Source organism: Haemaphysalis longicornis, unplaced genomic scaffold (genome assembly GCF_048455015.1).
Source record: "Haemaphysalis longicornis isolate Haplotype H1 unplaced genomic scaffold, Haemaphysalis longicornis Haplotype H1 scaffold_1, whole genome shotgun sequence".
Taxonomy (NCBI): domain Eukaryota; kingdom Metazoa; phylum Arthropoda; class Arachnida; order Ixodida; family Ixodidae; genus Haemaphysalis; species Haemaphysalis longicornis.
Window position 1 is genome coordinate 317,397,987 of NW_027526203.1, and position 72,089 is coordinate 317,470,075.

The window sequence follows — 72,089 nt, forward strand, 5'->3', positions numbered from 1 at the left end:
ACGCCACTCGCCTCCACCTCACAGAACAGGGAGGATTTTCCACCTCCACCGGCAGCCAGCCGGAGCCACTAAATGCTACCGCGGGCCGCACATTTTCCATAATGCATTGCGCGGGAGGAGCCCGAGGAGAGGAGAATGCGGCGTCAGAGGAGGTTGGCTTCCCAAAGCTGTGCCGCCTGACGTCATTCTCCCTCCTGAGGGAGCGTCACGTGACAAGCGTGAAGCCTAGTCATAAAAAAATAAAAAGGAAAAACTGATGGGAGTTCCACTCTCACGTGACAGGCAAGCGGTAGTTCTTTGCGCTTCATGTGGCCCTTCGCTAGAGTCCTTCGCCGACGCTGCGTGCGTGCGTCTATCCGTTTGGTTGCCGGGCCGTCCGCGTATTCGAGTTTCGGCGACGAGTCGTTGCGCGCAGCTCTGCCTGCAACCCGAAACGCGCAGCGCCCTGATCGTGCGGGCAAAGTGGTCGGACGGGAGAGGCAGAAAATATATTTGTTTACTGAGCTTTCGGTCCCGTCAAAGTTCACGCCGCAGTCGGAGAGTTGTGTGCCGCCGCCGCGTGCAGAAGTGCAAATGATCTTTTCAACTTTGCCGCTCAGGCAAAGTTGAAAAGATCAACCATTTCAACCATTTCTTTAACCATTTATTGCCAAGGCGCAGTCAGTCCACAATTCAGCAAGGTCCCTCCCAGGCGTAATCTAGCATTCGTTTTTTTTTTTTTTTTTTTTTCATATACGTATCGCACCGATCGAGCGGTCCTCAGCGGACAAACAGCCGGCGTACTGCTTGCGACGCGAGGTGGTCACACCCAACATAAGGGTTCTGAACCCTTTGTTTTCCAGTGCACTGAAATAGATAAAAAAATTCCCGCGCCTTCCCGCGAGGGGAACACGAGTAAATGCAGAGCATTGGGGCCTCAGTACTGATTGAAGGCAGTGTTGCTTCCATCGCTTCTTCCGTGATGCTGGAGTAGCAGACACGAGTAAACGTGGGCACGAGCGTCAACCAAGGAAGGAAGGAGCAACGCAGTGACTGAAACACGAGCGACCGCTAGCCGCTATATTTGCAGCGCGCGCAGTAGAGGGAGAGCAGTACGGGGGGGAGAGCGCGCATGCGCAAGCAGCGCGCGCCCTTCCACGCCCCACCGCGCTGCTATCACGCACCTGTTACGCCGAGACCACGACGGAGCCAACGGGCTGACTACGACGCATGCGCGCGCCAGCTGCTGTTGAGAGAGAGGAGGGAAGGAGAGGTGCACCTGCTGCGGACGCGGAACTGTTGACACCGTCCGACGCAGGAACAGGCGAGGCTAAGAAATGCTCTGCATTTAAAACGTACCACCACGCCGGAGCACCGAAAAGGCGAACGTATGCAAAAGCGCGCGCGAGCGAAACCAAAGCTAGTCTCACCCCCTCCCCGCCGACACGACACTCGTTACGCGCGATAACTCAGCAGAATGCCAAACGCAATCGTCACAGCACACCTGGCAAACACCGCGCAGCTGTAGGCCGCTCCATGCTTGTCAATGTTTACGGCGGCGCGTTCGAGCGATCCAACGTCAGAAGTGAAATTCGGCTTGCAGCTCGTGAGGGTGCTTCGTAAGAATGCGATCGAAGTCTCGCCTTGCTTTGAACAGCGACAGCGGCAGTACTTCCACGATACGAAGCTTGGAGCGCAACGCTGGCGAACAATCTTGTACGGCGCCTTCGGCGACGGAGCTCGCCTCCACCTCCAGCGGCAGCCAGCCGGAGGTACTAAATGCTACCGAGGGCCTGAGCGTGGTGGATTTTCCATAATGCATTGCGCGGGAGGAGCCCGAGGAGAGGAGAAAGCGGCTTCAGAGGAGGTTGCCTTGCCGAAGCTGGGCCGCCTGACGTCATGCTCCTCCATGCTCCCTCCTGACATTTTTCTTCCTCCATGATAGCAGGTTGGCTTGCCAAAGCTCCCGTCATGCTCCCTCCTAACATTTTCTTCCCCTATGGGTTGTAGTAGGGTGCCTAGGGTGCCTAGATTCACGCGCGTCTCCGCCGTAAGGCAGAACTGGCATCGAGGCACCCGCTTGGAGCAGTGGAACGCGGTAAATTTAAATTGACTTGAGAAAACCTCCAGCGTGTTATGTTGGGAGGAACGAGACGGGAGAGGTACAGCGGCTGGCGCCTCGTAGGCGTTGTGAAATCTCTCTCCCCCCCCCCCCCCCCCCCATTGGATAATGGCCGCCGCGAGTGCGGTCTGTCTTGATTTTACCTAACCGGCCAAACCGCTTCCGCTCACTGACTATCCAGCGTCACTATCAATAATTAACAGTGACTCTGGCTAGTCAGTGAGCAGAAGTGGTTTGGCCGGTTAGGTAAAATCAACAGACTGCTGTCGCGGCAGCCGTCTCGGGGTGGGGGGGGGTATTTCACAACGCCTACGAGGCGCCTGCCGGTGCAGCATGAGAGGTGAGCGGAAAAGAGAAGGGAGGCATTTAGTTGGAAAGGGCGCCAGTCGAATAGTCTTTGGTCGACATTTGCAACGAAAGGAGCAGATACGCGGCCATTTTGTTCTTTTGGTTTTGATAATATCGAAGCAGTTATTAAATGCTCCAAAAGCAAGATATACTGCGTTTTACCTTAACAATCACCCGTGGGGTATTTTTTTTTTTCTGTTGTCCAACTTGTGGGAAATATACGAACTGCCCCAAGCGCGCGCGCGCACACACACCGACACATTGGTCACGAATAGCTGCTATGTTCGATTCGGTGGGTGTCCTTTGCGGAAATCGAAGTGGTATAAGAAAGTGTGATGTGAACAATTGCAGCATTTGGTGACTGGACGTTAAGGGTTGCGTCAGCTTCATTAGGATTAGGGGGCAAGTTTTCCCTGCAGCAGGTTCAAATATAGAAAAACAAGGATAACAGCCCGTGCACCATCGTGGGCAAAGGCAAAAAGACCCACGGTGGTTGGCCGTTTTGTTCAGATGTATTTACTGTAAATGTATTTTCCTGCTGAGGCCTACAGAGGAACTAATAAAAGGCTACGAGCCCAACGCAGCCACAGCACGCTATAGGTGCGACAGCGTAGTACCATTGCCGCATATCAGGCGAGTCCCACCGTTTTCAGATATAGGGCTGTGCCCCGCGGCAGTGCTCCCCTAACTACGCGGCGCAGTTCCCCAGGCGCTGATTCATAGAAGCAAGAAGCAGTCGCGAAGGAGCAAGTGATAGTAGCATGCATACAGTACTAGTTGGCCGCGCCTGCACTGTGCGCGGTCTCGACAGCAGGCGCCGTGCAACCAGACGACGCAGCGGCTAGTTTCGGTCGTCGCTCCCGTGGCCCTTAACTTCAGCTCATGACAGTACCTTATGCAGGAAACACTAGAGCAGGTGGTGATTCAAAATTTCTCCCACCTCCCCTCGCGGGAACCCCTGTGTAGATGCGACGCATAGGGGGTTCCGTTGTTGTTTCCGTTAGGTTGATTCTCCCATCGCGTGAAACGTGCCGTGAACCCCCTGACGCGGCTATGACGCAACGTGGCGCGGCTATGACGCAACACAATCCACTTTAACCCAATCCAATCCAAGCCAATCGAATCCAATGCCCCTCGCGAGAGTGTTCGCTATCGGAGAGGAGAGGGGGTGAGCGGCGGAGAGCGCAGCTCGCGCGGCGAGGAGAATGGGGGAGGGGTGTGGACGGGCAACAACAACGCCGTATGGAGGGACAAGGCGAGTGAATGAGATGCAGTCGCATCTAGAATGCCCTATAGCTCTCCTTCATTAGGAACTCGCTTGGATCGCCAGACCTTTATTCTTTTAATATCTTCCAGGTTCATTGGCATGGTAGCCTCCAGCCACTCAAGCCCGTCATTGTCAGCATCGTCACAATGCCGACCATCAGGAAACTTTTTGGCGCAGGTGCTGGGTTGTATTGCTCGTGTTCAGAAGTATGAACCAGCAATAGAAGTTCCTCGCGGATGTAATGATGTGGCCTGCAAACGATGTGCCGCATGTGTGTCTGGCTCGTTTAGCTAGTTCAGCTGGGTGGCGAGTTTCAAATGAATTAGTGAGCGAGTTTGAGTAAGTAGCTTTAACTTTGCCAAGGTATGTCGGCACTAGAATGATCGTCTGCAGACTGGCCCCCACCAGACATCCTGGGCCCTCTCACTGGTACAAGGACAATCCCAGTGGCAGCTGCACTGACTCTGTTTCCCCTTAACACCTTCTTCGGCCTGAATTTCTACATAAAGTCAAAAGGATCGACAGTCAGCACAAACATCAGTGCCCTTGCATCATGTCACAATTTCACTGAATTATCACAGCCGCCACTACCCAATCTAAGAATGGCAAGAGGAACTTGTAGGCAGTAGCCACATCGAGTGGCTAGACTGAAACGCAGCCTGCACGCTTGTGTGATGCACTGCAAGAGCTGGGATCCCGCGTGGCTCGTGTCTGGAGCTGAGGGCTGGCTCGGGCCAGTGTTTGCCTGGTTGGAATAAACCTATCCCGTGCTCTGATCTTCAACAGGAAGAGGGCACTTTTGACCCCCTCCCCCCTTTTTTTGGGGGGGGGGAGGAGGGGGGGAGACAAACGTGTATGCAAACAGTCCAGGATAACTTCGCAACATAAGCTCAGCCTGCACTTCGTGACAGCTGACAGCAGTTCCGTGCAGGTGCCACTTCCGTGAAGAACCAGCCAATACTCGGTCCTGTACCTTCACCATCCGGTACAGACAAAACCATGAACACTTTGTCCCACACTCATCCCCTCCACTGGTGAATCCGCCTCTTTCACAACGCTACTGTGCATGCGCATGGCCCTGGCGGAGGAGGCCGGAAACAGTCTGGCAGGGGCACAACCAGACTGGAGGAGCGGCGCGCGCTCGCCGCTCCTCCAGTCTGGCCGTGCGTGGCAGAGGTTGGCTGGTCTGCTCCGTGGCGATTCCACTGCTGTCTGCGGCTGTAACTGAGCCCGTGTAGTGAAAGAATGCGGCCGGGTTCGGCCCCCATCGAGAAAGCAAAATGCAGTACGTTTTACAAATGCAACTGTCGGCTAAACCATAACATGAAAGGTGAAAATTTTGTTTCTATCGACACACGCCAACCCCGAAACGAAAGTGAACAAATCGGGAGCTGTCCGCACGGCGCCGTGCATGAACGCCCCATTCTGCGTCCCGTCGCAGTCACACCAGGCATTCACACCGCCAGTAACGATAACCTGCTGGCATGGTAAATCCAGAAATCGCCTTATCATATTACTCCGACGACGATTCGAACACACCACCGGCCGACCGAAAGTTGCCGTAGTTCCGTGCACCACTTCACTCGCCCGTGATATTGCCGCTGTATAAAAGGAATGAACCAATAAATACTAACTTTTCAAACTGACAGTTCTTCTAAAGAAGAAAATGTAATCGTGCGACTACGATGAACAAGTGCGCTTACGAATAAAAATGCACCCCAAAAAGCAATTTTCTGAGATACGTCGGGACTTCGGTTGATTTGGACTTCGCTTTCTTCGGTCAAAACGCTTACAAAAGTAATCTGAACATGCATTTATACTTGTTATGATAAGAAACAGAAAAAAAAAAAAAGAACGGCGGAATTGAACAAATCTGCAGCCACGTATAATATTTTGCATCGCTGATATACCAGCTCCAAGCAATGATTTGTATAAAGGCCACAATAAGGGCCTGCGTTTATGCTGCTGTCTTACAGATACCCATGTCCCCTCCCATCTCCCTTAGGCGCAAAAAAAAAAAAAAAAAAAAAAAGAGAGAAGCCGTGAGAACATCGCTTTCACAGGCTCAGGTAGGCACTCTCCGGCACAGACACTTACGGAACTGCTGCAAAAAGAAACGAGCGTTGCACGCTTGCCAGGATGTTTCCCACATTGGAAACGTACGTATTCCAGCATAGTTATTCTTTTTGCAGCTTCAGGTTGCCAATACAATTCATGTGAAACAAATAAACAGCAGCAATGAAGCCCTGATTCACCTTCCGCTGCAGTGGCAGCCCACTTGCGCTTTGGCGCCCCTGCCATATCGCTTGTCGGCGGCGCCACCAGAGGCCGCCACAGCGCAATGAAAAAGGCGGATTGAACGCCAAGTCCAGGGTGCCACAATTTGCACTATGGAAACAAATGGCACAAAAGGCAAGTCAAATGGAGCTTAGACAATGTTTACCACTATAAGAAGTTGGGAAGGACTTAATTGGCAGTTCTGGCTGCCTGAAACAGCTACACTAGCGATTATGGTCAGCTAGTTGGAAATAAAGGAATCAGTGAGTTAGTACAGGTAGCAGCGTATTCACGCCAACTTTCAATTAAACATGTTCAGTCTTTCACAACCGGGATGATGGCTGCCTTTTCTCTCCGGTGCCTTGGCCCACTTCCAACCTTTAATGTCACAACCGGAAACAGGCACTGATGGTTTGCCCCAGCCTTCAGGCCGGACACGCTGTCGAGATGGCATGAAGCAGATCAACAGCATTTCTATAATCACTGCCACGTACCATGGCGAGCATGTTGGGAGTTACAAATGAGGAACAAAGTCTCTTTTTACTATTTTATTTTGAATAATTTAAAAGGTACCACTTCTGCTTGTGTTACAGTAACCACACTCAAAGAATTTACAGATGCATAGAAAATTGCACAATCACCGCACACTCAAAACTAAGGCCATTCGTCAAGATTCAAAGTCAGTTAAAATACAGCAGACAAGAAGCTATCGCGATAAAAGCACTGGAAATCATAGGCTTTGGTCTGACAAGTTGATAAAAAAAGTTGCAGCATCCTAAAAAGTGATATAAATACCATCAGCATTACAGTTACTATAATTACCCGGCGATCAAAGACCAGAACAGTTATTTTCGTGTCGTCGACTACAAGGACATTCAGCAATCTTCCGTCACCCGACAATCATGGGAGTCTGACAATGGTTCTTGTGATGAGCTTGAATGCAGACGGGCACCCTCACACACATGGTCTCTAAAAAGGGACTAGAATGATTCAGAAAAAAACAAGAAACAGAGGAGCATCGTGAAGTGTAATCACAGTTGCGGTGAACCAGAGTGTAGTAGTATGTACAGGGGCGCTCACCGCTGCACCACATTCACCAGGTCCCTGACCGTGTTGTGCAGGTCCGTGAAGAGCTTGGCACTGGCAGCGCTGTTGTTGCTGGAGCACGTCCGCAGCTGGTCGCCCTGCGTCTCGAGGCGCGACAGCAGCTCCCGGAAGCGGAAGCGGCCGTGCGGGGGCACGCTCTCGGCATAGCTGCCACACGAGGAGCACAGCAGCTGCACCTTGTCGGAGAGCTGCATCACGCTCACGCTGCTCAGGGAGCCCGGCACGGCCGCCTTCAGGGCCACGATGCCGCTCTCCAGCGCGCTCGAGATCTCCAGGATGGAGCTCTTGCTGTCCGCCAGCCGCTCCTCGTCCCCCCGCGGGGGGGCCCCTTTCCGGGGCTGCGGCGAGGTGCTGGGCTGGTTGCGGGGCACCACGGGTGGCTTGGACGCCTGCTGGCCGCCGCTCGACGACGACGACTTGAGAAACTTGTTGGCTGTGCTAGCGGGCAGCTTGGAGGGCGCCGCCTTGAGGGCAGGCTTGGTGGGGACCACAGGCTTGGAGGACGCCAACTGCTGCTGCTGCTGCTGCTGCAGCGGGTCGGCTGCGTCGTCGGGCGTCCTCGGTGGCACGGCAGCCGTCGATGGTGGCGACGGAGGGCTCGCCTTCCGGCCATCTCCCCCGTCAGTTTTGGAAAGACGCAACGACTCGGGCCTTCGGGCGCCAATCTTCGGGCTCACTTTGCCCCCTCCGGTCTCCTTCTCCCACAGCTTTTTCAGGCTGCTAATGCTCCCTGAGCTCTGCCGCTTCTCCTCTTCCCCTTGAGCTGGTGGCTCCAACGACTGGGTAGGTGACTGAAGGCGCTCCTGCTCCCTCTTCTTGCTGTCCTCTACAACGGTCTTTTTCGGGAGCTCGGCTGGCTTTGAAGACACGTCGGAAGTATTCTTCTCAACGGGGCTAGCTCCGCAGAAAGAATCAGCACTCGTCTGAGCACATGCCTCCCCCGTCTCGGCAGCTTTTCGTCGGGCCTTCATCTTGAGGTTCTCAAACAACTCCGAGACCACCTGAGCGGCTGAGTTCTTTGTCGAAGGTTCTGCTAATGGCGACGAGCGGAGCTCCTGGCACTCCAACGTTTGCTGATCTGGGTTGCTGAACTCTGGTGGTGGTGGGAATCCCTCATCACTGTAAGAAATGGGGCTTCCATCGGGAGCCTCGGGCATAACGGGGCTCTGGTTGCTGTCTGAGGCAGCCTTTGTGGCCGCATTAGAGTTTCCTGAGTGACGGCTCAGCTGGTCATCCACAGAGCCACTCTTAACCAGAGGGTGCTTTGGAGGGCTAGGTGGTCTGTCCTTTGGGCGCCGCTTGAGAGTTCTGCGCACAACTGATGACCCAAACAGCGCGACCGGTGACACAGTGGCTGGTGCTCCCTTGGCTTCCTGTGACTGCAGGGCCAGGGACTCAAACGACTCCCGCTTCTGGGACACTCCCAGCTGGGCCTCGCTTTCACTCACTGCATCGTGTACGTTATCAGCCTGCACATCACGCGCAGATATGGCAGCAGGCTTGCCATCAAACCTCTGGTGCCTTGCTAGCCTGGGAGAAGGCCCTTGCTTGGGTCCCGGCCTCCTCATCTCGGGGATGGACCCCGTTTCAAAGGCATCGCTCACTTTAGTGTGAGTCAAATCCGACTTTTGGCGCTGCAAAATGGCATGTGGTGGCGTAGCCTCTCCCACCTTGCAGCGAGCATGCCCATAATCAGCTCCCACTGCCACCCGAGCTCCCTGGCCCACAGAAAGGACGTTTCCAGATTGGTAATGAATGTGCCCATCTCCTTCAACAACAGGCTCCTGGTAGGATGTCCCAGTGTGCAGTCCGTGTTGCCGCAACGATTCCAGGTAGGCCCCGATACGGGCCCCCTTTGGCAAGGTCCCATATCTATTGATGGCACGTTTGACATTTTGAACCTCTAGTGCTGCCACTTGAACCTGATGAAGAAAACAGGAAGAAAAACAGATCAGCTCCTAAGAAGCAACAAACGTGTGTGATTTTAGGCTATATAGGCAGAATCTTTAAAACTGAAGAACTCTGTGGGAGGTCGGAAAAACGTGGCACAGACGGGACGAGAGAAGGACATGCAGTGCCTAACTAACAAACACCTCTAATTCTTCAGCAAAGGCAATAGATAAGCAACATGACAGCCCTAACAACACATAAAGCACACGTAGTGCACCACCACCTATCTGCAACACCTGATGAAAAACTGTTCTATTTTTGAAAGAGACAAGAAAGGTACGCTTAGAGATCATGACGGCATAAAATTAAAAAAAAAAAAAAAAAAGCCATAGCAGAAGAAAAACATTCAGAGTTGAACACAAGCTGCATTTAATTCAGCTAGAGGAAAGACACAGACAGGGTGACAGCCACTCAAGGCATTTCCCACACTTGACGACTGACGTAACTGGACAACCTTGCCGATCACCCTGTGCAGTGGTTCTAAGATTAAAATTCAGGATGATGTGCTAAGGATGTAGCACTATCTTTAACTGGTTCTTCTAAATCACAAAAGTCACGGAGTGCAGCTTGAGGCATGAATACCCACATTTTGATGCTAAAACTAAAGCACCAAGCAAGCAAGATACTGTACCAAAATAGCAACAAGAAACACCTGGGTGGAAGGCGATAAGCAGGTGGATCTTCAAGTGAGTTCATGCAAGCCCATTTCAGAGCCCCATTATCGGTGACACTCACCATGCAAGGACACCAATTGTTTTGGCACAACGGCTTAAGTTCATATTCCCGTCTAACGTCTGGAATTGGTCCATTGCATTAAAGCTATTCGGCAACATTGAAAGCAACTTTTGAAAGCAACATTTTATTTCTTTGTAGATTTTGATGAAAATTTTGAAAACTTTTTCAGTTATAAAATTTTGTTCCTGTTCACCTTGTACTAAGCTTGAGTGGCTTATAAAACACGACAGAAAACTTGTTCGAAGTGCTTTGCATTCCCAAATGAATGGAAAGAGGTGACAGTCTTAGTTTTTTTATTCACAACACATTTTTTTTTAGTTTTCAGTTTTTTAGAGGTGAATGTACAACAGGCATGTAGACTGTGAACAACTACTTGAATAAAAAATTCACAAAAAGAAAACCTGGAAAACCAAGAATGTCACGACCTCAACCGTTTATCAAGGAATGTAACGCAAAAAATGGAATCAAAATAGACCCAGCAGTGACGAAGAAATCACTAGAACAAGCGGCGCAGGTGGCAAAAAAAGAGTCATGAGAAAACGACCTCCGAAGTTCCAACATAGATTTCATTTATCAAAAGTCGCTAGGGTTGCAGCCTTTCGTGTCCCATTGAACACGGGGTTTCTCGAATGCCTTGCCTTGAAATAGGGGTGCCTTTTGCAGCCTTTTTCTTACCACAAAACATCATGTTCAGGTTCTGTGTGAAGAGTACATAGCTTAGTTTACAGACCAAATGGGGGGGAGATGGCTTTAATGCAAAGTAGGTTATCTGGTTGCCTGTATTGCATTGGACAACTTCCCTTTGCAGTGTTGTCACCACGACAACAAGTGAAGCACTCTTTTTATTTTACTTAAATTTAAAAACTGACTTTCAGCTTCTTTTATGCTTTATAACCTTGCCTGGAGCAGCAACTTCGTGCTCATACATGCAGGTGTTCATTGCCAAAAGTTAACACACCACGAGGATAAAAATGAGCTACTTTGAACCATGGTATAGTATTCTGCATACCTGTAGCTTCAATGCATGAACATTTCTTTAGTACTCTTGACATTCAGGGAACCCAATATTCCTTGCAGCACAGCCAGTATGCACTAAACGGATGTATGCACTGGTATTAATAATTTCCCTAAAAAATTTAATCTGTTATATTCTGCGACAGTAAGCTGCATTTTTAACGCCGTGAACAGGCTTTTATTCCCTACTCGGACCTGTTCGCATGATTACTAGAAGTGCATGGAAACGTTGCACAAGAAAGGCAATATGGCTAGTGCGCATCGCGGCGCACGCTTACCGGAACATACCATACTTTGATCATCCCTGATTAGGCTTGCCAGGTCGCTTTTAAGATTAAATCTAATGTCGCAGGCATTAATTACAACTACTTCGTTCAATCGTAAGTGGTTGCGCAGTCAGGCTCTAATGCGCAGCAGCTATTCCATGCACACTGCAGCTTTTGCCGCGCCGACCGCTTCTTTCACAAGGCTGGGGAACCTACAGTCAAACAAACATTGCAATAGCTAAACGAGTAAACATCGCAAATCACACTAAAAGTTCACTTTGCGAACCGCTATCACAAGCGCACACACCACGTTTCACCCTCTGGGTAAAGTCCTGCGCACCACGAAGCGTTTGATGACACCGGCCTTTTGAGCCACGCAACTTCCCGTAATCTTGCTTGTGATCTCGCGCATTCCCATCGCGATAATGTGAAGTGTTGAATACCACAGCATACAAAAATGACTGAACAAAAACTTTGCCGAGTGAAACAGTGAAAATGAACTTAAAAACGCACTCGCAGTTCAGGTGGCCACAATCTCCCGTTGCTGCTGCGACACCCAATCAGGAGAGCCAATTCAGCGCACCCAGACGGTAGGGCCAATCGCGCTTCAGCAGCTATTTCTGGCTTCGTTTATGCATCATTCTTTTTCTGCCGTTTGTGCATATGTGAGTGAATGAAGATAAAAGAGACGACCAGAACCAGAAAGAGGATCACTCAGCTGATCTAATGGTACCAAAATGGCCACGCCCAGTGGCACTGTTGCGGTAATACAGCGCTCCGAAAATTGTCGTTTTTTCGCCCTTTTGCGTTGATATTTTGTGACTGCGGCTAGCAGGGGCGGAATAAAGTAGATGGGTTCGGGAGCAGTCGCGGGAGCAGGCAAAGCTGCCTTTTGTAGCAGGCTTGGAGCAGCCAGGAAGGCCTTTTGGAGCAGGTTTGGAGCAGCCAGAAAGGCCGTTTGGCTGGCACAGGCTGCTGTGCCAGCCACCTGTCAATTAAGTTTAATTGATTTATCTACTATATCAGGCGTTCTACCTTGCACCAGAACCTACTCCAAAACAGGAACGTAGTTCTTCTACTACAGCAGGAAATTTACAATATGCGGAGTTTTCTACCTTTGGCCCCAGCGAGTGCGCTGCATTATCACTGTTCAAAGGGTAAATTTCACGCGCAGAGTCGAAGGGGATCAGATAATAGGCCTGTATTTGTGTGTGGTGGATAGCAGTGTTAGGCGCACGCACGGCGGCATTCGTTAAACTAGGCGTTTGCTTGCATTCTTGCTATCGAACAGCGGTTTCCGTGCGTGCTGAGCAAAACAGCTTGTTTCTTCGCCAGTCACAAAGTTGTGAGAGTCGACGAACGCACGCCGTAGCTAGAATACGCAATGAGAGTGTGTTAGAAGGTATAATTAATGCTGGACCATCCTCCACATAGGCAAAGCCAACCCCAAAGTTCACAAGCGAAAATGAGTAATTAGCTCACAATAAAGGCAAACCGAATAAACAAGCGAGGGCGAACCGTCCAAGGGCCCATTCTATGCATGCAGCTATGCTCGCCAAAAAAAGTCAACTAAATAGAAGTTCACCTCTACTAAGCCACAACTTCTCATGCGAATATACTGTTTTCTATCTGTCTGTTATGTGAAATAAAAGAAATTCACAAACTTTTTTCCAGATTGTGGCGCGGCGGCCAGCACCAGCAAACAAAACCATTCAAATTTAAACAATACTGCGGGTTACGAATGGGCCTAAGCAGGAGTGGTGGTGTTACATTGGTTAAGACCACTTACACAATCTCTAGCGGGTAAAAATCACGTGGACACAAATACTGTACAAGTCGGAATATAGGTCACGATTTTTTTACAAAAAAATTTGCCGAAAAGTCACCCCTCGACCTATATACCGGTCATTGGCATAATATTATTTGTCATCTGCCAACTAGGCAGCTCATAGAGCCCATCCAAACCGCAAAGGCACCATCGCCACCGACATCAATCGGACGTGCTGCCATCTTTTTTTTTTTGTTGCTTGTCTCGCTGTCAATGAGCGTGTGGTTGATAATTTCTTCTCGCCAAAGGTACGTTCAAGGAGTTGGCGCCAGTTACCCACAGCATTTAAAATAAACGCCGTAAAGTATGCTCAAGTTAACGGCAACACGCCCGGCTTCCGCCAGTTCGGTGTCACCGAAAAGAGTTCACGCTACTGGCATAAGCTGAAGGAGCAGCTCGCGATATGCCATCCTCGGAAGACCTCATTTCGTGACCGCCGCGCTGTGCACCTGGAACTGAAGGACAAGGTGGCGACTTTTCCCTGCAAGCATTGCAGAGAGAAGTCCGAAATGGATGGGTGGTGATAACCCCAAGACAGCTGGCCGCCTGCACGGACTGGCTCTCGCGACGTTCGACACATGGGTGTGCCATGCTTGGTGCTCGCTTAGTGATGACATGGTCTTGTGAGCGTTTAGGAAGTGCTCCAGAAGCAATTCCCCGGCTTGCACCGAGGACGAATTGCCGTGTGGCAGACAGCCAGCAAGACACCAGACGGCTCTAATGAACAACATTAGACAAACCAAACGCTTATAGCTTCAATAAAATGATGTTGTTTGCATAACTTCTTTTCCTGTTTTTCGGCTGCAAGGTAAGGGGGTCGACCTATATTCCGGCTCGACCTATAATCCGACTTATACGGTAAGTGCGACACAAATAAGTCCAAAGTGAAGACGCATAGGGCCTGCGGTCTTACCACTATGCAAAAGCCAACTTCCATAGCTGCTCATGGCCTTGACGAAATCGAAATCATAACCGCCTTGAAACTGAAAACACGATGTTCCAGCCAAGTTTTCGGGCACGGGGCATCATGGCGGTTGTATCTCGCGGCTCCATTCGGGCGTTGTGGCGCAGGACTGTGCCGATAAACGTGATTGGAGCAATAGAGACGGTTCAGCGCAGGCTGGCACAGGTAAACAAGATTGGCGCTCAATGACGCAAATGGCGTAGCTGCTTCACTCCTGGGCTAGCAAAAGTATTTTTTTATGCCACTTTGCGACGGTTTTCGGCAAAAAAGCTTTGCAAACACACAGAATAGAAAACATAGAAGCTGATAATATGGCTTAAAAAAAGAAAAACGATGTTCTGGTCATTTTTCCGAAGTTGAAAGCTGCGTACCCCCTTAAACTGCAAAAGCACATGCCAGCCAACACCACTATGGTTTCCCGTAGAAACTGCCCACAAGTATGAATTACTGCTGGCAACTGGCAGGAACCACCTGTGGCCCCAGCCACCTGTCAAGCCCGATGTGCCATGGCTCACCTTCTTGGCCTGCTTCGTCGAGAGGGCAGTGGCCACATCTTTACCCGCCCTTTGGGGCTGCAGGTTGGGTGGGTATGTGCGCGCTTTCCTGAGCTTCTGCGGCTTGGCGTTGAGCTGGGAGACATCCGGCACGCTGGTCGTGGAGTGGAGCTCGGACTCCTCGGTGTCAGGCGTGGATTGCTTGGCCTCGGGGCCGCCACAGTCGCCCGCCACCTCAAACACCCGCTCCAGGCCCCCGTTGTTGAGCTCCTCCTCGTCAGCATCCTCGTCGTCCGGGTTGCGATCCTGGTAGGTGCTGTCGCGGAAGGAGCTGGTCCGCTTTGGGGGAACGGGTGCCTGCTTGTTGCGAGGACCTGGCCGCCGCAGCTGCACGGTGCCCGACTTCCCCTGCAGCAGGCCCTGCTGCTGGGTGGGCTTGGCTGGCAGCACTCCCGGGTTACCTGGGCGGGGGGCCAGCATCCAGGTTATCCTGGTCACAATCCGAGAGAATGTGCGGCCCTGAACAGACAGCTGGTCCTCTGTACCATTAAGAAGGGGGAAGAAAAAAAGGTACAGGTACCAGGCTTTGGTGCTGAAATGCATGGAAACAGCCGGGGGCCAGCTATATTCCTCGCACGTGTTGAGCGTGCATGCTGCACACTGCTTTCCACTGCCGTGCACAGGATGACTTAGTAGCTTCCCACTACTCCAACTGTCCAAATTCCTTCCCATCCCTTCTCTGCGCCTCTCCAAAAGCTTCGCCAATTCCCTGTCCATTATGTTACTCAGAGGTCCACCTATCTCAACCCGCACCACAGTTCCACTCAACTCCAGTAGGGCACCATCTTTGGCTAGTTGGTGACACGGTGTAAAGTGTGAACAGTGCACATTTTTGATGAGGAGATGCACGCAAGCCCTGCAGCTGTGTGCGCCTCTCCGTCCTTCGTCAAGATGTGCACACTTCCCATTGCACTGTATTTTTTTATTTTCATATTCTGCCGTTTTCACACTCTAAAGCATATATCCCGATTACTGCTTGCCCCAAAAAGCTAAATTTCACTTCTTTGTACAGCTACACCATGGCACGCAGGGCTCATAAAGCTGCATTATAAAACCTGTAGAAGCACCCCACCCCGCCCCCCTCCACCCTAAGAAAACCCCTGCTGCGACCCATCGTTAGTGCCCCTGCAACAGACTTACTAAAAAAAAAAGCTCATAGGTAGTTGCAGTCTGCAGAGGTGCAGAAACTTTGATGAGCATTTGTTTGAAGCTCTCAATTTAAGACCATAGGCCAGGGAAACAGTTGCAACTCTTCCTGATATAGCACCATTCAACTAATTCTGCACGTGTCAAATATGTGGGCACTCATAGGAAACACCCAGTAACCTTACATGGCCTTCTCAGACCTGCCCCCTACACTCACTGGTGTCAGGTGCTCTGTTCTCTTGATCGTCATCAGTCATGGTGCCTACAGTTGGCGAGTTCCCAGGGTGCTTCTTGTACGCCATGGCTGGGGATTGCTTTTCCAGCTGTCGCTCCACCTCTAAGAAAGAGAGAGAGGGAGAGAAGAGCCCCGACAATCCAAATGAGGCTCCAATTTATAGCAAGCCAAATGATGCTTCTTACCCAAAAACAATAAGGTCTGGACTTAAAACAGCCAAGAGACCCTTCAAGAGCGAGGGCATTCAGAGCAAGAAGGCCTGGCGGGGAGAATTTAGGCCAAACTGCATGCAGTTAGAAAAGCACACTTGCACAGGGCATGCTGAAGCAACCAAAGAAAACATTGTGGAAACACTGCTTTGTACACATTTTGAGCAAACAGATTTATTAAAATTCCCTGCCAAAGTATTCCCCAATTTAAGAACGCAGTTATGCTAAAAGTGCACTGAGCGGAAAAACCTCTTCCACGAGTAGCAATTTTGAAAGGCCCGCAGTATCGCCGCAGTTTTTAAACGACCAAACACTGCCTCCGCACCTCTCCCTGAAGCTACGCCCAATCCACTGTGCTCCCTTCACAGCAAAGAAATATGGGAATCGCATTACCTCTAATCCCCACCCTTCTGCTCTCTGACGCGGGTGCTCTTTTGGTGCACCACACGGTGTCATGACAGTGCAAGCCTTTGCGCTGATCCACAGGCTGTCATCATTGTGCATTGTACAAAGCTTCTTCCAAATAAGCAGCGCATCAAGTGCTTGCCACGTTGTTTATTACCAGAAAATTATTTAAACACTGCATGCACAACCGTACACAGGGCCCATGTAGAACACATTGCATAGGAACGGCAGCGATCACATGCAGAAATGGCAACCAAAATTATAAGTGGCCAGTTAGACAAAGGGCCTCCCCGATATCCGACCTGGATAGCCCATGGGCAGTCCAAGGACTCCCCTCAGACCTTTGTAATAGAGGATGAGGGTGGGTGGAGGGGGGAGGGGTGGGTAGGAGCAAGTGCTGGACTGCATCCAAAACTCATGAGGGAGTAAGTGGTTGCACATACTGGAAGTACGGAGGCAGTTTCCTATTTTCCCTCTTCTTTAACACCACCACTATTACCTTTCACTGCTGAATTTTAAGATCACTATTCAGTATGTGAGTCAATATTTGGAACTGCCGAAGTAACAAGCATATGAATAGTTGAAGTTAGGCTGCCTCCCGGGACCCCAAATGATGCATTTTTGGAGTGCATTCCCTTTCAAGCCTACGCTAGCTTTTCTTTTTTTTCTGCCGTGACATTAGCCTCAAGTCTGTTTCATATGCTGGAGCCCAGTCACTAAGATTAAGCTAAGCAAAGCCAAGCTAACCCTGTGGTACCAGCATTCGGATACGATTAGCAGTGGATAAAATACGTATAATAAACCATGTCGAGAACAGAAACCTTCTATTCAAGGCAATGTTTTCATCTGTTACCATTGCTGGAGTTTCCCCTCCTGCGGCGCCATCTTTCCATTGGCAGCCGTGGTGGCTGGCAGGTGCTGGAGTGCTTTTTACAACCCGACATCTACCTGCACGCTACTTGTGTGGCAGCTCTATACCATAAACAACCCATTTTATCATTACTTCTCTGGTCATTAAAAAAAGTTCCTGCGTTTTTGCAGCCACCCCTTTCCATAGGGGCGATTTCCCGTGCAAGCCGGGTGAACTTCCCAAGCATTGTAGTCCCACACATGGACCGAACGCCAGGCCAGGGAGTCACTTGTACCTATTTTACCGGTAGGTGCCCGGCGCCACCAATGCACATGGTGCCTTCCAGAGCCACGGTGGACGCTCAACTCGCAACCGCCTGTGGCAGGACATGCCGCCAGACGCTTTCACCCCCCCGCAATGGCGCAACGCAGCATGATGGCCGGGGGGCCCTGCCAGATGGACAAGGGTCAGGGCCCCTCACAAAGGTAAAGGAAGCTTTCCAGGCGTGGATTCCCCTTTCAGGGGCCCGCACTCGACCAGGGACGCCTGTACCCGTTAAAGAAACCGGTGGGTGCCCGGCGGTACCAGGATTTAAACCCAGTACCTCCCGCATACAAGGCGAGTGCTGTACCTCTGGGCCATCGTGAGCCATCGTACCTCTGAGCATTGGTCATGAAGTGGGGGAGAAAAAATCCAAAAATTTTGATGACGAGTAAAAGTGGTGCATTTATAACTTGAACATGTGAAAACAGACTTGCATGCAAGCAGGTACCATAATAGCTGACACTGAGGTCGATTAGTTGCAGATCTTCAGTACGTGCAGAGTGGACGGCGGAAACGCAAAAAAAGGGACAAAAAAAAAAAAAAAAAAAGAGGGAGGGGGAACGGGACACAGCACACAGATGAAGTGTGAATGCCATAGTTTTGGCTTAGGAATGTGGACCACAGATCCATTTTCTTCTTTTAATTCCCGCAGGTCCAAAAAAAAAAAAACTGCATCATGGTTGGTGTATTGAATAAAAAAAGGAATTTGGAACCTAAAGCTTTTCCTGTGTGCTGCAGTCACTTTATTGCTGGCATATTGGTATCTGTGGCTCTTTGCAGGAACCATGCTGGTATTGCGCTGTGTTCATGCCTGCTGCTGGTTACATTTTGCACCCATCCAAATGATTCGCTTTGAGGTTATTCAAAGAAAATCACTATTTACTTAGAAGGCAGAAATCCCTCATGCCTATATTTCAGCTATGATTGTCATTTTTAGCAGCTGCGACATTCACAAGCTACGTCCAATAGCAAGTTTGAGCTAAGTAAGGCCAATTGGCGCAAACATAATCCAGCAGCCTCAAATAAAATGAAGGGAAATTGTAGCGTATTCAATGTGAAATTAGGAGTGGTCCGTTGTATGCACGCATGCAATATTTGGCTCAGGTCCTCATGGCTGCGTAAGCTGGAGCTAAGACAGGCCACTTTCAGGGGTGAGACAGCTGAATCAGATTCGGGAGCAGTTTTTGGAGCAGCGAAATCTCGATTTTGGAGCAGAAGAACCTTGATTTGGAGCAGAATGACGACATTTATTACGTCAACTTAGGCGCCTTAAAATCAAATTTTTGGCAACTCGGGGGGTGGGGAAAGGGGGGTGGCGCACTTTTTAATGGGGTTTTGAACGTACATAACACTGAAACAGCCTTTCAATGAAGTATTTTCTACTAGAGTATCACAAGGCACGAACTGCGCTACCTTTTTACAAGCCATTTATAAATTGTTAGGCTCTATGCATAGATAGCATGCCGTGCCGTTGAAAACATTGAATCGAAAAACTAAGCATAAGGCATTTTCATTATCATGCGAATGCTGAAATTATTATTTTTATTATCCCAGACTCGGCTTTACACACAATTGTAGAGGCATGGCAAAAGTTGCGCAAAGCGCGGTGACAATCTTCGCACCCCACCAGCCCTCCCATTTGAATCCCCAAGGTTCGCATTGACTACGATCGCAATTTGAATAACGCTGGTATGTTTACCCACCTCCCTCTTGGCATTAAATTTCACTTCAGATAGATAAACAATTATTACTAGCGTGCAATAATAGCCCGTCCCGCTATCGGCCACTGCTTGAACATTTTGCGGCTATGTAGCCTGCGCCGCCAATTCTGCAGTGTCGATCGTCTCATTTCCGCCACTCGCCAGCTTGCTGTCAAGGGCAGCAATAACTTAGCGTTTTATTATATCACCGCAATGAGTCCGAAATTTCACTTCACGCACCGCGCCTCTCACTCGAGGCCGAAACACGGTGAAATCACGGGCCCCACGTTGTTTTTGATGAACTCCCGTTCTGCGAGTCACACAACTTTCCTCACCAGATCAAACGACTAAATGAAAACCCCGCCACCCCCATTACCAAAACCACAGTAGAAATCGGTGAAGAGCACTCTGCCTGAACCACGAGCAAGTGCTTCGCCCGACGGCCATGTTTTCCAATATTCACCACATCAAGATGGCGGCGCCCAGTATTGCCGTTCTGGAGATACGGCGTTCCAAAAATTGCCATCTTTTCATCAATTTTCACCAGTAGTTTGTTGCCTGAGTACACATACGTATTTTTTCTACAGAACTTTACAATTGTTTTCCATGGGAAAACTTAAAAAAAAAAACACAGAATATAACATGTGCAACCCGACATGATGACCTTCGAAAAAACTATCTTGGGGACAATTTTATGCGGGTTTTTATCTTTACAAACATGATCACCTTGGGGGTGCTGGAAAATTATGCCGTCAGTAAGCATTTTTCCCCACTGAAACTGGCGGGAGCGTTAAAATCCTTGGCTCTCAGACTGTTTTAGAGCAGTTTGGCGCAATTTTTGCAATTTTCAAGCTTTTGGAGCAGCCTGGCGCAGGAAAGCAGATTTGTATCAAAAGTGCGCAATATGCGCAGCTGTCTCACCCCTGCACTTTGCAAGTTCCACAACGTATCTTAGGGCCCCCTTTTAATACATGCTAAGCATCCAATCTCAACCGAACGCCATGCTGAACTAGTACCATTTTATATGGTCCCGGTTCATTTTTTTTCCCGCTTCAACTTAGCAAAAGCTTCGGCCCACTGTAGTCTCTCTACAGCTACAAAAATATTTCAAATTGTACAGCTTCCCCATTTTCCAAAGTTCCCTGAAGAACTTATAAACAAGGTCGTACTGCAGGATACTGAAATCATGCGAACACGCAAATAAATTCTTTGCATTCTCCCCTCCCTTGCCTGTTCGTAGACGTTGCAGCAATGCACGATAAATGCACATTCTCGTGAGCATAACATAAAAAAAGCATATTCGTATTGTTCATTACACACTCAATATGAACTTCAGACTTGCAAATGATATTGTAATTCCATGCACTTTAAGAACATGGAAACAAGCAGCACTGCAACTACAGGGGGTACGTAATTCAAAAACGTGCCAATGAACTCACCTTCAGTGATGCTTGAGTTCTGGAACATGTTCTCCAAAGTGTTGTGTATCTCCTGGAATGTAGGACGGTCTGTGGTCTCCCACTGCCAGCCTGCGGGGAGCCCATCAGGAGACCAAAATCAGCTACAGTAGCACACGCACCACATGTCCGTCAAGTTCACATGATTAGAATGCTCAACTCTGCTAAGCAAACACACGCTACATCTGGGAAAGGATCCAATGAAAAAATACAACGAATTGGGAAGCCTCAGTGAAACAACTGAGACAAAGAAAGGTCGCATGAAGTCAACCGCATAAGCTATTCAAAAGCAAATAACATAGCTGAAAAAATGAAAACTTCATAAACACAGCTTCATTAATACGAAATAAGGTCTTCCAAGGAGAATTTCCACATTTATCTACAGAAAACCTTATAGCATATCGCAAGTGTCACATGCTCCAAGTGCAGTGACCTCAGATGATTCGCAAACACACAGTAGCTCCTAGAGGCTGCTTTAAAGGACAATGCAGGAAAGCAAAATGAAACTTACACTGACGCATGAGCTCGTACACTCTGGCTGGGCAGCCTGGGGGGCACTCCATTCGGTATCCTGACTCAAGCATGTGGTACACGTCAGTAAGGTCCACACCAGGGTAGGGGGACATTCCGTAAGTAGCAATCTCCCACAGCAGGATACCAAACGCTGCATAAAAACAAGATAGAAGGACACACAGGGTCAAACACTGGTGCAATATTCACTTTTACGGATATTAGCCTCAAAAGTCTACGACACTTGAGAGTACTGGTGCGATGCTTTTCTCCTCCTGTTTTCAGAGACCATTTATTTCACATGCTCAACCACTTATGAACTGTTTATTTCAGGAATACATTTATAGATGCTTCTCCAATGAGCTCTCGCTGTTCAGAACTTTTGTGGTGTCACAAACCGTAGTACCCAAAAGCGTACGGAACGCTGACACCTGTTTTAACGTTTCTGGCATTTTATGCCTTGTTAAGCAACTGCTAGTTGTGAGGATGGTGTATTTAGATTCTCAGCACTGTTATCTACCAATACAGGCCAACTTGTTTCCTCCCTTTAGTATCCCGTTAAGCTGCACTCAAATTTCACCTCGTCCAAATTTACTTTGAATGTACAGTACATACCATCAAACCAACTGGAACAGGACTGGTATCCCCGCGAAATGCTTGGTTAATTAATTAAAAGTGCCTAAAATAGCTCCGTCGCAAGCAACGCTGCACCTGCCGGTGGATCCCGCAAACAGCCGTGAAGCGGAAGCGACACTGCGGCTAGCCCTGCGCTTTATCCTACAGCCAGCCAGGAGAACTGGTTGAGCTGCGCTGGGCATGCTTCTCCTAGGGCTGCGGCGAGGGCGGAGCATTGCGCGCAGGTTTGCTCCAGCCGGCCGGCCGCGTGCCGTCGCTCGCTGGCTGGGTTGGCTGTAGCGCACTTCAGCCTGGCTGTAATGCCGCGCTCTTCTCACGTTCGGTTTCAAAATCTCCGCTTTTTTATGGTTATTTGCACCGCGGATACGTGCATTTCAGCTGTCATATTTTGTATCTTGCCAGGCAGACTATATGAAAATGGCGTTTTCAAGAGGTTGAAATTTTGAGTGCAGTTGGCCTTTAAGCATTTCGTTCTGGCGTCAACAGAAGGCACCGCCGTTACACAACATGCAAAGATGGCCACCACAGATGCAATGCCAATATGCTTAAATTTTCATTCAAGTTCAAAATAACCAGGTAAGTGAAATCACCAAACTCTGTGTTAAACAAACAAACTGAGCCCTGAAAAGCAGCCCTCATGCAAAATTTTAGTGCCAATGGGTCACTACTGCCCTAGTGCCCACTCCTTTGTAAAGGGGGTTACCGAATATCCCTTCGTAAGCTGTAAATGAACATTTTACCAGGATTCAGGAGAGTGTTGTTCCTATCATACTGAAGGTCGTCATCTCTTCTAGTGGTGGTACTTTGTGTTGCTTTCAGGTGCTATCGTTCCAAGTACAGTTTTTTTTTCTAGATACATTGTGCACACTGTATACTGCAGGCACCCAGAAAGGTTCTTAATCACTATTTAACCTTCCTTTTCAGCCTTCCTAAGGTTGAAGAGAGCATAAATATGACTTAGTCATTGATGTGTCTTGCCTCCTCACAGTCATAAAGATGGGTAAAAAAAAAAAAAATAATAATAAATAAATAAAAAAGTGTTCATCATAAATTATTAATTACGCAAGCATGATTTGATTGATTGTAGGGTTTAACGCGCCGACGCAATGGAGGCGATGAGGCGCGTCGTAGTGGAGGGCTCTGGATTAATTTTGACCACCTGGGGATCTTTAACGAGCACCGAAATCTCGTACAGACGGGCATTTTTGCTTTTCGCCTCCATCAGAAAAGCGGCCGCCGCGGCCGGGAATCGAACCCGCGACCTCGTGCTCAGCAGCGACTTGACTGGAAGTGAGATGTACAGCTGCTGTGTGGACTCAACATCTTACTCGTTTGAGTTCATGCTTTCTCATTCCTGCTCCAGTTATGTGAATAAACATACCATGCAATGTAATTCTGCATCCTGTTATATTAACAGCAAAGCTAAAACAAGAATATGCATTCACTGAAAAAAAAAAAAAAAAGGAAAAAAAAAGGAAAAAAAAAAAAAAGACGTGCTTATCATTTAGCTGCATTTACATTTACCAATAAAAACCTAAAATGTGAGGTCAGAACAAAAACTGAACCATATCTGGCAGCTCCTGTTTAACTGCCGTAGCTGTCGAGAGAGCAAGAGAGCACCAATGTGGCCACATGCGTTCATCTCCTCTGAAACTTGGCAGTGAAAAAGAAAACCTAAGGTGCCTTTTCATGGACCCACCCACGCTGGAAAACATTTCAGGGGTGAGACAGCTGAATCAGATTTGGGAGCAGTTTTTGGAGCAGCGAAATCTTGATTTTGGAGCAGAACCTTGATTTGGAGCAGAATGATGACATTTATTACGTCACCTTAGGAGCCTAAAAATCAAATTTTTGGCAAGTCGGGGGGGGGGTGCGCACTTTTTAATGGGTTTTGAACGTACATAACACTGAAAGAGCCAGAGCCTTTCAATGAAGTTTTTTCTACTAGAGTATCACAAGGCACGAACCGCACTACCTTTTTACAAGCCATTTATAAATTCTTAGGCTCTATGCATAGATAGCATGGAGTGCCGATGAAAAATAGAATCGAAAAACTAAGCAATCGTAAGGCATTTTCATTATCATGTGAATGCTGAAAATTATTGTTTTTGTAATCCCAGACTCGGCTTTACCCAGAATTGTAGAGGCATGGCAAAAGTTGCGCATAGCGAGGTGACGATATTCGCACCCCACCATCCCTCCCATTTCAATCCCCAAGGTGCGCATTCACTACGATCGCAATTTGAATAATGCTGGTATGTTTAGCCACCTCCCTCTTGGCATTAAATTTCACTTCAGATAAATAAACCATTATTACTAGCGTGCAATAATAGCCCGTCCCGCTATCGGCCACTGCTTGAACATTTTGCGGCGATGTAGCCTGCGCCGCCACTTCTGCAGTGTCGATCGTCTCATTTGCGCCACGCGCAAGCTCGCTGTCAAAGGCAGCAATAACTCAGCGTTTTATTATAACACCACAATGAGTCTGAAATTTCACTTCAAGCACGCACCGCGCCTCTCACCCGAGGCCGAAACACGGCGAATTCACGGGCCCCACGTTGTTTTTGATGAACTCCCGTTCTTCGAGTCACGCAACTTCCCTCAACAGATCAAAAGACTAAATGAAAACCCAGCCACCCCCATAACCAAAACCACAGTAGAAATCGGCGAAGAGCACTCTGCCTGAACCACGAGCAACTGCTTCACCCGACAACCATGTTTTCCAATATTCACCACACCAAGATGGCGGCGCCCAGTAATGTCGTTCTGGAGATACGGCGCTCCGAAAATTGCAGTCTTTTCATCAATTTCCACCAGTAGTTTGTCGCCTGAGTACACATGCGTATTTTTTCTACAGGACTTTGCAATTGTTTTCCATGGGAAAACTTTAAAAAACTCAATGTGCAACCCGACATGGTGACCTTCGAAAAAACTATCTTGGGGACAATTTTATGCGGGTTCTTTATTGTATGATCAATCAATTAAACCTTTACAAACAGGATCAACTTGGGGGTGCTGGAAAATTATGCTGTCAGTAAGCATTTTCCCTTGAAATAAAGCAAAATATACCTGAAACCATGTCCATGACTTAGGGAAAGAAAAAACACTTGACCCATCACATCTTCTGTGTTTACAGAGTGCTGTGCAATTGTGCAATTATAAATGAAGAATACTTAAAAGGTAGGTTGTGTGTGTGGCCTTTGTATATGCAGGTTTCGTTACAATGCATATTCACACGGCTCCCACAACATACCGTGTTTACACGATTGTAGGTCAACCCTTTTTTTTTCAAATTTGACAATCTAATGTTGGGGGGTCGTCTTAGGGGTCAACTTAGAATCGAAATTGATCCGTGTACCGCTAGTAACGGCAAGAGAAACGAGAAATGAGGAGTGCTACGAGGTGAAGACAGCTTTGCACCCTCGTTTCCATGGTTACGATCTAGGTGTAGCGTATTAATTTACCACTGCATACATTCTGGCATCAATAAAGGTGATGCCGACTTTGAGAGTTGGTGTTCCCAACCTGTGCCCTTTGTCCACCGCACTTAAAGGGACTAACCTCCCACCATCGCGTTCGGAAGTGTACTGAACAATATGATGATTGTGGCTACGTTAGTGCCGTGCATTGAATCAAGGGATTCGCTAATACTCATTTTGTTTATTAGAGACAAACAAAACACTTATTGAATGCGACTAACGTACTCACTAATAAAAGGAAATCGTGTGCAGCCACTTCCGTCAGCCGCCATGTTGTTTGTTTTGGTAACGCGCGGAAGTGGCCGCTGCCGGTTGCTTTGATGGTTGTCATCTCACAACGAATGTGTTCTTCCCGCTCAACCCACAGCGCATGGTTATTCTGCGTGCTTATACAAAATCTTTTCTTTTTTAACCCTTTCAGGGTCACGGACGTACATATACGTCCTCTGCAGACACCTTCAAAATGGTCAATAACGTATATGTACGTCATAGCTAGTATGTTTAAAAAGCGCGCCTTTTTTGCCAACTTCTCTTGCTTGGCATGTGCTGCCACACTGCGGAAATACGTCGAATTATTTTCTTGCGCTGATGGGTTTTCTTTTTATTTTTTTTTATGATTTACTTCAGCGGCGCGCCAGCTATCGCTTGCACATCTGGTAACGAGGGGACGCGCTGGGTATCGCCCACCAGGCGCCTCTTTTCGTTTTTTTTTGTATTTTATAGGAGCGGTGCACCGTCTATCGCTCACGCAGCGGCTGGTTTCGGTATCGTCCTCCAGGCACTTCCCGCTTTTTGCGCCTGCGAAACTGATGTCTATCTGATTTCGATTCACTCAAAAGGTGCCGGCTTGTTACTCTCTCGTTTTTATTGAGAATTTTTCTTGTGTTACTCATGAATAAACCACATGTATGTAACAACACAAACAATTTTTTTGTCACTTTATGGTCACCCTAAAAAGAATTACGATAATTTTTTCTTGAAATAGATTCATCCGAAGAATTTAAATCAGCAATAACTAAAATCAACCCTGGGGGGTTGCATTTGGCGAAAAAATTCAACCCTCAAAGGGTTAACATCTACTCCACGCACCACGAGTGCACGTCTCTTGTGGGAGCATCAATCACTTACGTAAGAGCCGCCGTATGGGGGGTATTGGTAGTTGACGGAAGAGCTTCTTGCAATACAATTTTCTAGGCGGCGCTCGCATTTTTTTTTTTTTTTGAGAGATGCAATTTTTTGGGGGGTCGACCTACATTCGAGTCTCCTTACAATCGCGTAAATACAGTATGTCGTGAATGGTTTATGCTGCACTTCCCCATATGAGGCTTTGCTGCCGTGTTCTACACGGCTGAACGACCAAGGGCCCCCTTTGGTTCCCAGAGCTCACTATGGTGTTACTACTGCAGGGCAAGGTAAAAGACGTAAACCTGTTTGTAGAGTTGTCACAAAGGCTCAACTTGTGAAACCCCCATTAATTTATGAATAAAAGGTGCTTCGTGCGCAAACAGGACAAGTTTACTGACAGCTTACCCCACACGTCTGACTTGGTAGAAAACTTGTTGTAGGCAAGGCCCTCAGGGGCTGTCCATTTGATGGGAAACTTGGCCCCAGCATGAGCTGTGTACGTGTCGTCTCTCATAAGCCGGGCGAGTCCGAAATCAGCCACCTGAAAATTAGCACCACAATTAGCACCACCGTGATGGATATGAGGAGGACACTGAAGATCAATGACAACCATCAAGGAAACATGCCTGACACTTCTGTCTTCCATTTCCACCAATCAGAGCAAGACAACCTCCAGGGAGCGTGACCCACTCACCTTCACGAGATGGCAGTCCCCTACGAGGCAGTTGCGTGCAGCCAAATCTCGATGAATGAAGCTGCGAGCTTCGAGGTAAGACATGGCCGAGGCAATCTGAGTGGCCATGTACATGAGCACCACAGCTGTGATCTCTTCCCGTGAGCAGTTGCGCAGGTACTCCAAGAGGTTCCCATGGGCCATGAACTCGGTGATGATGTAGAAAGGCGGCTCTCGTGTGCACACTCCTGTGGAAGACAGTGCCGACGACATGTGGCTTTCAAGGAACGATGGCCAACAAATAGCAAGCCCCCTCATTTGCAGTACACACAAAAAGTACACAGTTGGTGTTGTCATGTCTGGCTACAACCAGACTTGCGTGCATTTGGCCCGACTCCCCTCCAAGCTATCAGTTCAGTGGATTACCAGCCCCCAACTTCAACTACGCGAGGCCAGACACAGACATTCTCTGTTCATTTGTCTTCTGCACTGTGCGTTTCATTGCCAACTTTCATCCGCAGCATGCACCCATCCTGATGTTGACACAAACTGTCTGGCATTGATGGGAAGCTTTGCAATACTCAAAAGAGCCGGCATGAACATGGAAAAAAAAAAAAAAAAGAAAGAAAAACACTAACATCGCTTACAGAAACTGACTCCTTCGTGCACGAAATTTTCCGTGCACTATAGCAGCGATGTTGTAGGTGGGGAGTTCAGCCATGTTGGTTAGGTGAACCAGACGTAAAATGCTTCCTATTCAGTTGTGCGTGAGGCATCATGGCGTTGCACTTGAAGTAGTATTTGACATTTTGCAAACCCATACAACACCGCCATGTTGGGCAAACAGGAGCAAGCAACAATTGGCTGCTTTTCCCGACATCATCCAGTGCTTGAGATGAAAAGACTGGGAGAAACCATAGCGGCATTTTTTAAAGGAGCCATGAAGAGAAAACACAAGTTTGGTTCATTCAAAAGATTGCCTCGTTAGAATCATACTGACACCATTTTTAACGTAGACTTCGCTCAAATAAGCTACATAATTAGGAAAAAAGGGAATGGCCATGCGACCCACCAGCTCATTTCCCGCAACAGAACCTATGATGTCATACGAGCCAGCTCTGCGATTGGTGGAGGGCGGTACAAGCAGACGCAAATTAGGTAGAGCTTATAAGCTAGCCGAACGAGCGATTTGCGCTTAAATTTAGGGCACATTCTTTATAAAGCAATAAGACTGGTGGGACGAACAGTGGAAGTTACGAAAGCACATGTAAACATAGAAGTACTGATGCGTACTGCTGATGATGGTACTGTGCGCACTATGCTTGGTTTAGCTGCACAGCACTGCTGGGCTTTGGAGTTGTCTTAGACGACACTGGCCGATTGACGCAAGCAACGGTGTCTTACGTGACCATATTTGTCGAGCGAGCACTGTTTCAGGAAACGATTATTTTCTCCCAGAACAAAACAAGCCAGGTTTAATTACGGTCAAAAACAAACCAAAGGCAGAAAACGGCTTGCCACGGTATGGTGGCGCCATCTAGGTTCAGAGCGGGGTTCCTCGAAGACACTACCACCCTGCAGGGTGGAGACACCATTTGAACGGTCCCGTGCCGCTGCAATTGGGTCAACGTGCTCAACGCGTTGTTCTTTTCGTTTCCCACTACTACACCTAGCAACGCGAAACAGATAAGATGATTCAAACTTCGCCAGTAAACCAGGTTGCGGCGATAATTTTGATGAGGTTTTGACACAATGACTTGCTTCAGCAGCAAGCGAGCGACCCAAAATGGCGGCATACGCGTCTCTACCCTGTATGGCGGACGCGTGAATCAATGTACTCTAGGCTGCAGAGCAGTCGGTTCCTGTGATGTCATTGCAGACCACGAAAACGAACGATTTAGCGGGAAAATCAAAATTTGAACTTAAATTTGTATCCGGACAAGCGCTGGGGGCACTATAAAACCCAAAATCTTTCGAATAAAACAAACTTGCATTTTCTCTTCATGGCTCCTTTAACCTCATAAGGCATCTCCATAATGTAACTCAGTCGGGTGTGGCAGAACTAGCAATTTGCGTAACTTTCAACACAAGCAGTGTGTGGCAATGCGTCGTTCACAGCATATGTAGCTTCACCGAGCAGTCAACTGTGAAGGGAATCTGCTTAATTCCTCTCGGCTCGTAGTCAGATACTTGGAGTAAGACACTTCATCTGCCAGCTTGCGGCCGCGAAACAAAACGTGGTTGGCTCTACCATCGAAGCAGCAGGGTCCCAACAAGCAGCAGATAGAAACACATTGCGCACTTAATTTCAAAGTTGCATGCCAACCTGATTGATTGTAGGGTGTAACGCGCCGACGCAGCGCAGGCGATGAGGCACGCCGTAGTGGAGGGCTCCGGATTGATTTTGACCACGTGGGGATCCTTAACGTGCGCCGAAATCTCATACACACGGGCATTTTTGCTTTTCGCCTCCATCAGAAAAGCGGGTGCCGCGGCCGGGAATCGAACCCACGACCTCGTGCTCAGCAGTGCAACGCCTTAGCCACTGAGCCACCACGACGGGTGTGCATGCCAACCTGACCACCTCTTTTGACAAAATATTAGACTAATGCAAAAACAAGCAATGTTATTTAATTGTAGTCTTCTTCGATGCAGGCCATTTGCGAGGAAGTTAATGAAAACATTAAAATTTCTGTCAGTGCGTGAACAGTAAGCAGCATTGCAAAGGCCAAATCCTGTAATTTTTTTTTGCACAAAAATAACATTAGTCTGTCTAAAGAATTTTTTAAATGCTATCACTAAAATAAGAAAATAATTCGCAGGGTGTATTCATAATTTCAATATACAGGGGTGAGACAGCGGAATCAGATTTGGGAGCAGTTTTTGGAGCAGGAAAATTTCGGTTTTGGAGCAGAAGAACCTTGATTCGGAGCAGAACATTTATTATGCCCCCTTAGGAGCCTAAAAAATCGAATTTTTGGCAACTCGAGCAGGAAAAAATGCACTTTTTAATAGGTTTTGAACGTGCATAACACTGAAACAGCTTTTCAACAAAGTTTTTTTCTACCAGAGTATCACAAGGTACGAATTGCACTACATTTTACAAACCAATTTTAATTCTTAGCCTCTATGCATAGATAGAGTGGAGTTTATTTGAAAATATCGAATTGAAAAACTAAGCAATCGTAAGGCATTTATTATCATGTTAATGCCGAAATAATTTTTTTTGTAATCCCAGACTCGGTTTTACGCACAACTGCAGAGCCACAGCCAAAAAGTTGCGCAAAAGGAGGTGGCAGTCGTCGCACCCCTCTAGCCGTCCCATTTCAATCCCCAAGGTGCACGTTCACTATGATCGTAATTTGATTAATAACGTTAGTATGTTTAGCCACCTCCCTTTTTGCTTTAAATTTCACTTCAGATAGATGGGCCATTATTACTAGCATGCAATAATATCCCGTCCCGCTATCCGACACTGCTGGAAGATTTTGCGGTGAGGTAGCCTGCGCCGCCACTTCTGCAGCATCGATCGTCCCATTCCCGCCGCTGGCAAACTCGCTGTCACAGGCAGGAATAACTCGGCGTTTCATAACACCGCAATGAGTCCGAAATTTCACTTCAAGCGCGCATCATACTCAATGCCGAAACACGGCGAATTCGCTGGCACCACGTTGTTTTTAATTAACTCCCGTCTTTCTAGTCGCGCAACTTTCCACAACAGATCAAACGACTAAATGTAAACCCAGCCACCCTCATAACCAAAACCACAGTGAAGTCGGCAAAGAGCACTCTGCCTGAACCACGAGCAACTGCTTCGCCCGGCGGCCATGTTTTCCAATCTTCACCACACCGAGATGGCTGCACCCAGTAATGCTGTTCCCAAAATACAGTGCTCCGAAAATTGCCGTTTTTTCATCAACTTGCACAAGTAGATTGCCGTCTCGGTACACATAAGTATTTTTCCAACAGGACTTTGCAATGGTTTTCGATGGGAAAACTTTAAAAACACAGAATACAACATGTGCAACCCAACATTGCGACTTTCAAGAAAACAACCTCGGAGACAATTTTATGCGTTTTTTTTATTGAATGATCAATCAATTAAAGCTTTACAAACAGCATCACATTGGGGATGCTGGAAAAGTATGCCGTTAGTAGGAATTTTTCCCTACTGAAAATAACGGGTGCGTTAGAATCCTTGGCTGTCATACCGTTTTGGAGCAGTTTGCGCAATTTTCGAAATTTTCAAGTTTTTGGAGCAGCCTGGCACACAAAAACAAATTTGTATCAAAACTGCGCAATATGCGCAGCTGTTTCACCCCTTAATATACAGTCTATGCTCGTTACAATGGACCCTCATAATCTTGGAAAAAATGCTGTATCCAAAGAATGCAGTACCCAAACAGTGGGTGGCGGGGGGTTAAGTGTAACATGGGAATTTTAACCATTATTGCATACCGTATTTACTCGCATAATCCTCGCAGTTTTTTTTCGGAAAAGTCAATGCTAAGTTAGGGGTGCGAGAATTATGCGGGGGAAAAAAAAATCCGGTACACAGTGTTGCCAATCTGCCTCCTGCCGATCCCGCTAAATGTAGCGGCCGTTTTTTGTATATATAAGCTCAGTGTTGCCAACAGCAGCTATTTCTTTTTATTTTATTCTTTACAACGTAAACAGTCTCTCGTCGATCAGCGATCATGAAATTGCCGCCTTTGCTTTCTGGCGCGCGCCCTATCTCGTAGTCATCATGTGCGTGCCCTACCCCTGCAGTAACGCACATTGAAGTCGGTGACGCCGAAGTGCCTGCCTGCTGCGCGGTTGCCGTGTTCGATCGCGTACTCTATCGCTTTCAATTTGAAAGCGGCACCAAGCACAAAACAGAGATCAAAAAGTTCTCAAAATGGCAGCGAGCTATCCACCGTTGACGCGAGTGACGGGACCATGCGGGACCACGACGACGACACGACAGCGGACTGCGCGAACGCCGTCTAGTTGCGCGCACGCGAAACCGGCTCAAAAACAGTGTGAGCAACGTGTTAGGGTTGTTAGGGCGCCTGGATGGCCTTGGATACACAGCGCTCTCTGCCGAACGGAGAGGCGGCGGGGGAGGGCACGCGTTGGAGAGCGCGTGCACCATGCGGGTTTCGCGAGCAGGCAACTTTCGCCGCCGCAAAGTTGGGGGTGCGAGGATTATGCGAGGAACCAAAAAATCCAAGTTTTGGTGGCTCACATTAGGGGTGCGAGGATTACGCGAGTAAATACGGTATGTATGCTACAGACAATTTGTTCTTTCTACATGCCTGCAGCCTCCCTGTACGGCGTTCACGCAGGGGAAAAGAATAGCCTAACACTGTTTTTGAAGCTAGCACCGACACTTGGAAAATATCTAGCCCATGCGGTCGAGTGCGTAGAGACGCACGCTAAGCTGAGCAAATAAAGCGAAAATATAACTAAGAGCAATTACTAACCAGCTATAAAAATCAGTCATGGCCAGCACAATTAGCCAAGCTCTTTTCAAACCCTTGTTTACCCGAAACCATTTGTGAAACAATACGGATCGCTGCCTGACATTTCCCCAAAGGCAGCTTCTACATTTTTAAGGGGGGACGCGGCTTTCAACTTCGGAAAAATGACCAAAACATTGTTTTTTTGAAACCCACATATTCGGCTTCTATGTTTCCTATTCTGTGCGCCTGCAAAGTTTTTCCGCTGAAAAGCGTCGCAAAGTGGCATAAAAAATAATTTTGCCAGGCACGGTGACAAACTATCAGCGCAAAAGGGCAAAAAAAAACGGCAATTTTCGGAGCGCTGTATCTCCACAACGGCGCCACTGGGCGCCCCCATTTTGATATCGTTATATCGGCCGAGCGATCGTCTTTCCGGTTACACTCGTCTCTTTTATCTTCGTTCATTCAGAAACGCACAAACGGCAGAAAAGAAACGATGCACAAACGAAGCTAGAAATAGATGTTGAAGTGCTATTGGTCCTCCGGTCGGGGCGCACTAAAATGACCCTCCTGATTGGGTGTCGCTGCGCAAGATGGCGGCCGCCTGAACTGCGGAGCGTACGGTTTGAGTTCATTTTCACTGCTTCGCTCGGCCAAGTTTCTGTTCAGTCTGTGGCATTAAACACGGACGGTATTGTGATGGGAATGCCTGAGATCACGAGCCAGATTATGAGAAGTTGTGTGGCTCGAAAGGCGTAGATCATCGAACGCTTCGTGGTGCGCGTGACTCTACCGTCGCAGACCCCGGAGGGTGACACGGTGTGCGTGCTTGCAATAGCGGTTCGTGAAGCGAACTTTTAGGCGGATTTGCATGTTTACACACTTAGTTATTGCTGTTTTTTAACTGTGGGCTCGCTAGCCTTGAGAAAGAAACGGTCGACGCGCCAAACGCTGCGGCGCGCACTGCATAGCCGACACGCATTGGAGCATCACATGACTGGGCAACCGGTTACGATTGAATGCCAGTATTGTAATTAATGCCTGCGACATTAGATTTAATCTTAAAAGTGACCTGAAAAGCCATATCCGGGATAATGAAAGTACGATATGTCGCGGTAAGCGTGCGCTGAGATGCGTGCGAGCCATATCGCCTTTCTTGCGCAACGTTTCCCGTGCACTTCTAATAATCATGCAAACAGGTTTGAGTTAATAATTTAGGAATAAAAATATGTTCTCTCCATTAAAAATTTACCTTTCTGTCACAGCATTTAACAGTGAATAATTTTTTAGGGAAATTATTCATGCCAATGCATACATCTATGGCTTAGGGCATATTGGCTGTGCTGCGAGAAATATTGGATGCCTTGAATGCCAAAAGTAGTAAAAAAATGCCCTTGCATTGAAGTTGGGAGTTATGCAGAATATTCTACCAAGCTTCAAAGTAGCTCATTTGCATCCTTGTGGTATGCAAACTTTTGGCAATGAACACCTGCACGTATGAGTACTAAGTTTCTGCGCCAGGCAAGATGATAAAACATAAAAGAAGCCAAAAATATTCAAATTTAAGTAAAAAAAAAAAGTGCGTCACTTGTTGCCATGGCGACAACACTGAAAAGGGAGGTTGTCCAATGCGATACAGCCAACCAGCTAACCTACTTTGCATTGAAAGCCCATTGAAACCCATCTCCCCCTGTTTGGTCTGCAAACTGGGCTATGCACTCTTCACAGAGGAGCTGAAAATGATGTTTTGTGGAAAGAGAAAGGCTGTAAAAGGCACTCCAATTTCAAGGCATGGCCTTCCAGAAGCCCCATGCTCAAAATGGACATGAAAGGCTACAACCCTGATGACTTTTGATAAGTGAAACCTATCTTGCAACTTCGGAAGCCGTTTTCTCAGAGTTTTTTTTGCCACCTGCGTCACTCTTCCAGGGATTTCTTCGTGACCACTGGGTCTATTTTGATTCCGTTTCTTGCATTACAATCCTTGGTGAACAGTTCAGGTCGTGACACTCTTGGTTTTCCAGATTTGTTTTTTTGTTATTTTTTCATTCAAATAGTCGTTCACAGTCGACATGCCTGTTGCACATTAACCTCTAAAAGAAATAAAAACTAAAGAACATTGTGTTGTAAAAAAAAAATTCTAAAACTGTCACGACCTCTTCCATTCATTTGGGAATGCAAAGCACTTCGAAACAAGTTTTCTATCATGTTTTATAAGCCGCTCAAGCTCGGTACAAGCGGACCAGAAAGAAAATTTAATAAATAAAAAAGTTAACAAAATATTACTTCGAAATTTTTATGTTGTCATCACAGAAGCATCTCCAGTTGCTGTGCCAATTTTCATCAAAATCCACACAGAAATAAAGTTGATTTTGAAAGCCACATTCCCCCTTAGCGATGTTATTTGACAAAAGTAATCTGATGGAGGGCAGCTGTGAAATCGAAAGTTAAACCAGTTGGAGTCTGCACGGCCAGCAGCAGATTGCGCACAATGGATGGGAACCATCCCCCTGCTCAAGGCATTTCTTGCCTTTTTCATCAGAGAAAAGGATAGCGCATGTAGCAAGGTTCAGGCTTGCATGGCCTTTTCCCGTTCGTGCAGTGCATCGCCACTACTGCCTCGCCATAGCGTCAGAGAATGGATGACATAGACCAATATCAATGCTCATTGATCAAACAAGAGTGAAAAAAGATGCCAAGCCCAAAACCAATTGAAAAAGAAAGAATAAACAAGTGGCACCCCTCTTTGTGTCAACGCCAGAGGAGGAAGAAACGGCCTACCAATGAGCTGGACCAGATTGGGGTGCTTCATTTCCTTCATGATGGCCGCTTCTTCCAGGAAGTCCTTGAGCGCCATGGTGTCCTCCTTGAGTGTCTTCACCGCCACTGTGAGGTTGTAGCGCTTCCACAGGGCCTCGTACACGTCCCCATACTGGCCCCCGCCCAGCCGGTGCTTCATCACAATGTCCGTACGGTCGATCTCCCACTCGTCGGGCTCGGGGCTGAGGGCAAACACGGCCGGCTTGTTGCGCTTGGGCGCCGGGTACAGCAGCTGCGTGATGAGGCCGTCGGCGTGCAGCGAGTGGTGGTGCACCAGCTCAGCCAGCGTGTTGAACCGCCAGTCCGAGGTGACGTACACCTGCACAACCAACACCCCCGGTGCAAACTTTGCCTCCCGGGCCGCAGCCTTTCGGCACATGCGAGTTCTTTCCCGACTAGTTACTCAAAAGCTCTTGAGAGCGCAACCCAAGGTATTTCAAAGTTCAAAAGGTGGACGTCCGGGTTTCTCAACGGCTTCCCTTTGAACAAAATTGCTCTCTTTGAAGAGGGATGACCTGTTTAAAGTAGCACAGGGCTTACACTACACAATTTCAATGTAAAAATATTCAAACTTTCGAATATCAAAAATATCAGTAGAATTTTATTCGGTTCAACTTGAATAGCAGTGTTTGAAAGCTTAAAGGGACCCTGCAACACTTACCGTCGACTGCTCGGAATGTATTTTAAGGTAAAGTCTATCGTCCCAGCAATCTCCTCCCGCAAGAATTATGACAATCCGTTCACTATCACCGAAACTACGCGCAATGAAAAATCGCGCATAATTGTTCCCTCTCAACTCGACCGCGGACAACGCGACGAAAGCTGCGCGCGCTCTCTCCCGGAAAGGGGGGCGGCTCGCGGGGCTTTCCTGGCTGCCTTCGATATATGACAGGCCGGGGAGTTTTCCCCTTTTCTCCGAAACGTGGAGGGGTCTATTTCCGGTTAGGTGCCACAAAAAGCAGGCACGGCTGCCTGCTCACAAGCGCGCGCTTGGGCTGGTAGGGCATCTTTGAAGCAATAAACGTTTGTTGTCGAGTGGTCTGGTTGAAAGGGAAGTATTGAGCTTATCATTCAAACTCCACGCGCACTCAAAGCACAAATTAACCGGCAAAACTGTGCCTACAGGTTGAGGCATAGAAGAGTGTCGCACACAGCCCCGACGGCAGCGGATCGTCACAGGAAATGGGAGAAATTAGCCACGAAGTTGACCAGTGACAGCCAATCGGACAGCCATGGCCCGAATGACGTCGTATAGGCCATGCCAGGGGTGCATAATGAGGAGAACCGAAGAGTGTGCGGTCGGTTTTTCCGCGTCTTTCACAGCGATTTGCGCGCTCACCGCTTCACGTGCACGTGTAATATTTGGCTCACGTATTCCTGGCAGTGTAATCTAAACGTCGCGCAGGTTTACTTGCACTGCTCAAAGAGTGTTGCAGGGTCCGTTTTAAAAACATCTCAAAACGTTTTCAAGTTTGAAAATACAGATGACTCTATCACACTTAGTCACAGGTTTCAACCAACTCAGGTACAAGGAACCGCTAAAAACTAGGGATGGGCAAATAGTGAATTTGAGGCTCGAAGTGAATAGTGATTTGATCGAACAATTGCGAATCAAACAGTTCGAATAGTTCACATAGCAAATTACAAAAATAAAAAGAGAAAGTTGTGGCCCGATTAAGAATTATAACTCGCATAGGCACAGCATTTTGCAAAACTATTACCAATTGAGTATTTATTCAGAAATCACATGCACTGTTTTCCTTTTCTGTATTCACAAGTTTTCGTGAAGAAATACTAGTTGCTCATCATGCTGTGGGAGAAGCAGCTCCCGCCGGCTGCTGACATTTCCTGCTGTCAGGAACGTCCTCTCACTTCTCGCCTGCGTGGCAGGAGTTGAAAGGTACCTTCGTGCCACCTTGGACAATGCTGGGCAAAGCCAGCTGCCATGGTTCCTCCACCACTCCAGACAGTTTTCAGACCGTGGGAGCACAGGGGCGCCCCAGTAGTCTGTCGCTTGTCTGTCACAGCTCAAGCAGTAGGCTGCCGTATTTAGTAGATTCTAATTTACGAAATTCTAAGCAGATACTGAAAAAAATGTAAATACTGGGTCCATGCCGTATTTAGTAGATTCTAATTTACGAAATTCTAAGCAGATACTGAAAAAAATGTAAATACTGGGTCCACTGACATTAGAAGATTTGTATTCAAGCGCAATTAGTAGTCGCCAAAACGGAAAAGTGACCCGCAGTTGGCTCCAGAGTTTTTAGCGCAACCTAGAAGCTCAGCTAAAAGAAGAGTACTGTAGCCCGAAGTATCCACGGCCGTAGCTAACCAAAGTGCAAATTATGAGCCACCAGATTGAACAGTTTTCTGCATATTCCATATCGAATCAGCCGTACAAGTGCACCAGCTTGGTGCTGCTATGTTGGCAGCGGTGTCGTTTCAGTGCCGCCTTTGAACAGAAAGTGTGATGGCGGCCGAGAGCTCATCGATTTTCTATGGAAAGCAACAACTTGGCACTAATGATAGACATGTTCACGTTGGCGGGGTCTTGAGACAAGCCTGGGATGACATCTCGAAAGGCTTGAGCGAAAAGCTTGGCTTTTGGCTGCCTATTCGGGAGCGCCGAATAATTCGAAAATATCGAATACCTGCATTCGGAATGAAGAGAACAACGAATAGAGAGCAATTCGATCGAATGTTCGACAACACCGAACATTCGCCCATCCCTACTAAAAACACACGCAAAATGCATGCTTTGCAACAAACTCTGCATAAGGATACACAATGAGCTCGCGCAACCACTGCTAAAATGCGCCAGCTTCCTTTGGTAACAGTAACAGGCTTCCCCACAGTGCACTTAGGCTGATCAAAGGAAGGAGGCCTTGCTGCAGCTGCACCTCTAGCCTTTGGACAACCACCATGTACTGATGTGGCCCCGCCAAGCCGACCTGGTCAACACCTTCAAGATAAAAAGCTCATAAACCACTTCGTACACTCATTTTTTCACATCAAATGACTGAGCACACTTGCCACACTACATTAGTAATAGCCCATTTTAGTATTTAAAATACTGAAAACAACAATAAGGTTGAGAAAATTTGTATTTCTACGACAGTTCGGGGGAGCTGCACAAGTTGAGCTATCACGAGTAGCCAGTACTGCTACAACACCATGAGAAAGCCTTCTACGTGACACGGAGGGGCTGAAGTCTCGGCAAACAATGCAGACGTCTCCTGTACAGTGGTCTCGACGCTTTCATCATGAAATGTCCTTAGGCATCACACACTCCCAGCAGAACCCATCTTGAAAAGCAACTCAACGTTTAGGTCTGTAATGTTACGTTAAACGCTGGCATGAAATATAAGGCATTATTTTTGTACATACACCTTCAGATTCTCATGGACATTAAAAATAAAATTCATGCATTGTCAGTACATGATTTGGGAAGAGGAAGCAAAGGACGGGAAGGGGAGGGGGGCTGTTAGGTTTTCAAATTCTAGGTCAAGTGTTTGTGCCTTGCTTGCATGGTTCCCTTCCATGGTTCCCTTCCTAAGTTTTCTTCCTAGAAATTGTATGGAAGTTCATAATACTGTTTTGTTTTTTTTTTGCTCAAGGGAACAATGATACCATTTGTCAGAATAGACATACCAAGACTAATGGTCAAGTATTTGTGCACAAGTATCTTGATGATACCATTACGGCTGGTACAAATTTAAGGGGTAATACAAATTCAAAAATTCCCCTGCCAAAGTGCATTGTGTACAATGGGATAGATTTCAGTGGTTACGAATGCATTCCCTTGCCATGATAGAAAACACTGAATCAGTGAAGGCTTCTATGGAAACAATACGTCCCGGAAACAGGTACACCTCAAATTCTAATGCATAGACACGCATGTTTTACTCTTTTGTTATGACTAGTATTAGAGACTGGAACCGGCTGCAAGAGACGCAAGTGTACTGTATGAATGAAGAATTGGTTTATTACAGTCTGTAAACCCCTGCTGCAATGACTTTTTGGCAAAGTGGGGCACTAACTGTATAAAGAATAAAGAATGCATTTAAGGGGGCGTGCCCCTCGAAACAACTTTTTTTTATTATTACTTGCACTGCAGATTTGAAGATTTAGACAGTAATAATTTTTTCTCTGCAGATTTCAAATATGCTATTAGTTTTTGTGTGGCTGTAATAGCTTTTGAGTTATATGTCATACACAACAGCAAATTGTACTAATTTTTGGGGAAACTTTTATATATAGCAAATGTTCCTAAACGTCATCTTGCTGTAGCTCATTTAATCCTTTGGATATCACAGAGCACAGCTATCTTGAGGAAAAGTTGTGTGCAAGAACTGGAAATACGTAAAAAAAAATTACGAAAGCCTAGCTAATTTTTCTTGCGATACCCTGGAAAAATACTGGTGCTTTCACATTTTCTTTTTTTGAAACATCTTAATTTCAAATGGATAACTGCACTCTAAATATCTTCAAGTATGCGTGTGCCAAATATCGTTTTTGTGGGTCAATCTTAAATTTCCAAAAGACTTTCCACAAAACGTGAAAGTTACCAGAAATTCGAAAATGAGAAACTCGACTTTGAAAGTTTCAGCCATTTGTATTCCCAGAAATGCAATTGTCACCGCACGAAACTTCGCCACAGTGAAGAGAACCTTTTGTACAAAGCATAGCAAGTCGTTAGAACCCTTCAGCACTGTAATTTTGACCGTTCAGAGTTGATATCACACCCACACTCACGGTGATCGGCGGCGGCATTAATTTCTCTTGAAAACCCTATTTTCGTATAGTCTGCTTAAAAAGAAAGCAACATGCAAAATACAACAGCTGAAATACGCGCGTGGACGCCGCAAGCGGTAAGCAAAAATCGGCAATTTTGAAACCGAAACCGAGGAGAGCGTGGCCATTGCAGTGACGCTGCAGCCGTCCAGCGAGCGGCCGGACGGTTTGCAGCTCGGGAGAAAATCTGCGCGCAAGCTCTACGCACGCACGGGGCAGCAAATGGGTGAAGCATGCGCAACAGAGCTCGACCGGTTCTCCAGATGCGTGGCTGGCCACACGAATAAGTCCCCGTCGGCTGGAACATTGCAGGCGCGTCATGGCTGTATGCACGATCCGCCGGCAGGTGCAGTGTGGTCTGCGGCAGAGCTCTTATGCTGACTGATTAACGAGGCGTTTCACGGGCTACCACTCGTGTCCCAGCTGATTGGGGGGTACTTACTACGCATTAAAAATAAATTTGGTCGAGGTGAAATTTGAGTGCAGTTGGCCTTTAAGCCTAGCAGCTGTAGGAGAGTTAAAGACGTCGGCCGTCAGAATAGCTTTCTGATGCACATTTTGCCACCTTTCTCGGTACTTGTGTACAGTTCTACACTTCCGGGCCTCAAAATCGCTTTTTCGGGCTGGCCATAACGCGGAAATGCGGAGAGAGCTTCGTAAAATGATCCATTAGTACTACTCGCGGACACACACGGCCAGTGGATCACACCGCCCTCATTTGCTGTCCAATGGCAGCCACGCTCTCTGTGGCAAGTGATTCAAAACGCTTGACATAAGCATTCTTTCCCTTGTTTTTCTTTGATTTTGTGCAGAAATATGAGACTACGGCCAGTAGAAAATGGAGAAGTCCGCCGCCACCGCACGCACGGCCGATCACAAACGGCGGGCAGCGCCGAGGTCTCGCGTAGGACGGATGCAAAGAGGGCGCACTTTTCACAACTTTTGGCTATTTCTCGCACCACCACTGTCCTCTTGCAAACATTTTTAACTAATTTCTCGTGCAAATTTCGACCCGATCTTTTCAGAAATAAATGTTTAAAGTCCAATCATAAAAATGCAATACAAAACAAAAAGTGAATTTTTCTAAAAATATCGAGCGTCAAACCCTTAAATACAAATTATATCGCATTTGACCACCAGAACCACCAACCATGTCAGGTTTCGTTTCATTTACCACCATAGACAATTAGCAATTGCCATTTTAAACTGAATAATGTGATGCACTGCTTTGTAGTCATTCAGCAGCATGCAGGGGTCCGAGAAAAAGGCAGTGGAATGAGTTGTGGTGCTAATTTCCTAAAACATTTTGCAGCACATTTGTATGCATGGATAAAACTACAGCCCTCGAAAGTTTCATTGTAGTGAGTATGCTAACGTAAAATTTGAAGGCTGTAATTAAGAACTTACCTTAGGAGCTTACCTTACCTTAGCAGCTGTAATTGCCTCAGGTGTGACGTTTTAAGCTCTTACGACCGGTTTTTACAATTTCGAATCACACCAATTGTAAGCTGCCCAACCAGAAGAAAGAATCGGCAGCTGCAAGGCCTGCGCTCAGATGGAATCTACAAGCGGCATCATATACCTCGCTTTCAGTAAAGTGCTGACGGCTCCCATTTCTCCGGTTTATGCCAATGCTCACCGTTCCTCTGTGGCCGTCCATTTACGCCCATATTTACTAAAGTATCTTGATTGCAATAAAAATGTCACGCAATAGGTACTTTGTTGAAAAACACACGGAGTTGCCGTGAATAATTTGTTTCTGAAGAAATTTACCATGTACTGGTCTATTATGACCACTTGTTTTGTTTTTGTGCCATAGCCATAACATTCTTCCAAAAAATCCGGCATGTGTAGAAGTTCTTCTGCGGCTTACTTATTAGCAGACCAGCAAAAGCTTTAGCAAAAATTTCTTCATGCCTTACCGCAAATTCTGGTAGAAGAGGTTATAGCTACAGCCAAGCTTTCTCTGTGTTCTAAAAACAAATTGCAGTATCACAGTCACCAACGTTGCTTACAGACCTCCCATAAATTTTGCTTCCGAGTATTCCACAAATGTTTTCAAAAAAAAAAAAGACCATGGAACATATTCCAAAAACTGCATACTGCGTTAGCACACAGGTGACTAATGTGACCAGAACAAATAAACAATAAAAGAATAACAACGATTGAAAGCAGACAGCTGTCACTATGAACAGTAAGGGATAAGCTCCAGGAACTGCATTCATTATTCTTTCCAAAGCTGTTAACTAAAATCGTGCAGGTGTGACACCGCCCCCCCTTCCCCCACGATCTACTTTACAAGGCTGCTAGTGATCAGAGTTACAGAACAGGATGCAAGGGCACAACTAAGGTGCCCCCATTTCAGACGTCAGTCTACACGGCACCTACTTCGCAATGTGCATGCGTTGCATACTGAGAAGTGGTGCACGCAGCAGTGAGACTTCAACAGGCGCACTGAAAACAGCCCACAAAGCCAGGAAGGGGGTGAGAATGTGGCATTTTAGAGGTGGGTGCACCTTGGCATCCGAGTCTTCGTTGATACGGTAGTGATAGACACGCCCCTCGCATCGCAGGGAAATGGAGCGCTGGCCAGGGCTCGACTCGGACTCTCGCACCAGGAAGCTGCCATTGATGCCACTGCTGAGCAGGTATTCGGCTGCATTCCGGGCAATGGGCCCATGGTACCACGAGTGCTTCTCCAGGCTGTTGACGGCCGTCACGTAGTTGGAAGGCACCCAGCCCACCTGCCCTGAGCGGCCCTGCGCTTCGCACCACTCGCCTGTCCGGTTGTACGACACCACCTTGACCTGCTCCCCTGCGAAATGTAAACAGTGCTGTCACGGGGGGGGGGGGAACTGACGGCCTCCAGAAAAGACATCCCAGTCCCTGGCTATGTCCAATTGCTACACGAGCAGGCACATTTGCAACCCAATTCAACAGAGTGTTGGCCGCCTGAGAAAATTCTCCCCCACCCTTATCCTTCAAAGGTGCTCAAATGGTGGAAAACCACCTCACCAATACCAGCAAACATGGTACCACACAAAACTTTGCCCACCAAATCAGAATATATGACATAGTTGAAGTGTCTCAAGCACTTTTTCTATCACTTGCAGGCTGAACACATGAATGTATAATATGCCACATTTGTTTCCCAGATATTTGAGCCCCCATCTAGAGTAAACTACAATATGTGGGGTGTCCCGAGCAGCGACGCCGAGCCACGCCAGTTGGTGTTGACACTAGGTGGCGCTACCACAGCATTTAGTAGCTGCCCTGGCACACTGAAACTACGCGTCTAGCCAAGCCCTCAGATCTTCTCCCAGGCCTCAATGTGGCGAGCCGTGGTGGTGGCAGGCACGTACCTCAGTAATGCCATCCACAATTTTGATTCCTCTTGTGAATTATGTCGTGCGCAGACACTTTTGAATGTCCATGGACTGTTCTCCTCCAGCCTATGTTTTCCTCAACTCACCACATACTGCCTGACAAACGAGTATTACACAGTTTTCGTGAACTGACAGGTGTTCAGCATGAACTGTCAGTCTCTACGAAGCACAGAGCCTCGCGGTTCGAATAAAAAACAAATTATTCCTCGTATTGCAGCATGATAGCATCTAATAGTGAGCCAACTCTGATGTATTATTCAGTGGATGTGCGCATTTTTAATGTGCACATCCACTGTTAACTGTTAGCTGCTAATTGTTAATAGTAATGTTAACGCTTGCATGTCGTGCTATTAGTCAAGCACCGCTGTGCATTGCTAATGATTGATTATGAGGCCTCACAAGCCGACACTACATGGGTGATGAGGCGCACCGCAGTGCAAGGCTCCGGTTGATTTTGACAACCTGGGGATCTTTAAGGTGCACCGAAATATCGAACAATCAACAATCGGGCTTTTTCACTTTTCGCGCCTCTATCAGAAAAGCAGCCACCGCTGTCAGGAATCGAACCCGCGTCCTTGGGTTTAGCAGCACAAGCATTGCTAATGGCACACTTTAACTGGTATTTGAAGAAACACACTCTCTCAATGTTTAAAAAACACTTCCGAAATCAACATTTGCGCAGATGACACCGGACGCATGTGCGCACATCCCCATCCGAGTTTCCTTTGGTCAGCGGTGGCGGCTGATCAGATGGAAGATTGCGCCCCTAGCGGCAGCCGAAGGCGCGCGGTGCGCCGGAAGCAATGGCACCTCTGCCCGCTCGGGACCCTCCCTTTATTCTAGTTCACTCTACCTCCCAACTATAACAGTGTTAGCAGTTCACACTGCATGCAAAGTAACGATAAAAAGCAGCCTGCAAAATATACACAAGACGCAGGACCCTTCATGATTTTTCTCCGCTTCGTCCCAGCTTAGTGCTGCTTATCAAAACGTGGCCTAATTTGTCCCACCTTGGCAGCATGTTCCATGAAAACTCCAACACAGCACATCTTGCTATTCCACATACACACTGGCAACCCCAAAATTATTTTGAGTGTGCTTTGCCAGGCACAGTGGAGGGGCCACAGCTATTGTGGTAGGGCAGGCTTTGAAATAAACAAAAAGGTTTAAAACTTGTCCGCGATTGAATGCTACTGTTACAAATGCTAGCAAAATGGTAGATTTTGAAGCTCCCATGACAACTAGGCTGGGGGGGTCCACCAAAAAGCCATCGCAAATAAACGCTGGAAACAACAAAATAGCCCAGGACTGCTATTGTTAGTAGGTTTCCATGCCACAAAGCCAATGACCAAAAGGCGCACCTTTTTTGAGGGAGAGCTGATTTTCGCCCCCTGACTGAAAATCGTAGAGGGCCACAAAGAGGAGAGGGTCCGGATCTTCCTCCTGGGCCAGCAGGTTCTCTTTGGACATCCATCGGGAGGCTCCCTCAGCCAGAAATCCCCGAAATGACCCAGGGTCGTCACCATCGGGAATCTCGGGCAAGGGTCGGCTCTGCAGCAGGGCTTCTGCAAGCGCAAAACAAACCTTTGTGACAGAGCACACTGAGCCCCCAAGAATAGTCCGGGTAACTTAAAAGTTATCAACAGGGCTCGAAAGATGCCACAATGAGAGGACTCTAGGTTGCCTTTCTTTAGTGTGAACAAGGGCACTTTAAATGTTTTCTCTTTAAACCTGCCATCAGCATGAAAAAATAGTCAAAAGAATGAGACTCATACCGGCATGCCTTAACTGTGCTAGCACGAAAACACTACTTGCCACAAACGCACCCTTGACACATCTGTGCCATGACAATGACACATGACAGGCAACACTGTCAAGCACCAGAGCGACCAACAAGTGCTTGTTTTACTGTAAAACCAAGCACCACGTATAAAGATAACGTATGACAGCCTTTTCTCATCTTGTTGCAAAACAAAGCAAGATGAGGGCAGGATAAGCAATCTATTTTCAAACAAATGCTAAGCTGGCCTACTGAGGCAATCTCCATTCAAAAGGTGCCTTAATTTAAGTACGCTCACTTTGGCCAAAAAAAGACCGACAGTCCTTTGGCAAGACAGTTGGCAAGTGCATGAGAATAGAACCTTCCAACTGAGAGAGCTAGCTGGCACGAAAACAGGCAAGCAAGCAAACAGGACCCTCCTCCCCACTACAACCCTCGTTGAAAACCCGTCCACCGTCGAGGGACCACTGTGGTAACAAGCCAGCAAGCAGCCATTAATCAATGCTTGGATGCAAGCTTGTAACTGGTGCGGCAGAAAAGAAAAGCAGTCCATCTCAATCTGCTGCCATGCCAATGCTCAGCCCTGCAGGTTTCAGCATTCCTAGCAAGATACAGAGTTCCTACTCGTTTTTCACCAATCGCCAGCACGGGCATGTGCATCTGACACAGCTGGGCATCGGGCAGTTTTTGTTGCTCCACACCAGACATTTCTCAAGATTTTTCTAGTGGCCTCCTTGGGCTGTCGCAACCGATTGGAAAAGCATCATTTCCAGGTCAGGGAAAATCAACACGGAAGGATGAGTTTATACACCACCTCCTGGACATTTCAACAGCCTCAAAAACTTGCTGACAAAACATCACAGGCACACCTACAAATAACATGAGCCATAGCAGTGGTCATGACGCCCACTTTGGAAACTGTGGGTCCAGAGTGGGTCCAGAAACTGTGGGTCCACAGAACCAAAAACTCACGAGTTGTGTTTTTAAAACCTGCATTTGAAATCTCCGCCCAACACGAGTTGGGCACCACTGAAAACACTGGTTGTTGTTCCCCAACATAGCATCTAACACTTACTTGACCTTGTTTGTGTACAGTGCTGCTGTCCTTTCTGATCCTTAGCACATGCTAGTTAACACACCTCTGTGTGCATACATGCAAATGTGTGTGCATGTGTGCGGGTATATGCGCATGAAATGTGTGTGTGTGAGAGAGAGAGAGAGAGAGAGAGAGAGAGAGAGAGAGAGAGAGAGAGAGAGAGAGAGAGAGAGAGAGAGAGAGAGAGAGAGAGAGAGAGAGAGAGAGAGAGAGAGAGGGAGGGAGAGAGGGAGGGGGGGAGAGAAAGAATTGTAAATGAGCAGTTATGCTCAGAGACCAACAGTGGGGCTTTCTGTGAAATATGCCACTTAAGCAATGTGCTACAGCAAATGCAAGTCAGCAATGTATCATGAAGTGTGCGATGGCTTGATTCACCCCAAATAGTCCTTGTGCCCACTCTGTGCATGCAAGAGCAGTGCTACTGGTCAGAGCAGCCAAAAGTTACCCCCACGGCACAATGTTGCCATGTCTTCAGGGCTACGCAATTCTAATGGTTATGGCAGACCAATACGCACCCAACCCCACAGTAAAATTGACACATGGCAGTCCACCTTTGCATACTCCATTATTACACTTACGCTTTTTTTCTCATCCAAACTCGGAGGTGCCTGTCCTCAACATCCCAGCGGGCATTACATGTTTAGCATCCGAAACAGTTCCTACGAGACCGACAAACTGTTGTACAGTGATGCAGCCAAGTGTCTTTAAATGGCCACATGGCTACACAAGCCATGTAGGTGAGCGTGTGTGCAGATAATTCTCTTCTCTCCGTCCCTGCATATGCCAAAGTGTCAAAACAAACATTTTGTGTTAAGGCAAAACCACCGCATGGCTCTATACTATGCCTTTAGACATAATGCGAGCAAGGTTCAAAATTTATGCAGAGCTCACTTCAGGCTCAGTTGCCAGCAATGGGTCCTTTCATTGCTCAACTGTAATCACTTGCCATACTTTTTTTAATGGTTTGAGGTCCACACTAACCTGACAAAGTGCAGAGGAAATTAAGATAGGCAACTCTGAACAAGCTTGTGTAGGAGTTATCTGAAGCAGAAGCTTGTGTAACAATTTCAATCCAGCTCTCTTTTAGCTTTAGGTACTTCAACAAAGTGAACTTGGTTTTCATGCAGACTTTTGCTCACTTCTGCCATCCTAGTTTAGCTAACCATTTTCTAATTGTTTATGTTATTGTTATTTCTGCAGCGTTTGCGCAGTGGGAGCGCCACTTGGTTATGCATGGTAGCAGGCGAAGCACCCCCAACTTTCCTTGCGTGCAGTGCCACACACACACACACAGACAATCCCGGGTGTTGCAAAGCAACACATTCTGGCCCGCATGGCATTTCTTTTCCTCTATGACGTTAAGTGAGAGGCTTCACACTCCAACAGAACAATGTTGCCTAGCAACAGCGTGTGCAATTGAAAAATGAATGTGCTCGTGCTTCAAGCAAGCAATATACACCCGCGATTCATATACACTCTTGTTCAAAGAAGTTTCCTTACAAACGTTTACTTTAGCATTTTGTTCAGCTTGCCACGAGTCGCATGAGGCAAAAACCAAAGGGGGGACAACAAGCACCAAGGGCAGCTATGAGAAACTCAGGTCAGTGAATACTCAATTTGTTCTTCAAATGTCTAGCCGATTTTTTTCTTCGGGTAGCAGTATATAGACTGGAGCTCCACAAATGCCCCCTTCACTACAAGCATGAGCACAGTGGGCCCTGTGTGGGTGCACAGGGTCAGACGCCCAAGAATTTGCACACACAGTGCACACACAGTGCATAATGCTCTGCGTTTGAGGTACAACGGTATCAAAAATTAAATTTGGGCAAATAACTATGCCACAAATGTATGCTGGGCAGGAAAAGGGGGGTAAGCGTGTGCTTTCTTCAAGGAACAATTCTGAAAAGGCAAAACTTGTTTGATTCAGCCTATATCTCATGACAGCAGTTTGCAGCAGTTCGGTAATTGTGCCATCATTGTGAAAGACCAGCAGAAACAGACTGGCACTTTTTTGCCTGCACCTGCTCGGCTGAAAGTGCTGGGAAAACCGTGAACTCATCCTGCACCACCGGTAACTAAACGGCCAACTTAAAATGAATGGCTATGTGCTGCACCACCTGAACTGGTTCACGCGTGCAGGTAGGTCAAACAGCCCTTATGACCAACAGGATGAAACAGGGGGGGTGAGCATTTAGCTGCTCTTTGAAACGTTCTCTGAGGCAGTGTTTTTTTGTTACTTCGCTTATAAATGGGCAACCTTTCCTACAACCTAACTCATCCTTTTTTTTTTTTTCTCTTTTCCAACAATAGGTCCAAGGATGGTTCCAAGTCTATGTCGTCTTGAACTGGTGTGACCATACAGAGCACAACTAAAAACGCTTCTTGAAAGGCGTAGGGGGTGTAACACGATAAAAAAAAAGTGATGGAAGGCAATATCAGAAAGCCTGGCAGCACATAGCATGAGCTGCATTTTGCACTGTAAGGAAAGAGTGCAACGATGGTAATACTGCCAAGGCTGACAGCCTCATGATATATTGTGCTAGAGCACCGAGAACTGCAACTCAAGTGCCATATCTGACGCGGCAAGGTTCCTGTGCACCACTTATGAGGTGGCAGTGTGCATTTGTAGACTACGAATGCAACAAGAATCAATCCAGCTCAGTTTTTACTAATGTACAAACTGACAGGTTCTCTTCTGCTTGTTTTGTGAGATGCTCATTGTCCAGCCACCTCTTGTGAACGCCTGGCCCCAACATCTCAGCTGAGTGACCAGAGGATGTCTACACCACTGAAATAGTGCCGCTTCCACACGGTTTGGTCCCCAACTTTATTGCTCCGCATCGTGCAGTACTGGAACTCAGCAGAATCAAAATTTGAACCAACAAGCTGACAGTAGTCTTTCTCATGAGTGTCAAAACGAGGCCCCTGTGAGGCCTGCGTATGCCGAGCTGCGACTCCAGCTAGAGCATCTGTACGTGAATTGACGAGTGTTTCGTTTTCGGTGGTGTGTAATCATCTGCCCTGTAAACACTTTTTTGTTCACGATTTGAACACAAAAAATCAGGCTCAGGCATAGCCCACAATACAGTGCAGGAAGAAGACTTTTCCCCAAGAGCAGTGGAGAGAAATTTCTTACAGCCCAATAAGAAAATTCTGCAATATTTCTTGTCCAGGTCCCTTGCCAGGACCTCTGGAAGCATGTCGTGTGCCCGGCATATTCCTTATAAATACTGTCAATGTTACAAGCACTATTTCTTTTACCTTGTTTACTGCAATCATGTCTGTCAAAAGAGGACCCTGCAAATTATTCACAACAAAAGCACCCAGACAAGGCTTACACTGGCCAAGGTGTAAACCTTATCGTAGTGCTTCACTAAAGCCAGTCAGAATGCAGTGTCGATGCAAACTTACCGTTGTTGCGCATTCCCTGCAGGAAAAAAACATGCAGTCACCTTGCAGTCACTAGGCTGCATGATGCCGTACCATAAAGTTCTGACACGGATAAGCCAACTAGTACCAACTACGCTGAAAGATTTCTAATTCGAGGTCCATAACTCAAACTGTGCAAAGCAGCAAGCTGCACGTGCAGCCGATTTCATCAAAGCCGCCGCAATGCTCGCGTGTTTCAACTTCCCGTCCCTTTTTGCAAGAGGGCCTTGGAGGAGCCTACATGGAGCGTGTGCTAGCGAAACACCATTATGGTGAGGTCATATCACTTTGCTCGCGCCGACTTCCGTGATGGCCCGGGAGAGTTAAAGAAACATGTGATGTCACTTAGTTCATGCAGTTTCTCTGGTGCCGTATGTATGGCGCAACCGGCCCAGCGGTCCCCCCTTTACGAAACTTTTTTTTGCTACCCCAACTTCGAAGCAAAAACTGATTAGGACTCGATTATTCCGCAAGAAAATGATCAAGCTACAATACGCCCCCGTGTTCAACCTTTCGAAAACGGGGAAAATTTCTCGACAAAACGAAATGGTTGCGACCTGAAAACAACGTAAGAGCTATTAGCCGGCGGCGTCGTTGACATGCCGGGACGTGAAGGCTTGCAAATAGAGCCCTACTTGTTGTCAATAGCAAATCTCGGGGAGCTCACACATGGCTCATCCTCATAATAAATCTAGGCCACAACCGTAGTAATACATAATGTCCAACCATTAGCGTATGGTAAAAAAATAACCAGCAAAAGCACTTAACGAATGACTCGAGATGACGGAAAAACATCCATCCGTCAAACGGCTAGGCCTAAGCTTCTCCGTAAAAACCCAAATTTGCTCATGCATATACGCTTCTCCGCCGTTCGGGAACAAAACACATACCGCTGTGCTCGGTGAATATGTTCGCCGACACAGAGGAAAGCCTGATGTCCTTCGCCTTTTGTTTCTGGCCATGTTTTGTCAGCTTGTTCCCGTGACTACTACTTCCAACGGATGACGCGCTTCCACGGTTTTCCTTGCCATGCTGCGCGCCCATATCCCGACGTCGGTTGCGGGGGGTGACGACTCCGCCCAGTCCTGGCGGATCCTGGCCAGCTACATCTTCATCGTGCAGGGCGGCCGGAACGAAGTCAACGCGACCCAACGAGCAGATCCGCCGTCATTCAATCGCCGACTGAGTCGGCCGCCATGTCTGTGATGGCTGCTCCGCTGCAGGAATGCATACCCTCGACCCGGAGGAGAAGGGCACCGCTCTCGTCGGGAGAGGTGCAACATGGGATGGGGGACTCCTCTCGTGTGCGGACGCCGCGAGCATGGCCTCGACGCCGGGCTTGCGTCGAGTTCTGGTCACCTTACCCATGGTCGCACTCTGACTATGCTGATTGGTTGCTGTTCGGTCGGCAGAGTTGCACATTGCGACGATAGCATCTCATAGCTGCGCGCCTGTCACAGGCGTAAACGTCAGCTCCGAAAATACGAAATGCAGGCGCTTTCAGCGTGGTTGTTGTGTTCTACTTCCGTAGAGAGCAACGCTAGGCAAAGGTGAATAATAATAGTAATAATACTAATAATAATACAGCCAATCAATCACTCATTCTTTTGGGTCTAACCTATCTGAATGCAACGTACGAGACAAAAATACAACACGCTGGTTAAGCATATTAAAGTCGTTAGACATTCAAAAATAAAGTCATTGGTTTTAAATGTTAAATCCAAAACAACCCAGGGCAAGTTGAAGGGGAACAAGTATTGCATTATCACAAATCTGTGTTATCACAAACGAGCTAACGATGTGCGAAAAAAAAAAAGCGTGAAATCAGAGAAAATTGTGATAGACGAGTGAATGACCCACAAACACACGCACACACAAAAATAGGTTGGAAATGCCTAGGTTTTTAATTTTGTAACGGCGCAATTGTGCTGTTTATACTATCGGTGAACATTCGTGTGCCCGCGCATGCAGTGATTTTAACATTGATTTTTTCTGGAAGACGGATCCTCTCTCAAGCTGTCGAAGGCGTGCGCGGATCTCCTTTTAACCATAGCAGAAGAAAAAGTTCCTCCATATTTTTAACCATCAGACGGTTGCATGACTACTTTCGGAGATATATTGTTAGTAGAATTTTGTGGCGATAATAAGGTTGCACCTAGATTTATATGTATCCCTTACTCGAATCAGGGAGAGAATTATAGGTCCATCCTCGCCCTGGTTAACTTTATAAACAATTCGTTAACATATCTTCGAAAGCAGCCACGTGAAGGTTAAAAGCGAGATCCGTACACGCCTTTGACAGTTTGAGAGAGTGGGGGATGTGACTGGAACTGACTGCAACAATACTGACCATATTTAACCAGTGAATTTGGGTACGTATATATTTCTGGATAGAGTGTCTCAAAAACGGAGCAAGTCTTTCGAAGCTACAGTGCTGTTTCTTTAGTGTGAATATAAAAGTACCAACAGATATGCGTCTCCCATCGGACGTACGATGACCAATCCTCTAAATACACCACTTCGAAGAGAAAACTGCAGCATTTTCACACTAGACAAACAAGATTCCCACCCAACGTTGGAACAAATGATAGCCTTAGGCTGCCTAGGAGACTCCTCAACTGAGTTCGACACCCACAAAGGCAGCGCTGCCTTTGTGGGTGTCGAACCCCCGTGAAAATATATGTTTTTTTCTAGCTGGATTATTGAACCAGAAATTTCTTCTAGCTAGAAATATTCTAGCTAGAAGAGGCAAATTTCTAGCTAGAAATAGCAGATTTCTAGCTAGAAATAGCAGAATTTCTAGCTAGAAATTCAATTTCTAGTTCATTTCTAGCTGGATTGATATTTACTTCTAGCTAGCATTTGTCAGTCCAGCTAGAAGGAAAAAAACCGCAAGCTGGAAATAATCGTTTCTAGCTAGACAAAGAATTTTTCTAGTTATAAAGTTGTCGATTCCAGCTAGAATCTAATAATCTAGTCAGAAATGAAGCTGGAAATTATGATGTCTTGCTAGAAATGCTCTTTCCACTTTCACGGGGTTGCATGTCATAGCGTCGCTAGATGCCGAAAATGGCTTTGATATTGTAACCCACTCATTCTGGTTCGACCTGGTGATGAGAGGTATCGCAAAGGCTGCGCAGGACTCCAAGCAGCCCATCTTACAGTGGACGCGAATCTCAAACCATCCGGAATGCTCGCCTCAGCAGATAGAAATCCCACATCCTCCTCATAGGCGGCAAACCCCATAAACGAGACAAGAGAGCTGGATCCGTCACTTGGGCATTCCGTCAGCCCATGGAGCACTATCACTCGCAGGGTTAAATCATCTCAAGGAAAGCTGGGACGCCGCCCTTCAACTGATCGGCACAGTAAGATGGAAATTTGGCGAGGCCTGCTCATATATCATACGCTTGGTGGGTCATGCTGTATTTCGCAAATCACCTACAGGAGCTCATGTTTCGATCTGAAGTCCTTGAATGTGAACGATTTTCAACGTTGCGCACCTTCATGGAGAGGGCGGCGGCGTAAGGCTTGACCGACCTTTCTGGCAGTGGTGCTGTGGGGGGAGGCGTTTATTTGGTAGAGAGCATAACAATTATCTCTATAAGGAGTTTGGGAAATGTTTGAACACATCCTATTTTTAACCTTCTGGAGTTTGTGGAATAAAATGCAATCATTTGTGAAGACACTACCTTGCGACCACCTTTGAAATTCGCCCAAAATATTGTCGTGCATACCTAGAATATTCGGTTATGCATTTCATAAGCTTCTACGATACCAGCAAGTTAGCTTGATGGGTTACGGCTGGCGCAAACAGCTAGAAAGATTCCATCCAATTAAAGTATAATTGTCTCTTCTAAAGCGACGTAACCTCCTGTCCGTTAGGAATTAGTAACTCTCGGCAACCCATTTGTACTTCATATGCGTTCCTTGACGACTTTCAAACTATGTTTTTCTCCTTGATTTACTGTATGCCGATAGATGTACCGTACTCTGTACTATTCAGAGTATTAACGACGTGCCGACTCTGCAGCATTAGTTATGTAGCGTATTAACCTGGGGAATTTTTCGAACTCACCATTTTCGAATATCAGCTATTCACACGCACATACATTCGTTCCCTAACATGAAACGTTCAGTACGTTTCTAGGAAGTAACTTCGTGGGAACACTAGAAGTTACAGGAAATTTTATACAACTTTTTTAAACATGAACGACTGGACGCTCCTCCTTACGTAAGCCCGCACCCATGTCGCCAGAAAACGGCTGTCACATTTATAACGTCTCGTCGAAGAGTCGAGATGACCAGTGTTATACGCGACTGCTGGTTACGCCTAATTACGCGACTGTTCCATGCATTCCCAACGTCCTTGAATCGAAATGGATGGATGGGGATGGATGGATGGATGGATTGACGGGCGGGTGGGTGGGTAGGTGGAGGATGAGGGGGGGGGGGGGTGCATGGATAGGTGAGAAAGCGAGAAGAAAAAGTTTATTGAACGATTCATGTCTGAATCATGGCAGTTTAGTTCATTCCGAGATAGCAGTGAAGAGCATATACGGTTGGTGACGAAGGTGGGCGCTGGTTCAACCCAGAAGCTTGTGATCCACGAGAGTCGGGGACATAGCCGACATAGCGTTGAACGAAGGTTCGCAGGTAGAGTGACCCCCCTCTCCCAGAAATATGGTACGTTCCTGGGAGAGCTGTTCCTGGGAGAGCTACACTCTAACGAAATCCCGTGGTTCAGCTTCACGGCTTCACCACAATGCGCTCGGCTGACCAATGAATGCCACCAACAAAGCGCATTCGGCGAATCACAGCGACCTGCCGCTGTGGCCCTGCGCAACGCAGAACTGCCCGCTTGTATTGTGTGATGCCACCGCGCCGATCGCATTTCTTGAGTCATATTGTACGATCATCGTTACCGTTCGCCGAACGTGCCTTTTCCACTTCAAGAACAGCGCTAGTAGCGGCGATTATGAAACTCACAATTGATGGCTCTTTCGACCACGACCACCGGTGACGCTCTCGTGCAATATTGCTAATCGCAGGGAGCGTTCGTGAGTATAGCTAAGAGGCTTGCTTTTCATGCACATCGCGCTTCGCTTTCTAAGGTTCATGCGCAAAGGTCGCTCTTTGAGTGCGCTGTTGACGAATTTTAGTCCATTCCCCAATGCCAAAGATTGGCCGTGCAATGACTCAGCGTTTAGCAGTGGCCACCAAATGTCGACCAGAATCTGTTTGAAGTTCGTCTAGGTGTGCCAACGGCATCCTTGAGAAGCCGCAACTGCGATTAGAGCAAGCCACCAAAAGTAATGGCGGCGCCTGCATGCGCCTGCGCAGATAAAGATCGTGCGTGTTGGTGCATAGCCTCCTATATAGGGACCGGGCGGCCGTTGTATGGCACCACCGTCGTTTCAGCGAACAGCGCCGCCCGTGGCGAACCGCTCGTCAGTGGAATGCCGGTGGCGGTCAGCGCAGCGTAGTTGTGCATGGCTTTCTGTGGTTTTTGTGCGGTGCGGCTTGCAAAGCGTACGTAACCCCACGGGCATTTTTCAGATTGGTGAATCTTGAGCGTGGATGTGACGTTTACGAGGCATGCCATGTGTGTTATTTACGCCCATACTCAGTATTCACAAATAGCAGACGACGCTCAATGCGCCAAGCTGGAAGTCAAGCTGGAAGTGAAAGTTCGTTGCTTCATGCAATTTTTTCATGCCTGCAATCAGTTTCGCGAATCGAGGAGTATATTGCCGCTAAATGCTCCCACAAAGCCGGTGTGTGTAACCGATCTAGGAATGCTGCGGCGCTGGCCTTTGGCAGTTGATGACGAAACGGCGTCGACGTCGTGCACAAGCGAAAGACGAAGTTGGCGGGTGTTTTCGAAGATTTACCTCAAAAGAGAAATTGTGACGGATGACGCTTCCGTAAATTCATTACCTACGGCTGAAACGTGTTTAATTTCACAGAAATGCTCTTACTACAGTCATCGGTAATCGTTGATAGAATAAATACCGCATGATAGTAGAACGTTATTGCTGGTCGTGGAGAAACATTGCTTTACAAGAATTGCAATGGTTTCTGGCTAGTTGGTAAATGGTTTTTCAACAACCAATTCCTGCGTGGCTGAACGACGCAAGACAGGAGGGTGCCCGAAACTTGTACTCAGCTTCACAACTGAATGCTGCGGTCGGTTTAAAGCTGCCACCTACGATTGAAAAATCATGCACACCTCCGTTTAACGACGATGATGGTTTATCGCAAAGCTCTATCGTATGGGATTCCTTGGTTGCCTCCTGGATTTAACCTTTGACTAGTTAAGCGTCGAATTTGACCAGCACGCAGTTTGGTCTTTTGATCGCAGGGTCTTTGACTTTGACCATTTACCATTCGATTTCGCACGAAGAAAGCTTTGTGTTCAACCATCATAATCATTAGATGGAGGGCTAGATGATTTTGCTGTTTAATTTTGAACTTCCATGCCCCCTCTCCAAATATAAACTTTTTCCAGCGTGTGGGAAATGTGTCTGTGGTGGAGGAGTCGGGCTCATGCGTCCATATTTGAGGCAACTAATCGCGCGTTTTTGGTGTCTTCACCAGGCATTACGAGATTTTTTTAGGTACTCTGTAAAGAATACTTAAGCATTAAAAAACACCGGCTGACGTTAACACTGCCACATTTTTTAACTATCGGTGCCAGCCTTTATTCTGCGCAGGTGGTAAAACGGGAAGGGGAGGAGGGGTGGTTTGTAGCTTGGGCTTTTGAGTTGGTGAATAACTTCGGCTCTTGATGAAATGACCACCACAAACGTGGGATTTCCACTTCGGCTTTCATACGCTTATGCTGTCACAATGTCGCTCACCAAAACCGAAGGTACAAAGATTACGGTTACGGAAAGTGTAAACTACCGCAACATTTCTACGTCTACACGGTAATCCATCTCGTATGCCGGTGCCTTTCTATTTAAAGCACACGTATCGAGGTATCCCAGCGCTAAGGCTGGCGTGGAAACCGTAGTCATTGAAACCAGTGAAGATAATTTAAAGTGGTAGAAATGAATTCTAATATTGCTAATGGTTTTATTCCTACTCAGATCGCGCGGAGCCAGGCGCAGAGCGCTGCAAAAAGCGCTCGTGTCGTTGTAGCGCTTCCCAAACTTTACAAGCATCCCATAAGTTTGCGTAGCCGTTAGAGCATTTAAGAAGAAAATAATACTAATAATAGTAGTTTTATTCGTACTCAGAACGGGTGGAGCCAAGCGCAGATCGCTGCAAAAAGCGCTCATGCCATTGCAGCCGATACCCAACTTTAGACGCGTCCGACAAGTTTACGTAATCATTACTGCATCTAAGAACCCAACACACCTGTCTAGACTTTGTTTCATCTCACATGTCTGCTCACAACGCCACCAAAACATACAAAGCACCGAAGCAAACACGACAAAAACAACGGGAGGCTGTGTAGTCCAATGCACCGGCTCATTCCACTGACGAGCGGAACGCCGAGTGGTGGCGCCACCCGTACAGCTGCCCGGTCCCTATACAGGAGGCTATGGTTGGTGGCATGCATTGGTCAGCCGAGGGCATTGCGGTGAAGCCGAGTCACGGGATTGCCTTAAAGGGACCCTGCTACACTCGTGGTAAACGAATTCACTCCCTCCTTCGCGTCTGGAGCCCCGAGAAAGCTGTAGTTATCGCCACCACGGAGCAGCACTGCGTGATTTGCTCGTCCCAGCAGATATGCCTTACATTTCTGCTTAGCTTTTGTGGCTTTATTTTTAAAGTGGGTATCGAATGCATTCACTGATGCAACTGAAGCCGCCCAATAGCCGCTACACCACTGTAACGACGTAATTCCAGCGCTCGAAGAACTCCAAGACCGGGAAAGAAAGAAAAATATTTTGGGCAAGTTTATAAACTAACTGATGGACATAGAGAGGTAATCTTTGGCTGAGGTACTTTGCTACCCCCTAATCTAAGTAATTTACGTGTCGGTTGGCTACGTTGCGCAAGCATTTAAGATTTCGAAAAAAAGATGAAAAAAGGGTTGCAGGGTCCCTTTAAAGTATAGGTCAATCCACCTGACCCATACTCTACCCCCCTCAAATTAACACCCTTAAGCCTAGCAGATTTCAGTGCTTCTTTTCAAGCACACTGTTTCGTCGAATAATACGATTTCACTGCGCGCGTTCACTCGTACTTGAAATTGTAAGATCCACGCTGCTTCACTGCCCTTCGACCATCCGCTATAAAACTCTTTGAACGAATTTGTAGGAATAGCCAAGCCGAACAAACCAACTGATACGGACCCGCCACGGTTGCCGCATCAATAGAGTGTTTTTTTTTTGGTGCGTTAAATTCGAAATTTCGCCGCTCATGCACCCGTGGGCCCTTTAATCTCCTGGAGCAGGAAGTGACACTCGTCAGCTCCTGCCGGCCGCAGGAAGCAAGTGAAACTGGCGTGCGTGTACGATAACAAACACGACAAGCTGTAAGCGGCGGCCGGCATCGATAACACCACGGCGTGGGGAGAATAGATAAAAACAGACCACTGACGAATAAGGTGCCGCAGCTGCCATGAGCGCCTTATCTTTCTGCACTGTGCTGTCAGAGCTGCCGCAAGCGTTTTACAAGAATTTTGCGAGCATTTTCACGCGTCGGGGTTGACCAAGCAACGCAGGGATCGAACAAGATTGATTGATTGATTGCAGGGTTTAACGCGCCGACGCTACGCAGGCGATGAGGCGCGCCGTAGTGGAGGGCTCCGGATTAATTTTGACCACCTGGGGATCTTTAACGTGCGCCGAAATCTCGTACACACGGGCGTTTTTGCTTTTCGCCTCCATCAGAAAAGCGACCGCCGCGGCCGGGAATCGAACCCGCGACCTCGATCGAACAAGATACTCGAATATACACACATGGGCAGTTGGCAAGGGGTCCTATTTCATTAACAAAGCGCAGTAGAACAACCCTGATCTGTTAATCACAGAGGGAGAAAAAACAAAGCGCCGAAGGTGAGGAAATTAAAGCGCCGAAGGTGGGGAAATTTGCCACCGTATAGGTGTAAATATATAAACATGGGCGTTATAGCAGGACGGACACTTTTCGGCGTAAGCACCTCAAATGCTAAACAACCACGCATAAATTTATAAGAAACATTACACTGGAATGGCTTAAAAAAGTTTATATAATAAGTTGGAGACAAAGACCGCATAAAATGCGTGCCGAAGTGGGCAAAAAATGTAAAGCAAACGAAGGGGCACGGGTGGTGCTAGCATGCAGAAGCAAAAATGAAGCGGTCTTGTTACTGAATGAGAACGAAACGAAATAGCACTTTATGCGAACGCTTTAATTAAGCTCTATGAAGTGATGCATCAACCTCCCTGCTGTATATGCCTTGTTTCGCGGAAAAGCAGGGAAAGTAATTGTTTTTCGTTCCCAGCCACTTAAATGCTCGTTGAAGAAGACGCGAAAAGAGGGAGACGACTGAAAAGATGAGCCCCCAGACGCGGGCAGCGCAATTTAGGTGAATTTGTGTGCTTGCCCACGAACTGGCTTCTAGAAAATATGCAAAAATGATGGGTTACCACACGTACTTCCCGCTCCCCCGAACGCCGGCTCTACACGAACCATACGTACCATGTATGGCCTCTGGACCAATCGGAATGCTTGGATAAGGTGAAACTTGCGTGCTGAAGGGAGTTGTATGTTTGAGGCCAAGGCGCAGTTTAGGCAGCCTGGCTGAGCATGCATCTCTGTACGGACATAGAACGGATGTGTGTGAACTGTTGTGGTTTTTATGTTCACTCCCACGCGTGAACTATGGTGTCTGAGTCTCGTGCCACGGGCATTATTGTAAAGGACCTTCGGTGCGGTGTACTAGTTGTTTTGTGAACTTATCTGATCTTCACTACCTTTCCACTGTGGAACATTGCGTAAATCCTGTGCTCTGTCGACCCGTGTAGTAGCTAACTACAGCGGGTCCTGGCTATAACTTGTGTTTAATAAATTCTCTTTATGTGCAAGAGAGGATTCGCTCGTCCGCGCTATGAACCTGCGGCAAGCCGTTATTCTATGCGTGGAGGTCTGTGATGCTCCCGGCGTTCTAAAAGAGTTCAGATTTAATAGAAGGAATTTGTTCACATCCCCAAACGGGGCAGAAAAGCTACACTACTTCACTGGGAGGGCGGGCGAGCACGCACGCACGCACGCACGCACTCATGAAAAAGCCATGCTCACAACAAACCAATTACACACAATCCTAAACTAAATCGTTCCTGAAATACGCCAGCCTGAACGCGGTCTGTCCCCTGGGCTGACCAGCTTCCTGTGAAGTCCACACAGAAGGCTCGCGATCTCCGCATTCGAGAAGAAGGCGACTCGAGCTAAAGGGCTGTCTAAATCACAAGTGCATCCTCTCTTTCTCTCCCCGCATGCGAACTGGTCATAACGATAGGCGTTCCAGATAATTTAAACTAGAGTGAGGATGACGTTTCGAAGGTGATGACAACTCATAATAATGATGGATGCAGCTTCCCATTCCTCTCTTGGTAGTAGGTTTTGTCTTCTTCCTCTACCTCTTTAAGCACTTGAGCGAGAACATTCCAGCCATTTTGTACTTTGCGACAACTTATTCCTCCCGTTACCCTAAAAAAAAAGAAAAGAAAAAGAGCTCCTTCAGAGTTAGTTAAACATGCCCAGATGTCTAAATAAATCCGTATGCCCTATAACGCCCGCCATAGCCTAATTGCTTATTTGAAACCCCAGTTAGAGTTCCAAAACAGGATCAATTTGTTCGATCCGGTAGTGACGGATCGGTTGTAGGGGAAACCAGTGACGTCTCTAATATAAATTGTTAATCTATTTGCTGTGCCTATAATAGCTATTAAAACACGTAGAGTTTAGCTACGTAACATTGGAATTATTTTAAGCGGACCGTGACAGCTCTACTGTACTGAAACAAATATATTTCACCATTCGTAAAAAACAAAAATAACAATCAGCAGCCTCTGAGTACGTACCACGGCCAAGTCACATGTTTAAGTGACCCGAATGGTTGGTTGGAGTGTGAGAAGAAACTGCTGGAGACGGCTAATGCCCTGGGCCCCAACGTCTCAAACACTTCGTTCCCCGCAGCGGGGTTGCGGCAAGCATACAAAATGAGCTCCGGCATTCATAAGACAGAAAGGGGTCCTGCGAACGGCCTCCTCCTCAACCATGGATTCGGTCCTTCACACATTGCAATGGCGAAGGCGTGAGCAAATTTTAAGTGTATGTTGTGCATCCACTCTGCTGTTGAGGCCACGAGCCTAACTCCCAGCCACGGGGACGGCTTTTCTGAAGGAGGTGAAGAACAGCCGCTTGTGTACGAAGCATGTATTTTGGCGCCCGGTAAAGATTTGAGGCGATCAGATTCGGTCGGCAGCCGCCCACTATGCCATGCGGCCGCACACGCAGGGTGCTTTCAAGAACAATTGATTCAATAATTTAACTCAAATGATATTCACACGCGGCCAGCTTTTACCGTTAACTCTACCCGTGAAAGATGATTTGTTTGATATACGGTTTTATTTGTTTTAACAATATAGCTCGCATGAACGGCTTCAGATCACAAGTGATGCAGCTCAGAGGGCAGCGTTCATGCATTATGACGTTATCTTACTACACAATTTCTTCTGTCGATCATCAATTTTGCCCATGCTAAAGAAAATGGTTTAGAATATATCCAATAAGTGGGGACTATTTCTGAAATAGCGTCACCAAATTCTATGCTGACTTTTGTTGTCCCTAGGAGCGTTATAAATGAAATTTATCCCTGCCAGAGGCGTTTAAATGGGATTTTTTTTGCCGACACCTCTGCACATGCGCCTGCATCGTACCGGCCGGCTGCAGCAATACTTACGTGTTGTATCAGCGCACGCCGGAACAAGATAGTTATTCGAGCCGTGAGCAAGGCGCCCGCTTACGTGCTTGCGACACCGGAAGGGTGCCCAAGTTTAGCGTATACTCTCGCATGCGCAAGCGGTGCGCGTCAGTTCGAAGTAATATTAATGATTCGCGCCCGACGAGGAGTACGCGCAATTAATTAGAGCCTCCATCAGGTAACAATACAGCGCACGATGTAATCGCTGGCATCAGAACGGAGGACATATATGGCGTCTAATCCGAAGTGAACTTGTTGCCCGAAAAATGGCCTTCTTCTTTCTCTTCAGCGCTAGTCCGCCTCTCACTCTGTATACACGGGAGATGGCGGGGCAATACAGAAAATCAAAATTAACCATGCGCATTAAGAAAAGTTGAAACATGGGTTAGACTGCTGCCAGCACAGCTTGTGTGGAAATTCCCATGAGGTACAGTTCGCAACAAATACAGTCGGTGTTTTTTTTGTTTGCAGTTTCAAAAGTAACAATTTTAAGCGCACGTAAGACTTTATAAAGCTGACAAAAACCTTCTCCAGTGTGGGTAACAGCAGAGAATTATAGGAGCCATGGTAGGCTGCGTGGTGAGGTACGTCATGTTTCGACAGCGTGTATATTCGCGCCTGTTGGGACCAAATTCCGGTCCGTGTTGCATTCAGGGCCTGCGCGCTAAACAAGGCTTTCCGGGGGTGTCGAGGACGGCACAGCTACCAGTGCTTCATTCGCCGATATGGACAAGTGCCCGGGAATGCGCAGAGCCAGGAAGGTGCGATCAGATGCCCTTCTGGTGCAGTGTACGCACATTGCATGAAAATAAGAGAATGAGTTCAGATTTCATGTCTCATACTGAACCGTCGCGTGGCCTTGCTCTGTGTTGACGACACGGACTTATGCGAGATGTGAGCGGGTAGTTGCGTGCATTACAGGCAGGAAATTTCGGAGCGCAGCTGAAGCGGAGTCGTGCCCGTACGTACCCGCTAAGACACGTATGTATGTATGTATGTATGTATGTATGTATGTATGTATGTATGTATGTATGTATGTATGTATGTATGTATGTATGTATGTATGTATGTATGTATGTATGTGTGTGGGTATGTATGTATGTATGTATGTATGTATGTATGTATGTATGTATGTATGTATGTATGTATGTATGTATGTATGTATGTATGTATGTATGTATGTATGTATGTGTGTGGGTATGAATGAATGAATCGACATTCTATTTTATTTTAGCCCACTGCAGGATTAAGGCCTCTCCCATTGACTTCCAACTGATCCTGCTCTGGATTGGCAGGACCTATGTACCGTCCTGGGGCTAGTGAAGTTTGTAAGGAGTTAGTAAATACACCCGTTGCTACCTTTTCACTAGCATTTTGTTAAGAGTGTAGTTCCATTTCAACGTACAAATTGAATGCTAACGTGCAGTTAACGCACTGATAACTACGGTTTCAGTTCTCGGCTCTATTGCGTAACTCCCGCCGCTATTACATCCCTGTGGCGCGAAGTTTGAAATTTTTCTGTTATTTATTGTGTTTTGCCGGTTAAAAAAACGTCTTTCGTGGCTGAAACAGAGCGAAGTGAATTGCCAAAGGTTAGTTTTTTCAATTTTAACGAGCTTAAGGTTGTATTTTGTCTTCATGTCCGCTTTAAAGCTAGAGGCAGCGTTGAGTGTTTCGGGGCAAACGGTGGAGGCTGCCGTAGCGGAGGGATCGCGTACGGGGAGCGGCGACGGAGGGATATACGCTATGGAAAGTGGCAGCGGATGGGGGGTCCGAATATTCAAAGCAACGTATTCGGCGGACGGTGTATTTCACTCCCCTGCACGGCCCGTATTACTACTACCCCGGAGGTTTGGGGGGCGACGAGTCAAGATGTTGCAGCGATTTGCGGGCGCAGAGGCACGCGAGCCGTTCGCGCTGCTTCGGCGGCGCCTGCGCGTGAGCGGCCACGGAGCAGTGAACCACCTGGGAAAGGACGCGCTTCCGTCGACGGAATCAACGCCCCGGCGACCACGCCGACGCGTATCATGAGTGGGCGATTGAGTCACGCGCCTGTAGACACGCCCTCGTGACTCAATCGACGCCCTTTGCCCGCGACCTACGCAATGCGCGGCGGAGACAAAGCGCCACGGACAGCGCTCGGAAAAAAATGTCTTGGCTGGCTCTTTTTTTTTTTTTTTTCCGCGCCTGACACTTGGAGACAAAAAGGAATGCGACAAGATCCCGCCTAAGACAGAAAGGGGCAGAGAAAATGAACGCGGAAGGTCTGGGAATGGGCGGTCTTCTCTTTTTTTCTTTCTTGCTTCTAAGAAAAAGCGGGAGTGAAAAGAAGCCCCGATGAACTTGTTACATGCATGGATTATGGTATGTCGAGCGGGCCGGCCCGTGCCTCAAAATTCTGCTATCACACGATCTCAATTCTTTTGCGTGGGAGAGGTCATTAGGCAGGCTATTTTATTAAAAAAACTATCCCGAGTGATTGTCTAACCGAGACGGTGTTGGCAAGGGTTGGATGTACTTACTGTAGCACGGAAACGGCAGTGTAGCCGCGGTTACTCATAACGCAGTACGTCTAAACTTTCTGCTGCTTAGATTATCTCACCGAGGGCCTCACATACAGCGCCATGACAGCATTGAGGTGGGAAATATTTGTATTAGGGACGGACAGACGTAATCGATATGAATGGTAAACAAATTCATAAAAAGAAAAAGAAAACGTTAATAGCCTGCCTTATTGAGCCCCACGTCTCGTAAAGGATGCACCCGCAATCTTCCCTGTATCGAGATCCAGCGATTGGGACTGGGCGATACTGAATCTGTCAGTCAGGCATACCTTCGAAAACTTCTAAAAACACTGACATTAGTCTTTTTATTTGTCCAGACAAACTTTGCAAGCCCAGTCGAAAACGAACTTCACATCTATTCATGAAATATTCATAAACCTGATTTGCGCCCCATTAAGCGTACGGTATTTTCCTTTGGGGTTGATAAGGAAAAAAATCCTAAATTTACTTTCAGGCAAAATTTTCGTGAGTAATATCTTACCCAGAAACAAAATGAATAGCTTTTCGGCCATAACACTTATTAAAAAAAAGGCCTTTCCTTAATCCCAGGGGTGAAAAAAAAAAAAAAAAGATCCCGAATGAGCATCGAGCTTTGCGTCCCTAAAGGAACGTGCTTCCTAAATTCTGAGTCCCCAGGCCGAGCAGCTTGGGCTGGGTGGCAACGAACAACCAGTCAGTCGGTCAGTCGGCCGGTCGATCGGCCACACAACTTGTCTCCATATTTATGGCTAATCCTGCTGTGTTCATTGCTTTATAATTTGCCGAAGTACCAACATGCTAGCTTTGTAGCAATCTCGAAAAATTAATGCATTCAAGAAAGGTTGTATACGATAAAAGATCACGTTAATGTCAACTACCGATGCATTATACAAGGAACCACTGGCGCGTGCAAGCGGGGAAGGGCACGACCCCACGCACCCTGCAGTTTTCTGTATCGTGAGGGGGGGAAGGGGGGGGGGGGCGGAGGGGTGATGGGTGGGTCCACTGACTGCCTGTCACCGAACAAAGAGCACCGGTAAATCTTTTTTTTCTGATGCACCGATGCTTTAAACTTGTGGCCTCGACGTCTGGCAATGACGACAAATCCATTTGTAATGCTCAGGAATACAAAAAATGGTGAGAACAATGGGAAGGCTATGTAAAGAATGCCACTTAATCTGAATGTTCTTGCTTTTAACCAGTACCTTCTGCTTGGAATTGGCTTCGAACATGTCGAAATGGAGCAATCGGGTAGACGCCGGCTTCACAACGCGAGGGACCTAGGTTCGATTCCGGGCACGGCAAGCGTTTTTTTCTTTCACTGTACCCACGATCACTCATCATCATCATCATAGAAAGTTGGCTTCCCTGCACGGCGTATTGGCGTACAACGCCATCAGGGTGGACAGTAAAGCGTCGCTTTAAAAGCAATATGAGGTCAGCCTTATAGTTCGTCTGACCCGTAAATGTTAGAGAGGATCAGGCAGAGAAAAAAATAACCTAGAACAAGTGACATTTTGGCCAGACAAACAATTTTAATAGATAGACAAGGACTACCTTTGAGCATTGTCAATGACACTGCTGTTCGACAGGTCTGATCCGGCCCCGCATTGAGGTATGTCGTTATATAGGGCGGTAAACATAGGAATAAAGCTTTAGTGTAGTGGTGAGACAGGGCTGCTGAGTAATTTTGGTGCTCTACAGACAAACCTGAAGCAACAAAGGGATGGCTTAGAAACAGACGTTACACGCGGAGACAAATTTAGCGTGCTTTCAAGACCCTTGAAGGCAAGAAATTTCTAATACTCGCGGATAGCATGTGGATAAATGATGAGATGTGTCTTACACGTGTAAGACCGAATCTTGGTGTTTGTGATGTTATTATTATTATTATTATTATTATTAGCTACTCATTGCGACCTCAAGGTCCTTCTCCTTGGAGATTTTAACGCTCCTGGCGTTCAGTGGAGCCACTTCACATGTTCCCACTACAACCACCACTTTCAACAGAAGGGTAATAGGTTACTAGATTTTTCGTCTTTCACTTCCACGGCACAGCGTAATCACATAAAAAACTGCAGTGGAAACATTCTGGACCTGTGCTTTTCAAACTTCGATGGCGTTAGTATGTCGCGCTCTGATTGTTCTTTAGTAATACCCGACAAATATCATCCTCCTCTTTCTATTTCCTGTTGCCTTCCTACAATGCTCCACCGTTCTGTAAGTTCAAGCAATGCGCAGCCTCGCTACGCTTTCGCCCGGGGAGATTACGTTGGGCTGTATGACTACTTTTCTGCTGCCCCTTGGTCAACAGTCATTGACCACTCTGATGTCAATGAACAAGTTGACCGTTTTATTGAGATTGTGCTTTTGGGTATGAAGAAATACATCCCGCAATATTTACCAAAGAAGTTAAAGTTCCCACACTGGTTTTCTGAATTGCGGGATGCCCTGAAACTCAAAGAACGTGCGCACAGAAAGATGAAGCGCTCTGGTGCGAATCAGTTCGCTCAGGAGTTCCGGCGCCTACGTGCCCTATGCAAAATATTGAACAAGCGTGATCATGCTTTGTACCTGACGTCAGTTGAAGCTAAAGCAACTCATCAGCCGGGAGCCTTCTGGAGGTACATTCATTCAAGATCTAGTAAAACTAACAAATCTATTCGTTTACTAGACTCCAACGGCAATGAGGTTGCGGAGGTGGCCGACTGCTTTGCTCGTCAGTTTTCTTCTTTTTTTGGAATTAGCGGTGGCAGTGATAACAGTAGCGCCCCTTGTCACCAGGGCGGTAACTCTGGTTGTTTCCAACTGGATGAGAACATCGTGTGGACCAGTATCAAGCGGCTAAAGCCCTCGCTTTCTTGTGGACCAGATGGTATTCCTGCCGCCATTCTAAAAACGCATGCAAACATATTCGTTCCTGTGTTCACTTCAATGTTTAATAACTGTCTCCGGTCTGGCACGTTCCCTCGCTCATGGAAAATCTCTCGTGTATTCCCTGTTTTCAAGTCAGGCCCAAAAACTGACCCCATGAACTATAGGTCAGTGTCGCTCCTTTGTTCTGCCTCTAAAATATTCGAGTTATCTCTTCATACGGTCTTCTCTTTCTCACTTAAACACGTCCTCATTCCTAATCAACATGGCTTCATGCGTGGTCGCTCAACTTCCACAAACCTCGCATGCTTCATGGAGTAGGCTGTCCCAGCAGTCGTTGGTAGAAGCCAGCTTGATGCTGTCTACTGTGACATGAGCAAGGTCTTTGATGTAGTCAACCACTCGTTATTGCTTGCCAAGCTCATTCTGTTAGATGTTCACGCTTCTTTAGTGGGTCTTAAACGTTGCTATCTCCAGGAGCGATATTGCTATGTAAGTGTTAACGGTCAAACATCATTTAGGTACAAAGCAACCGGTGGTGTACCCCAGGGCTCCGTTCTGGGCCCCCTTCTTTTTTCCATTTTCATTAACGATGTTGCTTCTGCCATTCAAAATTCTTCTTTTTTGTTGTATGCTGATGATATGGATATATTCAGAGAAGTGCGTAATGTTCAGGACTGTAATTCTCTTCAGGCTGATATCGTGTCATTCCATCGTTGGAGTACCAAGAACGACTTAATTTTGAACCCCTCAAAAACGAAAGTTGTTTCCTATAGTAGGAAAACTCAACAGCTGCAATACTCCTATAAAATAGCAAGCACTGCACTGCTGAGTGTGACCGAAATTCGGGACTTGGGAGTACTATTTGACTTTCTCATCCCACGTTACACAAATTACCGGACGCTCCCTTCGATGTCTGGGTGCTGTTTGCAGGTATTCTAGAGAGTTTAAAAGTCCTCTTCCTTTCCTAAAATTGTATTCGGCTCTCTGCTTACCTCTTCTCGAATACGGTTCTGTTGTTTGGAATGAAACTTGCAAGTCCAATAGTGACCGCATCGAAAGGGTTCAAAATAAGTTCCTTTCTATCTTTAAGCACCGTTTCCGTCATGTACAAGAAGACGCAAATGGCAGCATGTCTTGTCTCAAAAGTATTCCTTCCCTTTGGTGTCGACGAATTCGAGCTGATATTGTCTTTTTTATAAACTTCTTCATGGTGATATTTTATGTGATGACTTGGTTGCCCTTATCAATGTCAACTTGCTGAACAAACTTGCTGAACAAACTTATGTGATGACTTGGTTGCCCTTATCAATGTCAACTTGCTGAACAAACTTGCTGAACAAACTTGCTGAACAAACTTGCTGAACAACTTGCTGAACAAACAAAGATTTCGAACTTTCAGAACAGATGCTTTAAGTAGACGACGCTCGTCCATCTGCAGAATACAATGTGCATATAATGAATATTCCGATCGTCTTGATATATTCCAGAGCTCTTTGTCTTTGTTCGCTAATGAATTGAAAACTGTTGTAGCTTAAGTGCCTTTATGTCATTTATGTGCCGTATTTATGTTCCGTATTTATTTTACGCAAATCATCATCTTGCTTGTTTGTTTTTCACTTTCCTGCTTTTGTGTTGCTTGAATTTCTGTCGGTTTAAGTGTCAGTGCTTGTAACGCTGAACTTCGTTTTTCCATTTTGAAACTTCCTAACATTTTGTTACAAAACCTTCGTTTTATGTGTATAATCTATCTCCGCCATGTTCATTGAGTATTTGCTTGTGTATTTTCAATTTTTCACGTGCCTTCAACGTTTTGCTGGCCGGGTGTCATGGCTTCTAACACTAGGCTTCCTTTTTTTTGCTGTTTTGCTTTCTGGGATCTCTGTAACTATTTTTACTTTATTGTTTCTTTCATATATATGGTTTTCTGAGTTGTGTTGTCTTGTTGTCTTGATTTTGGTTTGTTTTTATGAATGTTTGTATATGGTGTACCAGTACCAAGACCCTAGGGTTGTTCCTGGGCACCGAAAATAAAGGTTGATTGATTGATTATTATTATTATTATTATTATTATTATTATTATTATTATTATTATTATTATGTGCAGTGTATATTATACAATGTGTTGTATTGTTTTCTACTTATACGTTGTTCATATACAGTGTGAAAGTTGCTTTACTGCTCTCTTTTTTCTTAAGTCATCAATATATTTGTCAAAGTTCTGTTGTATTTGTTATCTCTCTTTATCGTCTGCACTTTGTCTTGTCTTGTTTTCGTTTGCCGTGCATTGTTCTGAACTTGTATCCTTCTGTGCGCCAGTACTAAGGCTCCAAGGCTGTTCCTGGGCACAATAAATAAACATGATTGATTGATTATTATTATTATTAATAATAATATAATAATAATACGAAGCGCTAGCAACGTAAACCTTTGTCCTTCTTTTTGCTTTTTTTATTTTCTCTTATCTTTCAATGCATACAGTCCTATAATGCTGTTTATCTCGAGTGGAAGCCATTAAGATCACTCCGTTTTTACATGGCTTACACTATTCCATCTGCACATTTCTCTTGCCAGTATGTGTGCATGCGGACCAACCATTCGCGTGCGTTGCCCTATTGCTCTAGGCACTACAAAAAGCGTGTTTTTTTTCAGCATAAGAAATGATATTTTCTCTTTTGCGTGTGTGAGATGTGCACATCTTGCGTCGCCTGTTTCCTTTTGTTTTTGTTTTCTGATTTTTTCTCGTGCGCCAGCACAAAGCCCCCCCCCCCCTCCCCCCCCTCCCCCTTCCGGGTGTTCCTGGGCACATAAATAAACATTGATTGATTGAACATATCGTGCTTCAGGGCAACACAGTCATCGATGGACTCAATGCGTCTGAATATTTTGATATTGTCAGCGTAGAGAAGAAAGGAAGGCTTTTTAATTGCGGTTGATACATCGTTTACAAAAATGGAGAACAAGAGAGGGCCCGACACGGAGCCTTGGGGCACAACACTAGTTGATCTATACATAAAGGACGTCTGCCAATTAACGCTTACGAAACTGAACCGATTGCCTAGATAACTACCCAGGAATGCCACGAGTGGTGTATCAAAACAACGCATGGCAGACAACATCAAATGTTTTGCCAAGGCCACAGTAGACAACATCCAACTGGCCTCTTTCAGAAACTGCAGCGGAGGCCTGCTCCATGAAGCAGGCGAGATTAGTTGTTGTCGACCTTCCTGACATAAAACCGTGCTGTTTGCTTGTAAGAAAATGCTGTACAGAACTTGACAATACTTTGTGCAGCGCTGTCTCAAAAAGCTTGGAGGCAGCACAGAACTGCTCTATAGTTTTTTAAATCAGATTTGGTGCCCGATTTGAAAATGGGACGCACTCGAGAAATTTTCCACTGGCGATGGAACATGTTTGCTTTTAGACAGTGATTGAATATCTTAGTTAAAACAGGAACAAAAATGCTGCTGAGTGTTTTTAAAATAGCAGAAGGTATTCCGTCAGGGCCACACGACAGCGACGGTTTCATGCGCCTTAGACTTTCAAGAAACAACTGCTTGTCCAATAGTGCTAAGCTAGAGCCCTGTACCTGATTCAACATTACGTTTATTTCACTGTCATCGCGCCGGACATATGTAGTGCTAAATTTCTGTGCAAAATGGTTGGCGACATCATGAACTTCTTCCCCTAGAAGAATCAGCAAGACGGATATGCTCATATGAGTTATTGTTACGGAATCGAATGTATCTCCAAAACGTTGCAGGCTGGGAATTTTCGCTGATCTCCGCAGAATGGAGATAGGAGCGCCGATCACGCTCATAAAGACTTTTACATATTTTACGGTGAGAGTGGAAGTCATTTTTTCCATTCATCAAGCCCGGTATTCTTATATTTTAATTTAAGGGCGGTACGAAGTTCATTAGAGAAAAAGAAGAGGTGTTTTGAACGGCAGGGTTTGCGCTTGGGGACAAACTGATTCACGCCGCTTTTGACTATTTCAGGGAACCGCTCGACCTGCGCATCGCAGTTAGGGAGTTTTTAAATTTCTAACCAATCAAACGAAGAAAAAAAGTTATACGAGCCAATGTAACCACCACGGGGATAACAGTAGGGAGAGAATTCATTATTCTTCAGTGAAGCACTACGACGCTGCATTGAGATGGGAGCAGAAACTAAAAAAAGAGGATGGAGCTTGTCGGGTTTCACAAAAGACATATCAGACAATACTCGCGCGTTTTGAATGTCTGAAAAGCAAAGATTCAAGGTATTTCGAGAGTTTTCGATATCATTCAGTTGCATCATGGATGTGAAGTCAACGAAGTCTAAAATCATGCTAGATTTTGGTTGTATATAATAATTGTAGTGTTGATGCTCTTCGACAGCGCCTTAACTTTCTCGCCTCATGTCCCTCAACTGACATGGCGGGCACTCCACTCGCTTGGTGCTGTATGCAGGTTTTCGCGAGACTTCCAGTTTCTTACTCGCTCCTAAAACTATTTATAGCACTTTGTATTCCTCAACTTGAATATGCCTCTGCCATCTAGAATGGAACCTGTAGATCTAATTGTCAACGTGTAGAGCGTGTACAGACCAAATTTTTATCAATATTTATGCATCGTTTTCCCTCTGAGCCTCTCCCGATAACTGTCTCTTTTAAGTTCCCGGCGAACCCGCTCAGACCTTCTTTTCTTATACAAACTGCTTCATGGTACAATTTCATGCCCGGAACTGCTTGCTGCAATCGGTTTTAGTGTTCCGAAAAAGGCAACAAGGCTTAACCACCCGTTTAACATAGCGGAGCCCTTAGAGCATGTTGTCCTCTCGATAGACTGCAGCG

At 46.8% G+C, this 72,089-nt stretch overlaps 1 protein-coding gene across 2 annotated transcripts; it reads right to left on the bottom strand.

The window, feature by feature from the left end:
* Positions 1-6,526: 6,526 nt before the first annotated feature.
* Abl (tyrosine-protein kinase Abl) lies at positions 6,527-51,163 on the bottom strand. 2 transcript variants are annotated; one of them, XM_077682291.1, is made up of 11 exons: positions 50,803-51,163; positions 44,969-45,172; positions 42,738-43,036; positions 35,389-35,746; positions 27,182-27,408; positions 26,893-27,028; positions 21,249-21,401; positions 20,720-20,809; positions 15,775-15,894; positions 14,373-14,890; positions 6,527-9,022 (listed from the first exon to the last, which is right to left on the bottom strand). In XM_077682291.1, exons 1-11 carry the CDS (start codon positions 50,954-50,956, stop codon positions 7,070-7,072), a joined length of 4,212 nt encoding a protein of 1,403 aa, XP_077538417.1. In that variant the 5' UTR covers positions 50,957-51,163; the 3' UTR covers positions 6,527-7,069. The 2 variants fall into 2 exon arrangements, with proteins under 2 accessions (XP_077538417.1, XP_077538418.1); XM_077682292.1 differs by having other exon boundaries at positions 14,373-14,812; positions 50,803-51,161.
* Between the last annotated feature and the right edge of the window lie 20,926 nt (positions 51,164-72,089).

Coding starts and splice junctions, on each gene's coding strand:
- Abl (XM_077682291.1), bottom strand. CDS start 50,956: ATGGGCGCGCAGCATGGCAAGGAAAACCGTGGAAGCGCGTCATCCGTT. Junction 45,173..50,802: donor CATATTCACCGAGCACAGCG/GTATGTGTTTTG, acceptor TTGCGCTTGCAG/AAGCCCTGCTGCAGAGCCGA. Junction 15,895..20,719: donor GAACTCAAGCATCACTGAAG/GTGAGTTCATTG, acceptor TCTCTTTCTTAG/AGGTGGAGCGACAGCTGGAA.